The 72,089-nt window shown below is 43.0% G+C and overlaps 2 protein-coding genes across 2 annotated transcripts in view; one reads left to right on the forward strand and one right to left on the reverse strand.

Moving 5' to 3' along the window:
- Positions 1-1,546: 1,546 nt before the first annotated feature.
- On the reverse strand, positions 1,547-19,363 carry sacs (sacsin molecular chaperone). The gene is made up of 5 exons (XM_056284018.1): positions 19,333-19,363; positions 19,029-19,175; positions 16,426-17,911; positions 15,971-16,062; positions 1,547-13,101 (listed from the first exon to the last, which is right to left on the reverse strand). The coding sequence occupies exons 1-5, from the start codon at positions 19,346-19,348 to the stop codon at positions 1,547-1,549; spliced, it is 13,296 nt and encodes a 4,431-aa protein (XP_056139993.1). The 5' UTR covers positions 19,349-19,363.
- A 37,684-nt stretch (positions 19,364-57,047) lies between these two features.
- Positions 57,048-72,089, forward strand: part of tnfrsf19 (tumor necrosis factor receptor superfamily, member 19) — a 20,645-nt gene continuing 5,603 nt past the window's right edge. The window contains exons 1-7 of the mRNA XM_056283824.1: positions 57,048-57,560; positions 58,275-58,352; positions 58,749-58,889; positions 64,204-64,382; positions 64,856-64,941; positions 71,007-71,171; positions 71,458-71,583. Coding sequence (XP_056139799.1) covers positions 58,287-58,352; positions 58,749-58,889; positions 64,204-64,382; positions 64,856-64,941; positions 71,007-71,171; positions 71,458-71,583 — 763 coding nt within the window. The 5' untranslated portion in view covers positions 57,048-57,560; positions 58,275-58,286. The remainder of the gene's footprint in view (positions 57,561-58,274; positions 58,353-58,748; positions 58,890-64,203; positions 64,383-64,855; positions 64,942-71,006; positions 71,172-71,457; positions 71,584-72,089) is intronic.

Consider the following 72,089-nt stretch of genomic DNA (forward strand, 5'->3'; position numbering starts at 1 on the left):
AACCCTCACCTATGTTCATGAGCTTTGGGTAGTGACTAAAAGGGTGAGATCGTGGATACAAGCAGCTGAAATTAGTTTCCTCCGTAGGGTGTCAGGCTCACCCTTAGAGACAGGGTGAGGAGCTCGGACATCCGGAGGGAGTTCAGAATAGAGCCGCTGCTACTTCATGTCAAAAAGAGCCAGTTGAGGTGGTTCGGGCATCTGATTAGGATGCCTCCTGGATGCCTTCCTTTGGAGGTTTACTGGGCAACTAGGAGGAGACCCCGGGGTAGACCCAGAACTTGCTGAAGGGACTACATGTCCAATCTGGCCTGGGGACGCCTTGGGACCCCCCAGCAGGTGCTGGAGGGTGTTGCTTGGGAGAGGGACATCTGGAGTGCCCTACTTAGCTTGCTGTCACCGCGACCCTACCCCAGAGAAGCGGCTGAAGATGAATGAATGAATGAATCATGTCTGCATGGTGTTCAGTGTAAAAACTAAATAAGCTGCATGTCATGTCTGCATGGGGGTCTGCGTGTCATGTCTGCGCGGTTGTACATATGTGTAAAGACAGATGGCTCCTGACTGATTGGGTTGAGTTAAACTGTTCGCTACACTACCTTCTCTGTTCAAAGCATCGTTTTAAAGAAGGACACTGCTCTTTCACAATTAGAAGTTCCCAGAGCACTTGTTTCTACATTAAATGATTGTGAGCCAAAATAGTCACTGGACAATTATTTACAAAGCTAACATAACAGCAAAGACGAGGTGATTAAAAATATAAATAAGGGTTTCTTCTACTCTGTTCACAGTTGGGGTTCTCCCTACTTGCTGGGGTGACACAAGCAGTCTACAAGTGCAAATGCATGATTACTTTCAAGAAAGTGCTTTATCCTTTAACAGGCAATTGGTTGTTACATAATATGTACAACTTTTACAGAAAATAATATGAAATTAACCGTCAAAATACAAAATAAGTAAAATGTACAAGTACAAACATGACTGCAATGTCCTCAGTTTGATTAGAGATCTTGCACATAGGACACATTGCATTTTAACTTTCCTTATATTTGACATTTATACAGTCAATAAACAAAAGGTTCCATTAGATGTAGATATAGTACAATCAAATGGTTGTCTGTGGCAGGAAAATATACTTTTACAAAAGGTAACGTAAAAAAGCAGCATAATATTTCTATTCTAACGGAGAGCAAATATATCAACATGGGGACTTTTGGTAAACAAAATTTCCACTGAGGCATTTGTATCCACAGCATTTTGAAAGAGATGATGTATTTTTACATAGATTGTGGCAATATATACGTCAAAGGTAGCCTACAAATGGATAAGGGGAGTCATACATTAATAATTGTGCATGGGCCTCAGTGCCACCACACAAGTAGAAACTGCATATGTACCATAAGCTGCCAGCTGGGTATTTGAATTTGCCTCAGAAAAGAATATAAATCATTTGTATTGCACACAGCCACTACTTTCCTCTTTCACAGAGGATCTATGCATATTTTCTTGATTAAATTAGTATTTTTTCATTTGTATGAAGACAGCGTTATATTTTTTGCTGCACAAAACTTTCAAGTTTTATGATAATCCGTGCAGTGCATTCCATCACTCTCATTGCCACTTCAGACGTGTATCTGTCATTGGGGATCTGTGGAAAGGGCAAAAGATCAGGATACCGAGTTCTTAAGCTGTCCACGCCATATCCCTCTAGGATTTGCACATCACTAGCAAGGCCAGTTAGCTGAGAGTTGTATTCCTCCACCTTCTGTGCCAAAGCAGTTGGCTTCACATCTTTGTCTGACTTTCCTCTAACTGCATAGTCAGCAGCTATCAATGCCAGCTTGGTAGCCAGGTAGCATTTGAAACACACCCACTCATTAGCATTCTTATGAAGGTCATTCCGGGCTGCAGAGAAGTTGGCTCTCGCTTGCCTCAACCACCTGCGGGCTTCCACTGGGTTTCCAACAGACTTGAAAGTTGGGGGCACAAAGAAACGGTTCGAATGAGATGAACCTGCATAGCTAGTGTAGTGTTCCGTAAATTGTCGCCTCTCTGATTTATGACTTGTTGCCTCTTGGTTCCATGATGTATAGAACCTTTGAAATGAGAACTTCTCTGACTGGAAACGGGTTGAAGATGTGGAGAAAGGTCTCCTAGAGGCTCTGTCTGTATTTTGCTGATCAGACAGAGACTGTTTCTCCATCCTATTGATCTCATTCTGTAAGTGCTTAAACACTTCTGTAGCAATTTCCAGATTTTCTGCATTTTTGTCTGGATGCCACTTAAGATACAACCGACGAATTATCTTCTTTCTCTCCGTCTCAGGAAGCTTCCAAGCTTGCTCAATTACTGTTGTCACCTCTTTCAGTATCTCAGGTAGTGCATGAAGCTTGATCTTTTTAGGAGATTGTTTTGGTGGAAGTGGTCTGTGGTTTTCCTTATCTGCAAAAAGAGGTGGCACCATTCGTGGACCATGAGAACGACAATCTGGGCTTGTTGGAGTAGATGGAGCACTGCTATCTCGCATATGAGTACTTTCATCTTGTCTGGAGAATTTGTACAAGTCAAGGGAACTAACTATTTTGTACTCACTATAACCAATGTCAATCTGGAAACATTTTCCAAGAAAGCATGTGTTGTCTTCCTCTTCCTTCTCCACTTCTTGCACAATGATGGCATAAGTGTAGGTAGGCTGGTAGGAACCATAGATATCTCCACCTTCAGAATCTACAAGGTAGCCCACATATTCACCTGGATAAAATACATTCATTGGATCCATAAGGAGTATGTGGTGTATCTCAGCTGGAATAGGAGTTCCAGGGAGAGGAAGTTCCAGTTTTGAAGGCTCTGTTGAGTCATACTTTACACCAAGGTTGTCAAGCTTCTCTGTTATTCTGTAGATGTCATTACATCCTAACATAGCAATGAGATAGGATGTGTCAGATATCAAATTGTCTGTAGCAGACTTCAGTGTCATAGCCAGTGCTAAGAGAAAATTAATGTCTTTGCTATCTGAGTGCTGAATATAAAGATGAATCACAGCTGTCCCATATCGCTTTAGAAAGGCAAGTGTTTCACTGCGGCTGTGTGGGATGGGACTGCATCCTTTGACCCTTAACGTTGTCTGGAGCTTCTCAAAACAAGATACCTTCAGTCCTTCACAAAGAGCTTTGCAGAGACGTATGGCTTTTTCCTCATTCACCAGGAATGCATTGTCATTCTCATGTTTCATTATTCTGATCAGTCCAGTGATGAACTGCTCAGATGACAGTAATAACTGAAGGCGGCCTTGAAGTGAACAGAGAGCTCCAAACTGGCAGATTCTGGGAGAATCTTCGTCTAGTTGCTCTTCAAGGATGCTACTCAGAAGTCTTGGCCTAAGCTTCTGTGGCAGTAGCATAATTAGTTTTGTATGAAAAGCATGATCTTTACCCAAATAGCACTGGCTCATGTCTACAAGCATTTGAACACCGACATTGCCCTGAATTCTGCTCTTGTAGTGTGGAGCATCATCAAACACTAAGGCATTAGATTTAGCTAATCTACCATCATGGCTCGGTAGGTAAAATGTCAAATCTCTGAGCCCCTCCAAATCCTTGCGAACTGCCACTGGATCATTTTGGAGACTTTTGAAGAGACCCGAGACAGCCCTTTTCACAGTCCTCATCTCGTTTGGGTCAAGCTGCTTGCCCTCTGAATTTCTGTAAATACGGCAGAGAACTTCAACATATTGTTTCGTTGATACAACATCTTCTGTCCCAAGAAGTTTAAACAGCTGATGAAAGGTACCAAGTTCTAGCGGTAATTTGTATAAGTAGGGCTTGAAGTCAGATTCATTGTCCAAATTAATGACAACTTCCTCAGGTTTCAGTAGTTTCCAACCATCTTCAACCAGGACAAAAGAAACTCCACGAAGCTGGTAACGAAATTCTCTTTTGTCTGCATTGAGGAATTCATAGGTGGACCTTAGAACTTTGTTCCTTGTTTTCACCATTTCATCATCTGGATTGGATATGTTACAAATGTTCTTGCAGTTGCTTATTACTTTCTCCAAGGGTGGTTCCAAGTTGACGTTTAACATGTTCAGCACTTGGTCAAGTTGTTCCTGTCCAGTGAGTTCGTTCCCCTCCTGGTCCTTTATACTTGATGGCGTTGCTTTTTCAGGGAGGATAGGGCAAGATGTCCAAAGCAAGTACATGACATCTGTTTGCTTGAATTTTGGATTTACTTGAGATCCACTGAAACGAATTAGAGGAAGCGTGCCACTCATCTCTTGGTACTGTGAATGAAGCCGAATAAGTTCTGTGGGAGCTCGCTCAGGGCATAAGAATGGTATCATTGAGAGCTCTTTGAGGAAAGCACCCACAAAAAGATCAGTTCTTTCACTGAAAATGTGATTCAAGAGAACATTAACAATAGTTTGTGCTTTTTCTTTGGTCCAGCTCTCTGTTTGAGCTTTGATGCTGACCTCTTTTGCAAACTGAAGAATTTGCTGCTGAGAAACTACATGCTTGAGGCCTATTTTTCTCAGGAATGTTATCCATGAGGTGATAAATGATGTCCCATTTTTGGGCTTAGACACTTGCTCAACTTTCCTAAAAAATTCATTGGGTATGAATGACTTGGCAGGTAGCATAACCTCAAACACTTTCACTGTCTCATCGTAGAACAACCTGGCTGGCTTGAGCCTGTTTGTGTAGTCATAGATGAATGATAGTCCCTCCAATTTCTCATAGAGCTGATCCTTCATCACGCATGACTCTTCCATTGACAAAAGCCTCTCTTTCAAATACACAATGTGTTCAATTTTTGCATCATATGAAAAACTATCAAATTTTGGCAGCAGATGTTTAAGGTAGACTTCCATGTCATCAATTGGTGTACATCCAAGGAAACTGTACAGTTCTTTCAGCTGGGGACATTCAGAGAGAAAGGCAGAGGATGCTGTGTGGGCCCATTTGTCCATGTCTGCAGTAGGAATGCTTTTTGCCAGAACATAGCAAAACCCATAGTTTGCTATGCTAATGTATCTGCCACTGACTGCTTTAAAGCATGGGAGGAGTTTCAGGCTGTGTGCATCTTCCTCTGTGAGATTACCCAGGTTGCAACTGAAATACAACAGAATAGCTTCAAAATCTTTGTCAGTCAAGTTTGTTGCTTTGAATGCTGAATTCTGAATCATGTATTCTAATGCTTTCAAAATACTTGATGGATTATCAATGTTTGCTGTGTGCTGTGCCAGAAAGAGCACGATGGAATTGTCTTTAGCACAGATCTTGTTCACTGCAAGCTGAATGCATCCTGCTTTCATTAGGGTGTGAAACACTTTGTCATTTTGACCATGTGGGAAGATGGATATATTAATCAAGCTGAGTGGTAATAACACATCATGTTCGGGAACAACCAGCTTTTCTCTTGCCATGAATTTGATTCCAGGCAGCAATGCCCAGTCTTTTAGAATATCAAGCACCATGTCAAAATTAAGTCTGCTATTTTCCTGGTCCTCCTTAGCAGCAATAATCTCACTGATGAAGTGCCATGCATTCTTTAGCCAGGATTCACTTGCAAAGCTGTCTCTCCATTTCACAGGGATCTTTGTTCGATACTCTCGTGGAAGAACAGAGCCCAGAAGGTCACCAAAGCTGCCGATATCAAAGGTCTTTGCAACACCTGATTTTAGTAGCATATCACTATACTTCATGTACATTGTGTTCATAAACATTTCTTTCTTTGACAAGATCAACTCATGATGTGTTGTCAGGAACTTTGGTCTCTTGGGATCAAACACCTGAAGCATATTGTCCATTGTCAGCAACAGAGGCAGACCACCTATGTTTATGTCATCCACCTCTACATCTTTGAAGCAGTAGTCGACTAGGAGTTTCAAACTGTGGAAAAGCTTATAGTTTGACTGCTGGAGTCGACAGGGGAGTTTTCCAATTTGGCAAGATGAATCTGCTGATGGGAATGTGTGAAGAAAGTTACGGACATCCTCTGGTGTCACATAACACACTGGGATCCCTGCATCTTCCAGACAAAAATAAAGATTTGTTGTCTCATCACAGCCATGAACCAGGTTGAAGCCAACATCCAGAAGCAAAGTTTTAAGTCGATAAACATTTTCAGCCACAGATTTTCTTGTAATGAGGTTGTATTCTGTGTTTTTCAGGTGCTGAAGCTCATCCTGTAGCAGATTGTCAAAAAAGGCTCTGCCTTTGCTAGCAGTAGATGTGTTCACCCATGAGATGTAAATAACAGAATGCATGTCAGAATTGTCAATTTGTGGTGCTCTAACCACAGGAAGCAGACGCTTCAGGTCAGCATGAATGCGGTGGTACACTGCTTTGACCAGACAGTACCAATCTGGCTGTATATTAAGTCTGCTGACTGGGAAAAAGGACAGAAATTTTCGTAAGGTATCTTTAACAATATGAATTGGGGTTCCTTGTAGTACAGTCATTGTGGGATCAGGACCTGGAAAGTATAGTCGCTTCAGCTGAATTAACAGCTCCACATATGCAGGGGCTATCAGTGATGTCATCAAGTTATTGTTCCAGTCACTTCTTACCCCTACTCCGTTGTCATCTCTCCAGAGATTTCTTCTTGCAGAATCTAATGCAAAATGCCCATTGACATGAATAGGTAAGCCAGTCTCCAGTGAAAGGGGCAGAAAGCAGAAGGCTCTGTGGTTTTTTCTGTAGTTGTGGCTGACACAGGCAGCTACTCCTCCACGTGGAAAAAGAGTTATGTCTTCATTTTTGTGTGCTGATACCACACCCTTTGAGACATTTTCAATGTTAGCAAAGCCAGAGCGATTGCAAATCATCCATGTAGTCATATTGTCATCGGTGTCCTCTATATCCATTGAGTAGGTTATTTGTTGGACAGGGATAGCTGTCAGCTGCTTCTTTTTAGTCACACTGTCAATGACTGAGGCATGAAACTGCTTGCGCTTTAGACGATCTCCGTCTGTTATTTTTGCTGTCACAGAATAAAGCACTTTGAGTTCGCCTGTTGTATTTTCAATTTCACAGATTGATATTTTTTCCATATGGTTGAGGAACATCAGAAGCTCTGCACCATCAGTTTTCAGTTTATCCAGAAGGTTTTGCACCATTCTGTCTGATGCAGGAATAGAACTGATCTCAGATGTCTTTGCCATCTCTGTAGATCGTATGGGGAATCTGAACATTGTGCTTCGCTCTAACTTAAAATTAGCTCCCAAGTACATATTCAGAACATCTGAAAACTGAGATCTGAAGTCAGAGTCCAAATCCCTAAACATCCTTCCAGGACTTGTAGATGTTGCCCCGGGTGCATATCTTGCATGTGGATCAAAGATGCAGAGAATGTCATTGTTTGAGATGAAAGAGGGGCAGTCAGTAATGTGATAGACAGAGTTGAATCCTATACCATATTGTCCAGTTTTACCAGGATTTGCCTCTTTTGTTCCTCTTCCTAGATTCTGTATTCCTCTGACATCATCTTCTGTGAAAGGCTGGTTGTTGTACACACAGAGTGAGGGGCCTTGCATTGGAACCCATTTATCATCAAATATTCTGTCTGAGGGATGGGTCCTGGGATCAAAAATAAAGTAAATTTCAGTGGCTTTAGCATCGTCTGCATTTTGAAGCAGCTCTTTCAGCATTTCTTTCTCTGATGGGTATGCATTGAGAATGCTTTTGATCCTGCTTGTGAGTTTCTCTTTCTGTCCAAACTCACTCCCAAGTGTAGTAAAGCAGACATTTGAGGCATACCTCTCCAAGGCTTTGTGACGTTTAGGGACTGCTCCTAATTTCACAGCCACCTCTCTAGGAATATCTCCATGACAGTATTTCACTGTAGAGTCTCTGACTTTAATCCAGGGGCAGTCATTATAGCACAGAGACTTTGAAGACTGCAATGTAAGATTGGAGTCTGGGAGAAGAATCTCTCCATAATTTGACAGGCAGTATTCTTGGTTTTTGTCTCGGATCAAGCTCCATATTCCTTCACTAATGACTCTGCGAGAAAGCTGGAAGTTCTCCTCAGTGAGTGACTTTCGCCCACACTCTTGCCTAACAGTTTCAAGAACAGCTGAGAAATTCTCAACTGTAAAGCTTGACTGAACCCCAACATTCTCAAAGAGCTCACGACAACTGTTTCTGTACTTATTTGGGAGCTGATAAAGATATGGGGCAGAATCAAAATTCAGGTGAAATGCAACTTTTGAAGGATTAACATATGTATTCTCAACCAGAATGGAGTTAAACATTTTAAGCTCTTCCACGATTTGTTCCTTTGCACTGTTATCCTGTAGCATCTCCTCATGAAGATATTTGTAACACGCATTGGTTATGTTTTCTTGGTAAAGAGTAACACCATCAAATGATTTAGACAACTCTTTGAGTTGACTGATGACTAGTCCAACTGTGGGCTTTCTTATCAGTCCTAGACAGTCTTTCACAGCCAAAGAGATTGGGCCACAGCCTTTAAAAGATGGTGAGTTCTCATTCAGGATTGGCTTCTTTAAACACACTGTGTCCTGATGCTCAGTTGTGAAAAGCTCTCTTGCAGAGAACATAGTTGTGGGGGAAAAGTTATTTCCATGCCATGGTAGGGAAAATCCCGCTGGTCTTGTAAGGAATGGAAGGAACTGGATATCTTGTAGCTTTTCTAAGAGCTCAGTTGCGGCAGGGTCTTTCAACTTAAGTTTTTCGTCAATGAGACTCAGCAATATACTACTGCGAAAGCATGCAGAGATATGATCGTTTTCATTCAGATCAATCACAGATTCAGCACGTTCTATGAGGTCCTCCCATGAGAGATCATCCTTTGCCATACCCAGTTGCACTAATTTAATTAAACACACAGGGTTTAGGTAGTCCTTTATGGTTCCTTCAGGAAATCTTCCATCATCAGTGTTGTAAAGTTTAGCAACTCTCCCCTCTGGGTGGATAAGCCGGGATGGTACTACCAGTTGCTCACTGGGGCCAGAACATGGGATACATGGAGTAACCCTGAGAATAGATGCAAATTCATCCAGCTTTTCATTCAAGACATAATGCACCAAAGGATCTCGAAGCTCTTTGTCAATGTCCTGGATATGAGGGAAAAAGACATCTGAGAAGAACTGCTTCTCTGTAAGCGTGTTTTCCATCAATTTCCCTTTACAGCCAGCATCATCAAAACCTTCCTTGACCCAATCAGGGAGCTCAACAGCACAGAGATTTTGGGAGCTACTCTTCTTAAGGTATTTCAAAAATATCTTGAAGGCAGCAGGACCAATGTCTGGCCGGCAAAGCAAGGAGTCATCAAGGAATCTGACATATTTGATTGATACCCAAGTCTTGCCATCTGAGAAAACCTTAGCTTGGTCAGTGTCTCCCCCTTTAGCTATTTCTTGATACACTCCCTGGCTGATTAATGTGAAGTCATCATGAACCAGACTTGGATCAGGCCATGCTGCATAATAGCTGTAGTCAAGCAATTCCCCACTTTCTGCCATTGAACGTAGCATACTAAGTGCTGCTAAGTATGACTGGACAATTACATGTCTCATGAAGACTGAATTCCATTGTCCTTTAGTGTCTGTCTTCCAGATCTCTTTCCGGTTTGAAGTCACAGCAAAGCAGCCATTGATATGGACTGGTAGGCCTGTTTTGATCCTGAGAGGTAAGTAACAAAATACCTCTCCCATTGGGGTGGTATTTGTCTTTACAGTCCATTTCCGATTCTCCTCCTCTGAAAGCAAAACAGCCACACCTCCACAAGGTACTAGTCCTAACCTTTTTCCACTTTCGCCCAGTGAAAATTTGAGTGCTTCAGTTACATCCATACATGAACAAATGAGCCAGTTTGTAACTTCAACTGCTTTTTGGGGCATTTCATCTGTGAGTCTTCTCGTCTGAACACCTTTAGCAGCCATCTCAAAGTATTGGTTAGGATCTTCCTCTGAGCCTCTAAACAGAGGGGAGTGGAGGTCTACGATGCGTTTGAACACATTGTGAAACTCTTCCACTACAATCCGAATGATGCATCCAGACTTGGGAACATCAGCAGGTACCCTATTAGTGCTTGATACCTTCTTCATGACTTTTGCTGCAGACTTCAGGATGCTCAGAGGTCCATATGAAGCTTTGGATGACCACACACTTTTATTTATGGTGACAACATCTTGGGCTGCAGCTGGGTTTGGCTCCTCAAATTTTAGGTATTTCAAGACCATAGTACCAACATGCTGAGTGAACAAAATGAGTCGGTGGCCACATATACTAAACTCATCAACGAGGGAGTAGATGTCTGTTGTGCTATAGTAGACACTGCTGATTTCACTCATTGAGGCTTCCTGCTCTGTTCTGAATGGTAATCTGAACAGTGTACCCTCATATCTATATGGAGATTCCTGAGCTAGAGGAAGCTGGCAGTTGAAGACATTAATGAATGGTTTGAACTGGTTGGGAAATTTTCTAAGCCTTTTCTGTTGTTTGCTCCAGTTGATTTTAATCCCTGGATTGGACCTGTCTCTGATGTGCTTGCTAATGTGATTGATATTTGGATCAAACATGATCATGAACTCTCTGCTCATTATGATGGGGATATCAGTGATATGATAAACTGAGTTGAAACCCAAGCCAAATTTGCCCACTTTGTCTGCTTCACATCTCTTCATTGATCCACCTAGTCTTGTGATGTTAAGAAAATCTGTGTCTGAGAACACAGAGTTGTTGAAAGACCACAAGGAGGGGCCATGGGAAATGATCATGCCTGGATCTAGCAGGTTCTCTCGAATGTCAGTGTTCTTTCGCATGTCAATCAGGAAACTGCATTCTGTCGCATTGGCATCATCAGCATTCTGAAGAAGTTCTTTAAACACATCTGATACAGATGGGTACTCCTCCAGAATGTTCTTTATTCTCACAGTTAGAGGTTCTCGTTGGCCTGACTGTTCAAAGCCAAGATTCTCTGGGTTTATTAGCCTTGTGCTAAGGCATGGCACTTTCAGCCATTCTGCAGTTTTCATGGGGATGTCATCATGGATTAATATAATGGGCTCTGACACATCATCAAGTAAGTCATTCAGATCGTCAACTTTAATGTCACAGTAGGTGCATTCTTGAATGGGCTTCATAGCCAATTTGCTTGGGTCCTTGTAACAAAGAATGGGCACATGCATGTCAATGTCTACTTGTATCTGGTTGTTGTACAGCCACCTTAGGATGTTGATCAAAAGAAGAAGATCGTGTTTGCTTTCCTCTTTGGTCATCTCTTCTTTACACCTTTGCTGAATAGTGTTGATGACTTCAAACACATGACTTGAGACAACCTCTTCAACTGACCCACAAAACTTAAACAGTTTGTGAAATTTACGAATGGTCTTAGGTAAGGAGTAGAGGTAAGGCTGCAAATCTAGGTCAGGGATGGCCTTCAGTACAGTTTGGCTAGGTGATGAAAATGTTTTCCCTGTCCACACCCAATCAAAAGGCAGTGACTTCATTGCTTCCCTTGCATCCTCGAGGTGAGCTTGCATAAAGCCATAAATCTCAAAAAGGATTTGTTGGAACTGATACCAGTCCTCTGTGGTGAATGCTTGAGATTTATGCCAATCGTTCACTGCTTTTAGGTGCTGTAATACCTGGTCTACCTGTGGCTCTATAGTTATTTTCAATGCCTTCTTCATGCCTGCAGATGTATGCTCCACAAGTGCAACAGAAGATCCCACAAGTACTGCATGAGATATGTCACTCATCTCAGACAGAGAGCAGATGTTGACAATGTCTCCCATCCAAGCTAGAGATTTGGGGTAATTTAGAGGTCTTTCTTTGCAGACTGGTACCCATTTAAGCTTTTGCAATGATGTCTGAGCATCTGTGGACTTTACCAACTTAGTTTGTCTGTTGAGTATTTGCAAAAGTGTTTTTGCCTTTTTCCTTATTGGGTCCCATTCAGGGTCTTCGCTACTTTGCAATTCCTCTATCTTCATTGCCACTTGGAGTACATCTTTTTCAGTGAGCTGTACTTCATTTTTTAGCCCCAGTTGTCTAAGTGAATGTAGAATGTCAGGGGAAGATATAAATGTATTTGACGGAAACCTGGTTCTCTCCTCCATATAAAACAGATTCTGTAAAATCTCCAATTCAGGGTCAAAGAGGTCTGCAGCTGAGACAGGCTTTTCTGAGGATGAATAAATGAATTTCAGGGCAGAGAGCCACCCAATAATGGATAAGTTTTCATTCTTTAGGAATGACAAATGCTTAAGTGTCCACAGCGTGATCTTATTTATCTCATCTGTTGTGTAGAATCCTTTCTCAATATCCTGAATGATGAGCTTCAAACATTCTGTTGTCGTCACCTGTTCCACGTTTAACATCTTGATGAGGCGAATTGATGCCTCATCACTGCAACTCACAACATTGATGGATAACTTTACAAGTGGTGGACACTTTGCAGTGTGATGTAAAGCTCTGGCTCCCCTCAGTGAGGTATAAATGGGTGTACCTTTCTCTGAAAAGGGCCCTAGTTTTTCAAAGATTGGCAGCTCCAGCAGAATGCGCTTTTCCTTCTCTGTGACATCAGACAGTCCTGCCAGAAAGTCTCTGAGTGCAATCTTTTCCATCAGTGGGAATGATGAGAGTAGACTGGCTATTCTCTGTGTAGATGATCGCTCCATAATTTGTAGTAGTAAGCTGGGTGAAGATGGATGGATATAGTTCTTCAGAAGAGGATGCTGCAAACACGAATCCAGCTTTTTTATTACTACAGCTCCAAGCTTGTTTATGATTTCAAGAAGACTTTCTGAAAGCGGGGCCTCTTCCTCATCTATGAGGATAATGGGTGATGGAGTTTTGAGACGCAAGAGCATAACTTTGTCCTTGATTTCCTTGAGTGGTACATTTGGGATCAAAGGCATATCTTCAAAGATACTTAAATCATCAGCAAAATTAATATAAAGATGTTTCCAAACCATCTTTAGCCAAGAAAATGAAGGGTGTTTCTTTTCTCTGTTTTCAGGGTCCCATTGGACAGCAAAGTCTCTGGTTGGCCAGGCAGTTGATAGGATCTCCTTAATTAATCGAGCTGATTTTTCAGGAGTTAACTCTTGAACCTGAGTGCAGGGTCTCCCTGTTGAAATTATGAACAACAAAACAAAATTAAAATCAAATTATACTCTTCTCATTACATTTGTTGTTAAATAGCAATAATCACAATGTCCATGGAGTTAGGAGTGTTGTTGCTCTGCTATATACATGTCTCTAAATCGTAAAATCCGTGCAAGGTTTTTCAGCAAGAAAGGTAAACTAGTACATATTATGGCATCGATATCTGTTAACGCATTGAATAGTTAGTATGATTATATTCAACATTTCAAAACTTCTGATTGCATCACATAAAAGTTTCAAAGCCTTGCACATGCCAAAACCATATAAACCAATTTATACAGAAATCTTACTCAATGCAGTTAGTGCAACACTAGTCTAAATTTCAATCTTCAGTTAATCTACAGAATATGGCGCTGATGTAAAAATATATCATATCCAAGTCTTAAATCCAAAGAGAAAACTATTTTCAAGAAAATACTAATAAGCAAAAGTCATGAGGCACAAAATGAAACAAGCGAAATAGGAAAGCCTGATTGGTGAATTCCCCTGACTAATAATACTCATTTACACAGTTTCAATTTAAATTTAATTTCCCTACCTATATTCTTTTTTTAAATTCCTATCATCTGTGATTGCTCCCAGAATGTAGTTACTATGGTGCTCATTTCAAACACTGAATTAGTTTGGGTTAATAACAAAAGGGAGAAAAAGTACACACACACACTGGGTTTCCTACCTGAACACCCCCAAAGAAATTGTTGCACTGCAATCAAGTGACATGTTTTAGAGATTTGCAGAGTACTCTCTAGAGTCACAGACAGTTACAGTTTTTCTGTAAGTTTTTTTTAATGTATTTTTTAGTTTGGTTTTTTTACATATCTAATACTCTACGGTTAGCCATTCTGTTGTGACCATATCAACGAATGTTTGCAGTTCCCTTGCATAACTTTTTAACTTGGTGAGCTCATTGTTCTCTAGCACAGCACACAATAAATTTGGTGGCAAGAGACAGCAATTATGAAGTGGCAATTTGAGGCTCTCAGGGACTTCTCTTGGTGAATGAGGAGGCTTTAATTATCCGGATATAATTTCAACTAGTCAAAAATTGTCACTGCCAAGGTATGGCGTGTGGCTGTGTAAAACAACTAACTATAGTGTAGTGTCTTTAACAGGAATTGTACAATATTTTCCACTGAACCGATTTTAGTTTTAGACATTTAAGCATTCTGGGCATCCGGGTGGCGTGGCAGTCTATTCCGTTGCCTACCAACATGGGGATGGCGGTTCGAATCCCTGTATTGCCACTGGCTCGGTCGGGCATCCCTACAGATACAATTGGCCATGTCTGCGGGAGGGAAGCCAGATGTGGGTATGTGTCCTGGTCGCTGCACTAGCGCCTCTTCTGGACGGTTGGGGGGGGGGGACTGGGGGGAATAGCGTGATCCTCCCATGTGCTACGTCCCCCTGGTAAAACTCCTCACTACAACAGAAGCGGCTGGCGATTCCACATGTATCGGAGGAGGCATGTGGTAGTCTGCAGCCCTCCCTGGATTGGCAGAGGGGGTGGAGCAGTTACTGGGATGGCTTGAAAGAGTGGCCAGATACAATTAGGGAGAACCCCCCCCCCCAAAAAACCAAACAAATTTAAGCATTCTAAAACCCAGGATGACCAGCTAGCAATCAATGAACTTAGCTGTGATTCTAGACTAGCTGATCTATTCTACAGTGTAATTGCATAGCAACATTATGCTTGTTATTAGTTTTTAGACAGTTACACTCCAAGAGAAAGAAACGTACCATATGCATCCAAATAAAAAGTAGGTAAAATGCAATGTTTCTGAATTTGTGTAAGTAGCTGTTTCTCATTATAGAAGGAGCGTTTCTGTAAAAAGATAAATTGTCAATTTGGACTATTCTCTCTGAATGGCAAAATTGGCTGTTTGGTGATTATAGTGAATTGTGTAAATGATGTGAGTACAATGTGAAGCAGAAAACGAGCTCTGCAGGGTGAATAAGCCAGTATTATCACTCTCTAGCACTCTGACTGACACACAGGTCATAAATTATCTATCAGCAGTGTACCAAGAACAATGTCCCCCATGGTTTATATGAGAATGAGGTGAGCCAATGCCACAACAATAAGGCGTCAAAGCCCACATAAACTTCAGTCTCTGTTAGGAGTATTTGGTTTCTGAGTAAGACACAAATTTGCCATTCTACTCCCACGTTGTACTATGGGGAAATTAAATCGACAGAGTGATTGATTTTGAATCAGAGATTAACCCATTTCTTATTGGTCTTTATTTTTAATTCTGATAGTGAAACTGCTTTAAATTGCTATGTATAGGTCCTCAGATAAAGTTTCAGATCAATGTTTAGAACCACAGAATTGTTTATGAAATTGGCACGTATTATTTATGTAATTTGTTTTTTGTTTTTTTTGTGTTTTTTTGGGGGGAATTTTTTCCCCCATTTTCTTCCCAATTGTATCCAGCCAATTACCCAATTCTTCCGAGCCATCCCGGTCACTGCTCCACCCCCTCTGCCAATCCCAGGAGGGCTGCAGACTACCACATCCCTCCTCCGATACATGTGGAGTCACCAGCCGCTTTTTTTCATCTAACAGTGAAGAGTTTCACCAGGGGGACATACCACGTGGGAGGATCACAGTATTCCCCCCAGATCCCCCTCCCACCCCCGAACAGGTGCCTCAACTGACCAGAGGAGGTGCTAGTGCAGCGACCAGGACACACACCCACACCCAGCATCCCACCCGCAGACACGGCCAATTGTGTCTGTAAGGACGCCCGATCAAGCCGGAGGTAACACGGCGGTTCGATCCGGCGAGCCGCATGTTGCTGCATGGTCTAAGGGGACATTGATGTAATTACCTCTACTTTTAGCCGCGTTCTTCAGGCCGTTCATTACTGATGGTTTAATGCTCTCCAGTATGAATCGGCCTTCAAGTCCTGGGTACAAAGACCTTAAGACAGAGGAAGAAATAAGGTAAGACATAAAAGTTATATTCTGTTGTTGATCTAAGGCTTTGCATTAAGTTGTGACAGAGGCAGTGTGTACTTGCATTCAATGTCAGTAATTATCTCTATTTGTGTAAGTACATTTTATTGGATGTTGTAATTCACTGGCATTCAACTATGTGCCATGGAGAAATATGTGTATGAAGGTTTTCTTTACAATCGATGGAAGTAAAAGGGAGATTAAATGTTTGAGACAACAGATTTGAATTTTGAAAAGTTAGAAGAATTTCCATATAGTATATAAGTTGCAACCATTTTTAACACTCTTAAATATGGTCACTAAGTACAATCCTGCATTCTGTATGTACCTGGGGTGTTCTTCAGATGAAATATAAACAGCATCCTTTTCACTGACAGGGGATGAAAATGCAGCAAACGTCTCGTCTTGTAGTGGCAGCAGCTCAAGCCCAATGAGGTCACTGTAGCAGGCATCACTCAGCACAAACTCCAGCAACAGTAGCTTTTCCTGGGAAGCGATTTTGTGTTTGGACTTTCTTATCACCTGTCGCACTAAAGGAGGAATCACCTTCTTCACTTCGCTAAGCCCTGTCATGTAGGTGACCAAGACAGAGTTCACAGCTGTAGGCACCTTGGCCACCTGCATTCCTGAGCTTTGGAGGTAGCTGATTACAGTCTCTGAAATGTCATGGTCTGTGTCCAGCTCTGAGAATACAGCCTCGTCTACCCGGATCCAGCTGTCGCTGAGAGAGTAGATGACTGGCTGCTGCAACAAGTCATGAAAAAGAGGCTCAAGGATAGCTTTCCAGCGAGGCTTTATCATGCTGGGGTCTGGCCAAGCCCTGTAAGTCCCTCTGGGGGAGAGCGGAAAGTCTTGGTCTCTCTTTGTCTGGACCCGTTTGATGGCCTCAGTAATGAGAGTAAAATAAGCCCTGGGGATAACTGTTAGAATGAGCAACTCATTCCACAAGGCTGCTGGGTCCCTCCACTGGTCTATCTCACGCCACTTAATACTCCTACGGTTGTCTGTCAGGCCGAAGAAACCACTGACATGAACTGGAAGCCCTGTCTCGCTCTCCTCCCCAGGAGGAAGAGGAAGAAAACAGAAAGCTCTCCCTGAGAAACCAAATGTGGCACCTGTGTCCTCTTCATTGATAAGGGTAAGAGGAAGGGAAATGCCAATGGTGGGGATGAACTTCAGGTCATCTGCCAGAGAGTCCAGTTCAGTACACATCCCTCTGCCCCCTATCCCATTACAGACCAGCCAAGTTGTTCTCTGAAACTCCTTGGCTGTTTCATCCTGGGTCTCGATGTTAACTTGGTATGTGGCACATGTGATGGTGCTGCTGGGCACACCATTACTGTAGCTGTCTATGGCCTGACTCAGTGTCTTCAGGGAATTGGGTCTCTCCAGTTTGTCATCGGTATTCTCTGTTGCTGTTACCTGAAAGAGCATGCGTTCTGTACCATCTGACTCACGAACATGCAGTGAGACCTTCTGAACACTCTTAAGGAAGAGGAGCACAGTATCTGCATCAGCTTTGAAAGACTCAAAGAGCTCCAAGACTTTCTCTTTGTTGTAAATGTTAGCGCTAAGCTGGGAGGGTTTCATGCGGAGTGGGAAGCGGAAAAGTGTCCCGGGAAAGCTGCCATCTTTAATGGTTTTCTCAGAGCTCCCGAACATCCCAACGTAAGGGGAAAACTGGTCAGCAAGTTCTGTTATCTCCTTAATGTCTGTTTTCAAATTCCAGCACTGACCAGATTCATAGAGTCCAAACAGGGTCTGATGGGGGTCCAGCATTCCAATCTGTTCACCACTGAATATGCTGGGAACATCTGACAGAGGGAAAATATAAAAACAGATGAAAACTACATTTTCTATCAATTTAATATGACCAGAAATTCTAGCATATATGTAGGCAAAAATAAAATAAAAATTAGAATTAGACTAGCACCTGTGCATTTGATCTTAAGCCCAACATTATTAACAAATGAATACTGAGAATTACCGAGTTTAACAAGATACATTGGAAACTTTACTACGCCACCATCAAACTTGGTAGATGTGCCATTTCTTAAGTTTGCCTTTAAGTATACACTCAATTTTAATAATAAATGTTGCCCTGCTTGACAACTAAACATGGACATTTATTGTAACTGTCAATTTGTTACGTCATCTCGGAAGAATTCCTAGAGATAATGGTTTCATCTATTGTTCATGTGAGGCTCAAAAAGGTCATTCATGATCTATCTCAATAGCCATTTTGTTGTGACCCAATTATCCTTCACAGAACTCTGGTACAATATGATGTACAACTGGTCACGTTTACTGTAAAAAGTTCATATGTGTCCAAAATTCTGGGACTAAAATTGCATCTACAGCTTACAAGCAGTTCAAAATTTTAAGAATGGAACTAAATACAGTATAATATGTGCAAAAATTCTTAATATGGAGAACTTAGTGCACTGCCTCAGCTGATTTCAGGGAGAAATATGAGTAAACATCTGAAAACGGAAATTTTAGTTCACATTTCAGGAAAACCCACAGCACGGTGGCCCAATGGGGTGGCACGGTGGCCCGGTGGCCCAGTGGCTAGCACTGTCGCCTCACAGCAAGAAGGTCCTGGGTTTGAACCCCGGGGTTGTCCAACCTTGGGGGTCATCCCAGGTCCTTTCTGTGTGGAGTTTGCATGTTCTCCCTGTGTCTGCGGTGGGTTTTCTCCAGGTGCTCTGGTTTCCCCCACCATCAAAAAGACATACATGTTAGGGTTAATACTCCTGTCTGTGCTCCTGACTGAGGCATGGCAAGATGAACAGGAGTTGGTCCCCAGGCGCTGCACTAGCAGCTGCCCACTGCTCCTAGTTACACAGCTAGGATGGGTTAAATGCAGAAAAAGAATTGCCCCACGGGGATTAATAAAAGTAGCAAAAAAAAAGAGAAAGAAAAACTTACCAGTAATATGGTACACAGAGTTGAAACCAATACCAAATCGTCCAACTTTCAAAGGATCGTCTCTTTTCCTGCTCCGCGCAATCTCCTGAATACCATTCCAATCTTCAGCAGTGAACACAGCATCATTGTACACATACAATGCTGGACCTACACCCCAAAAAAGCTTAAAATCAGATCATCCAAGTCTACTTTTATTAATGTGCTTGTGCTGTCACTCAGACCTAAAATATGGACATTAAATATCATAAGGGAAACGCGCATAATATGTAGTTGTAAAGTGAGTAATTTATGATAGTAACTTTACCTTGATATTGAGCCATGTCAGGTGACCACAGTGACTCAACACCATATTCCATCTCATCATACATAAATTTGACTTCTGAGGCTCCAGCATCTTCAGCATTTTGAATCAGCTCCTACAAAAATCACAAAAAACAATCAATGTTTAAAAGCAAGCAATAACAACCTTTTATAAGGTTTGAGAGTAAGTGGACACTGACATTTATTTGAGTCTTTGTTTCACTGAAAGACATCAGTCCTGGATGAAAGCTCAACCTTTCTGTGCAAATATAATCATTGCATGTGCCAATTTGCACCTCCACTAGTTAAACTGCACACACACACACACACACACATCAACAAGAATTCACTAAGTATAGGCCTATTCTTTCTAGGGCAGCAATAGACATCAATAGAAATAGACAGACACCAGCATATTGATGTGTTCTGGGGTCAGACTGGTATGCATCCTGTTCATAGTGAAGCAGATGTTACACCAAAATCTACCACTATCAAAACTTGAGACCATGATTAAGTCTCCTTGTCTTCCTTCCTCTGTCCAGATGACACACCAAGTACCTTCCTAGCTGTCTCCCTCACTAATTCTGCAGTGCTTGCCCAGCCATCCAGCAACTCTTCACGACCACCCAGTGCCTGTCTTAGCTCCTCCCTGAACTCCACACAACAGTCTTCCTTCTTCAACTTCCACCATTTGATCTTTGGCTATACCGTCACTCTCTTCTTCTTCTTAGTTACCAAAGTAATGCTAAAGACCACCATCCGATGCTGCCTAGCTATGTTCTCCCCTGTCACCACCTTGCAGTCTCCAAACTCTTTCAGATTGCATGTCCTGATAAGATATAGTGCACCGTCCTCCAATCTTATACATCACCCTGTGTTCCTCCCTCTTCTTGAAATATGTATTCACCACAGCCATTTCCATCCTTTTCGCAAAATCCACCACTATCTGTCCTTCTACATTCCTCTCCTTGACACCACACCTACCCATCACCTCCTCATCACCTCTGTTCCCTTCACCAACATGCCCATTGAAGTCCGCTCCAATCACAACTCTCTCCTCCTTGGGTACACTCTCCACTACTTCACAATTCTTCTTTCTCTTCCATCTCACAACAAAATGCGGGGCATATGCGCTGATAACATTACACACCTTCGATTTCCAGCTTCATATTCATCACTCTGTCCAACATGCTCTTGACCTCTAACACACTCTTGATATACTCTTCCTTCAGAATTACCCCTACCCCATTTCTCTTCCCATCCACACCATGGTAGAAGAGCTTGAACCCACCTCCAATGCTCCTGGCCTTACTCTCCTTCCACCTGGTCTCTCGCTCACACAGTATGCCTACCTTTTTTCTCTCCATCATATCAGCCAGCTCTCTCCCTTTACCAGTCATAGTGCCAACATTCAAAGTTCCGACTCTCATCTCCACACTCCTACCCTTCCTCCTCTGCCACTGCCTCTGGACATGTCTTCCCCCTCTCCTTATCTTTCACCCAGCAGTAGCATAGTTCACACCGGCACCCTGATGGCCAACAGTACCGGTGGCGGCTGTTGGTAACCTGGGCCTTGACCGATCAGGTATGGAAATCTGATTTATGAGCCGCATATTTGATTTGGGAAAGGTTGGATGCCCTTCCTGACACAACCCTCCCCATTTATCTGGGCTAAGAATGCACTGGCTTGTGCATCCCCAGTGGCTGGGACAGTAAAGTTTAATAAGGGTCATTATCATCACCTGGTAAAGAACGTTTACCAGCTTGTTTGCTATGTTGAGCTATTTTTTTTACTCCAAACCCAAAGGTTTCTGTTTCTAAAGAGTACCACCTTCACCTGTCAGCAATTCAAAATATGGCTGCTTGTGGGGGATTATTAATAACTTGTGAAAAGAGCTTGTAGGGGCTTAAGAACTTGCAGGAATCTACTGTAAAATTTAAAGGGCCAGTTACCAAGTCTCGAGTCAATATGAAGGTCACTCATATCCACAATTGAAAAATGTGTCTGGTGATACATTTAATATATGCTTGTGGCATACAGTCAGTGTTGTACTTACTTTCAGAATCTGCCCACCTTCGGGATACCTCCTTAGAATGTCTTTCAAAAATTCAACCAGTGGTGGTGTGGTCTGTCCAAATCTGCCTGCACAGTGAAAGTCACGCTGGTTAAGCATCACTGCTGTAAGAATTGGTTCACTGCAGAATTATTTTCAGATGAGGTTTTAATGCCTACCTCCCCCTTTCAGGCCCCTTCCTTCTAGCACAATGGATACTTCTGGACTTCCAGTAGGCACCAGGCTCCCAATCTGCACATTGTCCTCCAGCTAAAACGAGATAGAGTTAATGTGGACATAGAGGATACATTAAATAAACAAAACAAAAAAAAACACCCTTGTGTATGAGTATTGTGGTCTTTTTTAATCATGATTATAAACATCAATTTCGAGGCATCAGTGTCATAAATGACATTTTGTAATTCATTCTCTATACCCAATGTTCCAGGAGGCATCAAATACAAGGTATCCTGGCCTGGATGCCAATCCATTACACGACACAACAAGACACATTCTCACTCACATTCACACCTAAAGACAGTCTAGAGTCTCAGACTCACCAACTCTGCATATTTTTGGATTGTTGGAGGATACTGGAGTACAAGTAGGAAATCCGGATGAATTTGAGTAAGCACAGGGACACCAGCATCAAACCCAAGACCATCTCTCTGTTACGCAACATTTCTATCCTCATCATAAGGTGCTTTACACACTTCCAAGCAATGTATTCTTTTAATGGGATCTCTAGTTTCATAACCATTGACAAGAACTTTTTGGGGGCAAATTAATTGAGCAGGGTATGATTCTACTAAAAAAATGTCATATACATGTCAGAAAATAATGTACTCACATAACACAAGGGTTTTCATTCAATAAAAACTGGTGTCAAACTGTTGCTTAATCGTTGGCTTTGAATTTGACATATCAAAACTGGTATTGATAGTGATAGTGCCAAGTGAAATGTCAAGTGTCAATGTCAATGTCAAGTGATAGTGTCAAGTGAAATCCAGCTCTGAGTACTTTGTGACGCGTACAATTAAGTGTTCTTCCTCTTAACAAAATGATTTTATGATTTTATAGATTGTAATGAAATGAACTGTACTGTGATGTGATTAACCATACAGATTTCTTGATGTATAAACAAATTACCTCTGTCATAAACTGTTGAGATTACTGACTGCAGTAATATAACTACAACAGCAAAAACATTTCTCAAAAGGACTAACATCAGTTTTTAGGTGTTGTCCCTGTAAAGAGCACTACTGTATCTTGTCAAAGTGAATTAACTTAGTTAATGTAGTGTTATTTAACACATATGGGATACAAAACCTCGTGAAACAAAATCTCTCTCATCTATCAGAATCCATACAGCAGGCACGCCTGGTGCTGCAGGCAGCCTGGTACTGCAGGCAACCTGGTACTGCAGGCAGCCTGGAGCTGCAGCTTATGACTCTCCAAGGTGAAACCATGCTCCTGCACAGCCACACACTGTGTTCAGCGGTTTTGGCACGTGAACATGTTGCCAGGCAAGATGGGCTCCACACTGTCAAACCTCTCTGTTACTATTATAGTCATGGTTAAAAAAGCCTACTGGCCAGACAAGTGAATGTTAATGTCCTTTACCAAACTGATTTGTACAATTTAGGGTAAATAATTTTTTTCTTTGATGTTAATGTACAGCATGTACTGATAAAAACTCATGTGCTAAAACGTGATCAACAAAAAAGCATTTTTTTTCTATTGAGCTTTCTACAGCAGAGTTAATTTGGATATATGCTCATTTTAACATGTTATAAAATTACCTTCTCCTTTTGTCACTAAGCGATAGGACAACACAATAGTGAATATGATGGAGGAAATTGGTGCGAGGGACACTGATAGTGTCAGGACCATGCACGCAGTAAAGACTGATTTGGCATATACAATCAGGCACACTTAGTAACAGCTTCAAAGCTGCATTCATCTGGTGATGGAACAGTGCTGTACATGTTTGGTCCCTAAGAAAGATGAATCTACATGGCAGACAATAAGCTCTTATTCCCAAATAGCTATTACACGTAACGTTTTAACTGGTTCAAGAGCATCTTTGGACTAAGACGTAAATGCTGAAGAATGTGTTTGAGTCACACAGGGAATGGCTAATCTTGTTACAGCCTTTCAGTGTCCCCTAAAGGAAACCCAGTCCACTGCCAAGTATGGATGCTGGCACAGTGCCACTTCTTTCAAAGCGCATCACTTTTATAACTGCATCAGATAATGCTGGAAGACAGACTGCATGGAAAATTAGCAAGGCATCGTTCTGGAGCGTTTGGAAGGACATGTTCTTACATCTGGTGGGAACTACATACATCTCTTCTGTTTAATTTCTTTTTTTCTGGAAATCTATTCAAATCAAAACAATTCCGTTCAAATCTTCAAATGAAAAGTTTATGTGAGGTATAGGTTTGGATAGTGTAGTCCGGCTTGCCTACAGGGGCAGGTTTTCTGAGACCAAAGTATTAGGAATCATCCGTTACTGGCTTGTGCGTGCAGCTGACAGCAAGTTTGTGCAGATGAGCTCATAGGGCTGCTGGGCCGTGGCCACCACCTGTTCCTGTCCTTCAGCCAAGTACTGAGGAGGGGAAGCATGCAGGTCATATCAGGCTATATATACTGACATAACCAACACAACCTCATCTGGGTAACACACAGGTCAAACTGCAGACTCCTAGACCCATTACCCTGTCAGAAATATTAACAACGTCCAAACTGAGACTAAAAGTATAAAGATATACTTCCACTCATTAAGACCACAGCTTGTTGTGTTCCTTATGTACTATGATACTGTATATGCTGTTGATATACAATGATATAGTAACTTTCTAACGATACAGTTCTTTGTATTATGTCAGCAGTGGTCAAACACAACAATGTCATATGTCATAATTAGCAACTTAGCTATTTCACAGAACTTCCAATCCTCCACACTGATGATCTTGTGAAATAACCGTTTAAATGTGCTTTATAAAAAAAGTAAAGAGAGGTACAACTGTTATGGTCTGAATCAAAATAACAAAAATACTATTCTTCATAGCAGCCATTGTATAATTGTGCAGCCATGCATCACAGGGTCGGTGATGCTGCTGATGCAGCTGAACAACAACAACATAGAAGGAATGGGACACTTAATAAAAGCAAAGATAGTCAACAATAGTCTGTGTGACAGATTGACCCAATCCTTACAGTTAAATATTTAATTATGACTAATTAGAAATCCCAGATCTCTGAATTGTGTCTATTGTGCAGGACAAAAAGGCTATTGTGTAAAAGGTACAGCACATCTTTCCTAAATCAAATTGTGATTTGTTCTCATGCATTCTTATTCAGTCCACGATCAACTCCTGGCCAATACATTGTGAATCAATACACAAGATAATACAGAGTTTGGAGAATAGCAGTCTAACATGCACAAACAAAAGAGTTTTGTCTGTCACTCATGGTGGAACTCATGCACATCTTCATGGTGTAAGTCTCTTCTGCTGTGGTCACAGAAAGTCCCTGTTACATGAAAAGTTGTGCTGGACCCACAGTGACCAGTCTGTCCTGGTCCCCACTGTGTCCTGGTGGAGGGCTTATTATTCACTTGTTACACTAATGCTGGCTCCAAACAGGTGTGACCACACCCTGCTCCACCAGTCTACATCTCATTAACTATTGTAGCCATCAACATAACTTTTTTTTTTTCAAAAAAAGGGGAAACCAAGAAAATCATTTCTTTAAAAGAGAAATGATTAAATTCCTGGGTTGTGGTTTTAATCACTTACCACTTTTCCATTGTGAACCAGCCTCTGCTCTGTGACAGGCAGGTCTGTCTCCTCATAAAGAAGTTCCTTGATATCGCCAACAGCTGTAGAGCAAGACACCTGGTAGGATCTGGGGCCCATGTACTCATGGCGGACTGTAACCCATGGAAACCTCAAATACAGAAGAAAAAAATACTCTTAACTGAATGGGTCTATGGCTTAGTCATCTGTTATATGATCACTTTGACGGCTAACATAAAAGTGAAAATTATTACTGGAAACATTTACATGATCAGAAAAATGGGATGCACCTACATCCCTACATAAGAGCCACTCTAGACTAGTCCATATAGTCCATAAATGTAAATTATTATTACATTTTATTATTAAATTTATCCTCCCTATAGTCCCCACCTCACACACCATTGGCATAAATACCACCATTCACCTAACTGTTATGCGTGATATGTTTATTTCTGTAATTGTGTAACTGTATTGTTCGTGATAATATGTGGAGTGTCTATTGTTGTCCATGTATGTGTTGTGCTGCAGAGTTTAATGTGTACCAAAAACAAATTCCACTGGCCTTGGTCATGTGGCTAATAAAACAATCTAATCTAATCTATATTATTATGATATATTCCATATAATCCATATAGTCCATCTAGACCATATAGTCTATATATTCCATATAGACCAGGGGTGGGCAATCTTATCCGGAAAGGACCAGTGTGGGTGAAGGTTTTTGTTCCAACCAAGCAGTTTCACACCTGATTTCACTAATAAACCAGTAGTCTTTGCTGAGGAACTTGATTAGGAAACACAGGTATGTGACTGCTTGGTTGGAACAAAAGCCTTCACCCACACAGGCCCTTTCTGGATAAGATTGCCCACCCCTGATGTAGACCATAAAGTCCATATAGTCCATACAGACCATATAGTCCTTACAGACCATATAGTCCATAAGGAATGAAAATTAGTAGGAGCAAGACGGAATATCTATGAGTGAATGAGAAGGAGGACAGTGGAATGGTGAGGATGCAAGGAGTAGAGGTGATGAAGGTGTATGAGTTTACATACTTGGGGTCAACTGTCCAAAGTAACGGGGAGAGCAGAAGAGAGGCGAAGAAGAGAGTGCAGGTAGGGTGGAGTCGGTGGAGAATGGTGTCAGGACTGATTTGCGACTGAAGGGTACCAGCAATCGTTAAAGGGAAGGTTTACAAGATGGTAGTGAGACCAGCTATGTCATATGGTTTGGAGAGAGTGGCACTGACAAAAAGACAGGAGGCGGAGCTAGCGGTGGCAGAGTTGAAGATGCTAAGATTTTCATTGGGAATGATGAAGAAGGACTTGAACCACTCAGGTTGGACAGTTTGGAGACAAAGCAAGAGAGGCAAGATTGAGGTGGCTTGGACATGTGTGGAGGAGAGATGCTGGGTACATTGAGAGAAGGATGCTGAATATGGCACTGCCAGGGAAGAGGAAAAGAGGAAGGCCAAAGAGGAGGTTTATGGATATGGTGAGGGAGGACATGCAGGTGGCTGGTGTGATAGAGGAAGATGCAGAGGACAGGAAGAAATGGAAACGGATGATACGCTGTGGCGACCCCTAACGGGAGCAGCCAAAAGTAGTAGTAGTAGTCCATATACCATATAGTCTATATAGACCATATATTCCATATAAACCTTAAATAGTTCATGTAAACCATATAGGCCATGTAGACCACATAGTCCATATAGTCCATGTAGACCATATGTAGTCCATATAGTCCATATAGTTCCTTACAGGTAATTTTCTGAGCAAACTGATGATTTAACCAAATCATTATCATTCTCAATGTGTTGCATTATTTTATTTAGTTGCCCCTAAGTCCTTTATATGTGCATGTTAGTCATCTGTTTGGATGCCTATCATGTATTTTCAGGGGGATATTTACAGTGAAATTACCGTTTTCATTTAGCTACCTTGAGACTCATAACTGTGCATTGACGAGGGATTGTGGTCACTAAAATCCATATGTACAGCAATAGCAAGAGGTTCTAAAATAATTTCTTTCATAGTTTAAAGGGGAATGGCATGGGACTCTAGCCTACAGTCAATACTGATTATGGTTTATGTTCAGAAGACACTTGAGAACAGCAACCTTGTATTGCTGGTTATCTCTGAATCAAACCACTGCTTTGCTTGCTGGGCCACATTCCACAGATGGATTGCACTGCTAGTTTGAGGAATAACAGAAGTTTTACTTACATAATGTAAGCCTAACGACCTACTTGCTACCACTCTAGAAGCAGCAAAGTAAAAACGTTTGCTTATTCAACAGGCCATTTGACACAAGCGCCTCCACAATGACACACCACAGCTCAGGTGGCTGTTGCCTTGAATGGAGGATGGCTATGAGGAAACATGAATGCAAAGGGATAATTCACTTGTACAGTAAAAAATAATAATAAATGCACAACTTAATGCAGTGATCAGTTTAAAGGACCACACCTGCGTTGCAAAATAAATGGACATATAGCAAAATAATGTGTTTATTTGGGTTATCATGAATTTAACCCGCCTGCACTGCTTTGGAAAATAAAGAAATAAAACCCCCCAAGTGGACGAACACGAGACGGTTACTAGTATGATACAACCGATGTGTTTGGGGTCGTCCTATTTACTGTGGAACTCAATGAACGTAACCTAGGCCACCGTTTTACTCCCAATAAATAGGTAACTTACCATGTATGTGGACAGTAAGCCATGTCTTGTTCTTGCTATGTGCCCGGATAAACAGTCATTGGACTTGTGTCCTCTGGACGGAGCGCAGGCGAACTCCACCCGGAAAAAGACGGCGGCTGCAGTCAGAGGACCGTTAGTTCCTCTCGACGCGCGCGCTGCTGCGGCTCCGCGCGGGAGCTGCCAGCGGGCACTACGGCGGGTTTCAGGCTTCGCCACGCTAACATTTAGCCTAGCTGGTAAGAGGCTTTCTCCCCACCGCTTCTCCCAGTTTTTGTTCCGCTACTTAGGGTTGTTCTTCCCAATGCCATACTCACTTGTCCTCTTCACCCACACGCAGCTTTCGCGTTCCCCTGGAGAGAGAGAGAGAGAGAGAGAGAGAGAGAGAGAGAGAGAGAGAGAGAGAGAGAGAGAGAGAGAGAGAGAGAGAGAGAGAGAGAGAGAGAGAGAGAGAGAGAGAAAGATGGTGTATTTCATGATACGCAATACTTCTGAAAACGGCAAGGATAGCGGGCAGACCTGTGCGTCTCTCTCTCCCATCATCTTAACTCCTTCACCAGCCACACCGAACACGCATGAACCACGGCGCCTGGCAGCTGCACCCGCGGCCCGTCGGCTGAGCGGCTAACGGGGGACTGCGAACTCTGGGAGTTGTAGTCGCTCAACGCAGGGAAGCCGGCACATTGAACACGCACGCTCACACAATGTGTGTGTGTGTGCGTGCGTGTGCGTGTGCGTGTAGGCCCTCGGTGTAAACCCTAAAGGTTTGGCCTAAGTGTCTTTTAAACTTTTAGATGGCGTTTTAAATCAGCTCGGTCCTCAGCGTTGTTTCTCGTGGCAAAACGTCTACGACGCACCAACTCCGTTTGATCCCCTGAACGGAAATCGTCCCGTTGCAGGGGGGAGCGGGTTGGGGTTGGAGAAACCCCTCGTGAGGTTCGCCGACATTACATTGCCTATTTACTAATTAGGCCACGACTAACATTCGCGGTTTAAAAATCGTGGTAAAATACTTGTGATTGACTACCGATGAGTATCCAGTATCTAGATTTTAGATTAACGCACCTTCTGCGCAGTCATCCAAACAAGTGTTGAAAACATCTTGCAGTGTGCTGCAGTGCTCTCATCAGCACCAACAGGCCCACCGTTCTCTCTGCACAGCCAGCAACTGCAAAACGTAAAGACGCGCTGTGACATGATAGGTTTTCACTTAGTGGGCCTGTGCAAACATCGTGCTTAAAACTAAAACCAGCTCAATCATATCCGACATCAAGTTTCACTTTCAACCATAATTTTGTAAATAGTAGCACATAACTAGAATGTCAAAATAACACAGTCATTCCCCAGTACGTTACTCCCCCTATGTAATTTGCCGCAGTGGAGGACGTGGGATACTTACATGAGGAATAACCCAGCAAACTGCAGGCAGCGTCCTAGTTCAGCAGCATCCTAGTTCACGCACAGTGCGGCATCTCCGTCCTATCCTCTAAGCCAGGGACCACCCCCACCCCCCACACCCTGCAGACCGCACGGCGCAACCTGCCAGCGAAACACATGACCGCAGAAATGACCAACTTCCTCTCTTGAATAGCCTAAGAGGATGTGTTGAATGAAATACACAACAGGCGTATGAGCCTCCCCTAACAAGCTGAACATACTACTGCATATCTCAAGCACGCGTCTCTTAAAGTGACAGGATGACTGTACGTTAACGGCGACATTTAGGAATAGAATAGAATGTAAACTAACTTCTCCGAATTAGGACCCTGGTTTGTCAAGATACAAAATTATGTTTAACATTAAAACCATGGTTTTGTAGCATGCATACGCACAAAAAGAAAAGCTTATGTTAGACAGCAGAGCACAGGAAATGGGTAGCCTTTTTTATTTACAATCCACGCAGGTGGCTGACGTGACAGAGGAAGATGCAGAGGACAGGAGGAAATGTAAACGGATGATCCACTGTAGCGACCCCTAACGGGAGCAGCCGAAACTAGTCGTAGTAGAACGTCAATGGAAAACCATAATAACAAGGCATCAGTAGGTGGCGACAAAGCTCAGCGTGAGAGCAGACCCAGGAGCCAAGAGGTGCAGTGAGAAGAGAGAAACAGACTAGTAATCTCTTCACAGTGAGACAGCAAGTTTGAAATAAGAAGATCCATACATCGCAATGAACATGAAATATGTGAAACTCCCGCCACGCCACTGGGGAGATGAAATTGTTTCATCAATGAAAGATCACGCACTATTATTTATTATGTACAATACTGCAACTACTTGCAGTATTAATTACTTGTAACGTAGATGTAATGAATGTAATACATATGTAATGGAAATGTAATGTAGGTGTAATGTAATGTATTAATGTAAACGTAATGGCCCCGATGCTAAAAAGACTTTCATGTCATTCAAAAAGGCACAGGCCAAATAAAAAGTAAAGATAGAACACAGCTATGTATATGTATATGTATATGTATGTCTATGTATATGTATGTATATGTGTGTACATGTATATGTATGTATATGTATGTATGTCGTATATGTATATGTATGTACTATGTGTCTATGTATATGTATATCTATATATTAAAAAGACATGCATGTTAGGGTTAATACTCCTGTCTGTGCCCCTGACCGAGGCAATGGCAAGATGAACTGGAGTTGGTCCCCGGGCGCTGCACGGCAGCTGCCCACTGCTCCTAGCTACAGTTTCCCTAAGGGGATCAATAAAGGAGTAAAAAGTTTTTTAAAAAAATTAAAATTAAAATGTAAAAAAAGTATATGTCTATGTACGTACACTACCGTTCAAAAGTTTCGGATCACCCAAACAATTTTGTGTTTTCCATGAAAAGTCACACTTATTCACCACCATATGTTGTGAAATGAATAGAAAATAGAGTCAAGACATTGACAAGGTTAGAAATAATGATTTGTATTTGAAATAAGATTTTTTTTACATCAAACTTTGCTTTCGTCAAAGAATCCTCCATTTGCAGCAATCACAGCATTGCAGACCTTTGGTATTCTAGCTGTTAATTTGTTGAGGTAATCTGGAGAAATTGCACCCCACGCTTCCAGAAGCAGCTCCCACAAGTTGGATTGGTTGGATGGGCACTTCTTGCGTACCATACGGTCAAGCTGCTCCCACAACAGCTCAATGGGGTTCAGATCTGGTGACTGCGCTGGCCACTCCATTACCGATAGAATACCAGCTGCCTGCTTCTGCTCTAAATAGTTCTTGCACAATTTGGAGGTGTGTTTAGGGTCATTGTCCTGTTGTAGGATGAAATTGGCTCCAATCAAGCGCTGTCCACTGGGTATGGCATGGCGTTGCAAAATGGAGTGATAGCCTTCCTTATTCAGAATCCCTTTCACCCTGTACAAATCTCCCACCTTACCAGCACCAAAGCAACCCCAGACCATCACATTACCTCCACCATGCTTAACAGATGGCGTCAGGCATTCTTCCAGCATCTTTTCATTTGTTCTGCGTCTCACAAACGTTCTTCTTTGTGATCCAAACACCTCAAACTTGGATTCATCCGTCCACAACACTTTTTTCCAGTCTTCCTCTGTCCAATGTCTGTGTTCTTTTGCCCATCTTAATCTTTTTCTTTTATTGGTCAGTCTCAGATATGGCTTTTTCTTTGCCACTCTGCCCTGAAGCCCAGAATCCCGCAGCCGCCTCTTCACTGTAGATGTTGACACTGGTGTTTTGCGGGTACTATTTAATGAAGATGCCAGTTGGGGACCTGTGAGGCGTCTGTTTCTCAAACTAGAGACTCTAATGTACTTATCTTCTTGCTCAGTTGTGCAACGCGGCCTCCCACTTCTTTTTCTACTCTGGTTAGAGCCTGTTTGTGCTGTCCTCTGAAGGGAGTAGTACACACCGGTGTAGGAAATCTTCAATTTCTTAGCAATTTCTCGCATGGAATAGCCTTCATTTCTAAGAACAAGAATAGACTGTCGAGTTTCAGATGAAAGTTCTCTTTTTCTGGCCATTTTGAGCGTTTAATTGACCCCACAAATGTGATGCTCCAGAAACTCAATCTGCTCAAAGGAAGGTCAGTTTTGTAGCTTCTGTAACGAGCTAAACTGTTTTCAGATGTGTGAACATGATTGCACAAGGGTTTTCTAATCATCAATTAGCCTTCTGAGCCAATGAGCAAACACATTGTACCATTAGAACACTGGAGTGATAGTTGCTTGAAATGGGCCTCTATACACCTATGTAGATATTGCACCAAAAACCAGACATTTGCAGCTAGAATAGTCATTTACCACATTAGCAATGTATAGAGTGTATTTCTTTAAAGTTAAGACTAGTTTAAAGTTATCTTCATTGAAAAGTACAGTGCTTTTCCTTCAAAAATATGGACATTTCAATGTGATCCCAAACTTTTGAACGGTAGTGTATATGTACAGGTCTATGCATATGTATGTATATGTATAGATGTCCATGTATATGTCTATGTATATGGTTTGAACTGAAATTTCAAGCGATATGTGAAGATTTCTTCTCTATACTTGAGGAAGATTAACAGTTAGCAGTGTAGTTTTATTTGCAAAATGACACAGAGCTGATTGACAGCATGCCCAGACATGTTATCTAATTGGCTGCAGATCTGAAATTTAGTCCTCTGTCTAGTTCTCACATGCACGCGCACGAACGAGAACGAGCTTGCTGCGAGTTCACAGCGGAGATCTGCAGCCACACTATACATTATATATTACACAAAATACATCGTATATTACACATTATATATTATATATTGCACATTATACATCATATATTACGCATTATAATTATAATTACACATTATTCATCATATATTACACATTATACATTATATATTGCACATTATACACCATATATTACACATTATAATTATAATTACACATTATTCATCATATATTACACGTTATACATCATACATTACACGTTATAAATATATTACACATTATACGTCATAAATTACACATTATAAATCATATATTACACAAAATACATCATATATTACCCATTATCTATCATACATTGCACATTATACATCATATATTACACATTATACATCATACATTACATATTATACATTAAATACACATTTGTCACGGACGAATGTTGTTTGAGTTGGTCTGTTATGTCTTTCATGGTGGGTCTTATCATAGGCATCTTGTCTCTTTTTTTCAACAGCTGTTCTCTATTGCCTTACCGTGGAGCGCCATCTCTGTCTGTCCAGGGCCACTGTCTCCCAGCTGGAGTCACCTATGCCGCAGATCTTCATGTGGCGCTTGAGCACATCCTTGAAGCATAGCTTCTGGCCTCCCTGCTTCCCTTTTCCCTGGAACAGCTCCCCGTAGAAAACCTCTTTTGGTAGGCGGTTGTTTGGCATTCTTCTCACGTGACCGGCCAATCTGAGCGGAGAGGCTGTTATTAGGGCTTCAACACTGACAGTACCAGCACGTCTCAATACTTCCACGTCGGGTACCTTGTCTTCCCATTTGATTCGCAGCAGCTTTCGCAGATGACGAAGCTGTATGCTGGTGAGCTTCTGATGTGCTTGCGATACAGGGTCAAGCATTCAGTGGAGTATAGTAGAGACGGGATTATAGACCTTGATCTTTGTGGTCAGCCTGATATCATGGTGGGACCAAAGTCGTTTGTGGGGGGCACCAACGGCTTTTGTGGCCGCTTGGATTCTTCTGTCCACTTCTAAGTCAGAGGAGTTGTATCTGTCACAGCACTGCCCAGATAAGTAAAAAGCACTCAATGGTCTTCAGAGTTTCTCTATTAAACAAAATACTGGGCCGACCTTCTGCTGGGCTTTTCTGAGGGGAGGCTGGTACAGAAGCTTTGTTATGGAGACGTTGATCTTCAGTCCAAAGAGGGTAGCCGCTGAAGAGAAGTGGTCTACTGTTTCTTGCAATTTCTCCAGGATCATTTGCAACCAGAGCTGAGTCATCTACATAGACAAGCGTTTGAGCACAGAGTTATCTTGTTTTGGTAGACGCCTTGAGTCTCGCAAGATTGTAGAGGTTTCCATCTGTTCGGGTCCTGATGTACAAGCTTCCTCTCAAGTTGGTTGACATTGTTTCTTGGACTGCAGCGAGATATAACCTGAATAGGGTCGGTGCAAGCACACATCCCTGCTTCACTCCATGCTTGATCTTGAAAGCATCGCTGACGTCTCCTCCATATCATCATCGTGCAAAAGTCTGATGATGCTGATCAGTTTCTGGGGGCAGCCATAAGTCTCTAGCACTTTCCACAGTGTCTCTCTATCAACAGTGTCAAGCGCCCTTGAAAAGTCCCCAAAACAATGTAAAGTGGCTGGTGCTTTTCCGTTACTTTCTCTTGGAGTTGTCTCAGTGTGAAGACCATGTCTGTGGTGGATCTACCAGATCTGAAACCACATTCGCTTTCAGGCAACACTTCTTCTGAAAGGACCTTTATCCGGTTCAGTATGATCTTAGCAAGGACCTTTCCAGCACTCGACAGAAGGGAGATCCCACGGTGGTTTCCACATTCGCTTCGTTCACCCTCCTTCTTGTAGATGGTCACAATCAAAGCATCTTTGAAGTCTTGAGGAAGGCATAGGTTCTGCCAGCAGGCATTATAGAGCTTTAGTAATTCTGACTTAAATATTGAGCCGCCATGCTTCAGGATGTCTGATGGGATGCCATCTTGTCCTGGTGCCTTCCCACTTCTGGTGTCTTTAGTAAGTGCTTTCTCTACTTCAGCCATTGTGATCGGCTCACAGAGGTCTTCTCTTATCGGCCGTCTTGTAAGCCACTGGCATGCATTTGGATCTGCTGATCCTTCTTGATTCAAGAGGGTGCAGAAGTGCTCTTTCCATCTTTCTTTGATTTCTTTCAGGTCAGAACACAACTTACTTCCATCTTCCGTTTTTACTGGTGCTATCATATTGCTTCTTGGGCAATGGCTCTCAGTGCAGAGAAGAGTCCATGCACATCATTTCGATCTGTTATGGCCTGCAGCTCTTCTGCTTTCTTGGTCCACCAGGTGTCCTTCATCACCTTAATCTCCTTCTGTACTTTGGCTTTAATTGCCTTGAAGGCCAATTGACTCCTCTCAGAGTTCTCTTTCAGGTGGGCATTGTGAAGCAATTGCCTTTCCTGTAGCAGTTCTTGGACTGCTTTATCTTGTTCCTGGAACCAGTCAGGCGATTTTCTTTTTGGATGAACAAGAACCTCTTTTGCTGAATTATAGATGGTCTCTTTCATTTGTGCCCAGCATTCTTCAACGTTACTTGCATCTGTTGCAATCCTTTCATCATCTTGAAGAGCATAGGTGATTGCTGCAGCTAGTCTCATTTGATGTTCTGTGATTACTAGCTTGTTGGTATCCAATTTTTTCTGTGCTTCACAGGGTGTTTTTTATGAATTCATCTTTAGTTTCATTCGCAGCTGTGTTCAGACCAGGTATTGATCAGTTGAGCATTCTGCTCCACACATCACCTTTGTTGAGAGTACTTTTGTCAAGAGTGCCCTGCGAGTCACAATGTAGTCTAACAAATGGAAATGCTTTGATCTTGGGTGCATCCAGGTGAAATAGTTCTTTTCTGGCTGAGAGAAGAAGGTGTTTGTGTTAAAAAGTTCATGCTCAGCAAAGAAATTTAACATAAGGCCACTATTGGTATTCCTATTGCCCTTGCCAAACTTTCCGATGACACCCTCATAGGTTAAGTGGTCCTTCCTTAACCTTGCATTGAAGTCTCCTAAAATGAGAAGCTTGTCTCCGCTTGGTGCACTGTCCACTACTTCAGCCAATTTCTGGTAGAAAGAGTCCTTGTCTTCATCTGGATACGCCATGGTTGGAGCATACACACTGAGGAGTGATAAGAAGCATTCTCCCCTCACAGGGACTCGGAGACTCACAATCCTCTCAGAGATACCTAACAGTAGAGTGGGCAATCTGGACGCAATTCTGTTGATAATGGCAAAGGCTTGTCATGGCAAGAGCAGGAGAGGACCCAAATGCAGACAGCAAGGACAGGCTGGGCTTGAACAAAGCTTTAATAACACAAACACTTACAAACAGCAGAAACAGACGGCAGGTACAGACAGCGGGAAAGCTCACAAAATGACATGGCGATTTGGCGACCAAGAGTCTCTGTGAGTGTCTCAGGGAGTGTCTCTGTGAGTGTGTGAGATGAACCGACCAGGGGCCCAAGCAACCAAGGGGCATATATACCCGGGGGGACCAATCAGGGAGAACAGATGCAGGTGCGCAGGACCCATACAGCCAATCGGAGAAAGCGGAAGGAGATTGGGCGTAGAAGACCTCTGAAAGGCTTCCTTCTTCAGCCTGATGGTTTCCCTCAATGCCGGTGTCCACCAGCGGGTTCTTAAGTTGCCGCCTCGACAGGCGCTGATGACCTTATGATCACAGCTCTGCCTGCCACATCTACAATAGAGGCTTTGAACATGGCCCACTCAGACTCCATGTCCCCAGCCTCCCTCGGGATACACAAGAACTTCTTCCGGAGTCGGGAGTTTAAGACCTCACGGACAGGGGCCTCTGCCAGACTTTCCCAGTTCACCCTCACTACAAGTTTGGGTTTGCCAGGTCTGTCCGGCAGCCTTCCCCGCCATCTGATCCAACTCACCACCAGGTGGTGATCAGTTGACAGCTCTGCTCCTCTCTTCACCCGAGCGTCCAAAATATACGGCCGCAGATCTGATACCACCACAAAGTCTATCATTGATCTTTGGCACCAAGTACACTTACACATCTCGTGGACCCACTACAAACGGAGATTAGCATTGGGGTAGGGTGCAATGCAGACCGGGCGGCAGGCAAAGGTGGGGACCAGGGCGTGCCTCCGGCATGGCATATTGGTCCTCGGGACGTGGAATTTCACCTCTCTGGCAGGGAAGGAGCCTGAGCTGGTGCGGGAGGAGGAGCGGTACCAACTAGATATAATTGGACTCACCTCCAGACATACAGTTAAGGTCAAAATTATTAGCCCCCTTCATGAAATCAAACAAAATCCTTAACTTTTCCATGGAAATGACCATAACCAAAAGTGTTTATAGTTTAATTGCTTCCAAAAGCACAAAGACAAACTCTCCACTAAGCTTGATTAAGATATTTTACTGATGCGCTGAATTGAAACAAGAAATAACCAAACTGACAAGGCCACAATTATTAGCCCTCTGACAATTAATAGTCAATAGTGTAACCTTTCTGACTCACAACTGACAACAACCTCTTATGGGTTGGTACATGTCTCTTGAGTGATCTTAGCCCATTCTTCTATGGCAAATTGTTCAGCTCATCCAAATTGACTGGTTTTCCAGCATGGACATTAACCTTGAGCTCCCGCCACAGATTCTCAATAGGATTGAGATCTGGGCTCTGAGAGGGCCACTCCAGGACCTTGATTTTGGTGTCCTTCAAAGAGTTTTGGACCAACTTGGATGTATTCTTTTGGTCATTGTCTTGCTGGAAGACCCAGGAGCGACCTAAAGCTGGACTGGCAGCATATTTCTTGACATTATCCTTCAAAATGTCAACATCATCTCCTTTCATTATGATCCCATGCACCCGAACAAGGTTCCCTGTGCCTGAAGCAGCAAAACAGCCCCACAGCATTATGCTCCTACCACCATGTTTAACTGTGGCAACTGTGTTTTTAGGGTTGAAGGCCTCTCCCTTCCTTCACCAAACAAAAGCACCATCCGTGTGCTCAAACAGCTCAAGTTTAGTCTCATCAGACCAAAGGACAGACTTCCAAAACTCATGCCCATGTTTCACGTGTCCAGTCTGGCTTTGATGTGACGCTGTGTGAGCAATGGAGTTTTTCTTGGACGATGACCTCGAAGCCCACCATGATGAAGAGCCCTCACAACAGTCTTCCTGGAACATCAAGTCCAGAAGAGGCCAGTTCAGCAACAATCATCTTGGCAGAGATCCGGGGATTGTTGTTGACATGTCTGACTATTTTCCTCTCCAAAGTTTTTGAAATCTTGCACTTTCAACCACGCCCAGATTTGTTTCTAACACAATTTGTCTGCTTGTACTTTGCAATGATGCAACGTAGAGCTGTTCTAGACACTGTGAAACGCTTGGAAAGGGCAGTATAGCCTTCCCCCTTAAGATGAGTATCCTGTTGTGCTTACACCGCCCCGAGCTGCCTCCCCGGCACGTTCAAGCCACTCCCCCAGCTCGGACGTGCCGGAAACATCAGAGCGCTCGGCTCGCGCTCTGAGGAGACGAGCGCTGCACTGCACCAGGTGTTTGCCATCATCCATCAGGCACACCTGTGGCAATCAGGCAGCCTTCTACAAGAAGCCTCCCAGAACGTCTCTCAGTGCTTCGACGTACTGAACCCTGCGGTGAAGTTCTGATAAGCCCTCCAGCGTTCCTTGCTTTCTGTTTATTCCCCAGTGTCTTATCTTCGTGTCTCTGTTTCCTCCCAAGACTCCCCCTCCGCGATTTCCACGGCTCCCCGCGTCTCCCTCGTCCCCAGCGACCTTCACGTTTCTCCCCGGACCTCTCCTGCGATCTCCCCCCTTGTCCCTCTACCTGGACCCCTCCTTTCGGACTCGACTTCCCGGATCTCGGACCTGGACTTTCTCGGACAACCCCTCTTGGATCACGGACTGGACTTTCTCGCCAGGTGCACGCACATTTCTTCAACACCTCCTGGTCATTTACATACCGCACCACAGATTGGCTAAAAACACTCACACATAGTTATACACGCAAACCACGGGACACCACACATAGTTTATTCACACATCCCACTAACAGAACGCTTTTTTTCACCATACATTTCCCTCCCACAATAAAACCCCCCTTTGAAGACTTAGAAGTCATCTCGTGTCTGTCTGTCTTGGGTTTCGCCACACGGGTCAGGTTCTGGTGCGCGAGCATAACATATCCACTATCTTCAGTCTGAGTTCCAGAATGGTTTCTTTACTTTTTGGCATGATGAAATTACTTCTTCTCAAAAATTTAAGAGTAGTCCCTCTCGATCAAGTGTTCAAGTGCCACTAGCCCTGTTCATTGGAGTCCCTTAAATAAAGTTCAATGCTGAATGATGCTCAGGTGTGATTTGAAAGCTGATTGATTGCTCAGGTGTGGCTTGAATGCTGATTGATTGCTCAGGTGTGTTTTGAAAGCAAAAAATCACATGGGGGCTAATAATTTTGATAATCTGTGTCTAGCAGGGCCAGTGACTAGCATCTCGGTTTTATCTGGATTTAAAAGCAGAAAGTTAAGTGACATCCAGTTTTTCACAGTAGCCAAGCAGGCCTCTAAGTTAGTGATTTGAGTATGATCATCAGCCCTTATAGGCACATACAGCTGAGTATCATCAGCATAGCAATGGAAATGTATTCCATAACTGCGTATAATTTGGCCAAAAGGTGTAATGTAAAGAGAAAAGTAGAGGGCCAAGTACTGAGCCTTGTGGCAAACCATATTTAACGTCAGAAAATGTTGATATAATATTATAACAGACACAATGTGTTCTTCCAGATAACTAGGACTTAAGCCAAGAGAGAGCTAAGCCAGAGACACCACAATTGCAATTTAATCTATCCAAAAGTATACAGTGATCAATGGTGTCAAAGGCTACACTGAGGTACAGTAGTAGAAGCACAGAAGTGGAATCCGAGTCGATCGCCAGTAGAAGATCATTTACCACTCTGGTCAGAGCAGTCTCAGTGGAGTGACAGGGCCTGAAAGCTGACTGAAAAGGTTCATATAGATGGTTTTCTTTTATATGGGTCAAAAGTTGTTGATACACAACTCTCTCTAGTACTTTAAAGAATGGAAGATTAGAGACTGGCCGATAGTTATTAAGAGACACTGGATCAAGGTGCGGTTTTTTTAAGTAGAGGTTTAACCACAGCTGTCTTAAAACTGCTGGGAACAATGCCAGTAGTAAGAGATAAATTAATTATGTCTAGTATTGTAGGTCCAAGAAAAGGCCAGAGGTCTTTAAAAAGTTTTGCTGGTAAGGGATCAAGTAGGCAAGCAGTTGGTTTAGAAGCTGACACGAACTTAGTCAAAGTATCAAGTGAGATAGTCTCAAAAGCTGTAATAACTGGAACTGACAGTGACTCATTGCGTAGATATGAACTTAGTACGACAGGATCTGATGGAGTTGAAGAACTAATTTTGTTTAAGATCTCCTCAACCTTATTGCAGAAAAAATCTAGAAATTCATGGGCTGTGAATGGTGAGCAGCTAATAGACAACTGCTTTTTAGTAAGTTTACATACAGTGTCAAAGAGAAATCTGGGGTTATGTTTATTAATATTGATTAAGTGAGAGAGATACGATGTTTTTGCAGTAGATAACGCATGCTTGTATTTCAATAAACACTCGTGCCACGATAGGTAAAAAGTTTCCAATTTTGATTTTCGCCATTTACGTTCCAGTCTCCTGCAGGTCCGCTTAAGAGCACGTGCCTCATCATTAAACCAGGGTGTAGGCCTCTTTAGTCGCCTAGCTCTGGTAGTGAGAGGTGCAACTGAATCGAGGAGACTAGAGAGGGCCACATTTAAGTCATGAGTGAAATTTTCAACAGAGTCATTTACCACAGTGAAAGGAGCCAAGACTTCAGGCAGCTGCTGGCCAAATGCAGCTACAGTGGAGGGACCAATATGGCGAGTGGCAATTTCATCTGTGCTGACATTAACCGGACAGGCCAATAATGATTCAAATTTGATGAGAAAATGATCAGACACAGCAGATGTGGTTGGTAAGACATTCAGATCAGAAACAGCTATTCCTTTAGATAAAACCAAATCAAGGGTGTTACCACTGCAATGAGTCGACTCTTGAACAAACTGAGTGAACCCAAAAGTATCAACTAGTGCCAGAAAGGCTTTACTTAGAGGATCAGCAGCCTTATTCAGATGAATATTGAAATCGCCTAGAATTAGAATCTCATCAGAGTGAGTAACAAGGCCTGACACAAATTCTTCAAGAAATAACGAGTAACAGCCAGGAGGCCGGTAGAGTATCACAATTTGGACTGAGCCGAGTCTATTCATGGCTGAGGGAGATGGACCAAGAATAAGAGACTCAAAAGACTGGAATTTAGATTCAAGTTTAGAAGTCAGATTGAAAATAGATTTATATATTAAGGCAAGACCCCCGCCTTGTTTATTTGCCCTAGCTAAATGGGCCTAAGTATAGCCAGGTGGGGAAGCTTCATTTAAGGGAAGGAAAACATTTGGTTTCAGCCATGTTTCACATAACCCAATCATATCAAAACTATGTTCAAGAATCAGATCATTTATTAGTAAGGTTTTGGTAGACAGTGATCTGATATTTATGAAACCAAATTTAAGCATCTTGTGGAAGTGATCAGTAGTAGGCAGAACTATAGAGCTACCAATAGGTGAAAGATTAATTGGAATTAGACACCTTGTTGACAGTTTTGGCAACCAACGCTTTGGACGATATGTGGTCACATCCTAGATAACATTAGCTGTTTGGTTTTGTAGATTATTAGGTACTTTGTCGCACATCTCACCACTACCAGTGGTAGGAATAATTACTAGATTATTGTGATTCACATATTTAGAAGAGGAGAGCTCGGGAGCAATACAGCAGGGTAGGGAGAAAGTCTGAATGTTATAGACCAAGCTATCAGGTTGATAATCTACACTATGAGAAATTCCCTGACTAACATTAATTAAACTACTTGACTCCACATCCGCACTAGATTTAAACCTAGCAGGCTCTCTAATCACCTGCAACCTGCTGAATGATAAGTCCCTAGTGTCAAAGTAAACATAAACAGCTATCCATATTGCTAGACAAAAGAGTGGCGCCATCCCCAGTAGGGTGAATGCCGTCCACTTTCAGCAGGTAAGGGCGGCCCCAGAAGGAAGGCCAGTTATCAACGAAGCCGAATCCCTGCTCATTACAGTAATGCACCAGCCAGCGGTTCATTGAGGTAAGCCTACTGTACATCTCATCATTACCCCTCACAGGTAAGGGACCAGAGACAATTAATCGATGCCGACACATCTTTCTGGCAAACTCAAGCATTCTGACTAGGCTGGCTTTTGTGATCTCTGATTGCTTCATCCTAGCATTATTGGTGCCGATATGAATAACAATGTTGCAGAAAGCAGTGGCTGTGTGCCTGGGTTCCCTGACTCTCCCTCCGTGATGCCAGCACCCTAAGATTAGCCTCTATGTCGGAGACTCTGGCCCCGGGTAAACAGTGAACCAAGGCTGGCGAAGCTAATCTAACATTGCGGGTAATGGAGTCTCCTATCACTAGCGTGCGTTGCTTTACTCTGTCAGCAGAAGCGGGAGAAGCATGATGGCCGGTAGGACTACCAACAGGGCTGGTGAGTGGAGAAAACCGGTTTTCAGTCGGGAGAGGTGACTGCAGACAAACTCCGCCGCATCTGCCGACGAAGCTGAGCTAGTGCTAACAATAGCAGGCCTGCTGTCAGGCCCGGGGCTAAGGCTATCTGGAGTGCCCGTCACATCTAACGTAATCCTAGCCGAAAGCAGCTGCTCTAATTCACGGACACGTCTCTCTAGTAGAGACAACCTATCTGTAACTACGGAGCAGTCAACACAAACCATCGTTTTAACGAGGCTGTTTTGACTGCGAATGTAATAGAGCTAACTGGTAACCTAGACTAAGCTCAAAGCTAGTAACAAACTGGGAACAGGAAGCTACCTACTAAACACAAAATTCGTATAAGAAAGAAACTAGATAATTTAGCGATTAGTGAACTAAGCACAGAAAACAGCTAAATCAGAACAAAATGAGGAGGTTAGGACTGAATGTAAAGAACTAATAAAAGAAAAATAAAAGTTGTCGATCTCACGAAGCCGCCGCTCACGAAGGCGGAAACTGAAACAGCAGGCAGTGATCAGTCAACTCGGTGGAAGTGGGCGGATCTGTCGAAAGTTCAAACAATCTTTCAATAACACTAGAAGAACTCTCAATAAACTCAATACAACCACTTCACACATGTCAGAGGTTGTAGTATCCCTGGACGCTGAGAAGGCCTTTGATAGGGTGGAATGGAGGTACCTTTTTTACGTTTTGGATAAAAAAATGTTCGGTGCTAAATTTATTTCATGGAGTATGCTACTTTATACTGCCCCTATGGCTTCAGTGCAGTCAAACAATATACATTCTTCCCTTTCCCCCCTGGATTGTGGCACTAGACAAGGCTACCCGCTTCCCCGCTGCTCTTTGCCATTGCGATCAAGCCTTTAGCCAACGGGCTCCATGAGGAGAAGGATTTGAAGGTATTTCCCGGCTAGGCCTGACCTACAAATTGCTGCTATATGCAGATGATCTACTGCTGTACGTCTCTAATCCGATGTCTTCCCTCCCGGCCGTGTTGCACATCCCGAATTAATTTGGATACACGAGTTCACGCCCCGGCTGTGACAGTCCGGCCAGGGATGCCCTTCCCGAAGGAAGGGGGCAATGTAACGATCACAAATGAATAGGCTTGGTAACCCTTGGCTAACGGGTCGGACCCTTTAGTCCACTGGTTAATGTTGTCGCCCGCGGTGCATGAGATACGGGATCGTGTCCCAGCTGTCGCGACGGTTCCTGGGCTGCCCCCCTAATTCGCTACATTAACTGCCCCCCCCCCGCGAAAGTAGCGAAATCGGGGGGGGGGCAGGCAGCTCGGGGCGCTGCATCCGGGACGCGAACCCGGGTGTCCCGTACCACGGGCGACTACGTTTACCAGTCAACTAAAGGGTTTGACCCGTTAGCCAAGGGCTAGCAAGTCTATTTATCCATGCACGCTACAATATGAACCTTTTCAATCGGCTTTCAGGCCCTGTCACTCCACTCAAACTGCTCTGACCAGAGTGGTGAACGATCTTTTACTAGCTATGGACACTGATTCCACTTCTGTGCTTCTACTACTGGACCTCACAGTCTTTGATACCATTGATCACTATATACTACTAGATAGATTAAATTGTAATTGTGGTGTCTCTGGCTTAGCTCTCGCTTGGCTTAAGTCCTACTTATCTGGAAGAACATATTGTGTCTTCTGTAGTAATATTATATCAAAATTTTCTGACGTTAAATATGGTGTGCCTCAGGGCTCAGTTCTTGGCCCTCTATTTCTCTCTCTTTACATTACACCTCTTGGCCAAATTATACACAGTTATGGAATAAATTTCTATTGCTATGCTGATGATACTCAGCTGTATGTGCCTATAAGGGCTGATGATCATACTCAGATAACTAACTTAGAGGCCTGCTTGGCTACTGTGAAAAACTGGATGTCACTTATCTTTCTGCTTTTAAATTTGGATAAAACCGAGATGCTGGTCATTGGCCCTGCTAGACACAGACACCAATTTGATCAAGTAACGATAACAATCGACAACTCTGTGGTTTCACAAAGTGTGGTAGCCAAAAATCTTGGTGTTACGTTTGATCCCAGCTTTCCTTTGATAAGCACATTAAAGAAATCAGCAAGACTGCCTTTTATCACCTACGTAACATAGCTAAAATTCTGTCTTTTCTCTCCATGGCTGACGCAGAGACTTTAATACATGCATTTGTTTCATCTGGACTTGATTACTGTAATGTTCTCTTTTCAGGTCTGCCACATTCTAGTACTAAAAGTCTTCAGATGGTTCAGAATGCTGCTGCTAGAATCCTAACTAAAACTAGGAAATTTGACCATATTACACCAATTCTTGCCTCCCTTCATTGGCTTCCTATCCATGTTAGATCAGAATACAAGGTGCTTCTGCTGACTTATAAAATCTTAAATGGGCTTGCCCCATCCTACCTGTCTGATCTCCTTAAACTGTCCATTCCATCTCGAGCTCTTCGCTCTCAAAATACAGGGCTCCTGTGTGTACCCAAAGTTAAAAAGAAGTCAGCAGGTGGCAGGGCCTTTTCCTATTGGGCTCCGTTCTTGTGGAATAACCTGCCTGCTGCCATCAGACAATCAGAGTCTGTTGAGTCCTTTAAATCCAAATGTAAAACTCATCTTTTGCCTTAGCTTACAAATAGTTGCCTTTAAGTTGAGTGCTTCACAACCTGTACTGCTTGGCGGGTCGGTTTTCTGTCTCAATGACTTTACCAACCACTGTTCTGCCGACAAGATTATAGAGTATAGAGTATGATTAGTTGATGACTTAATTGATTATGACTAATGACTACTGCAAACTGTTCTCTTCTCTCAAGTTTTTTCTCTCTCTGAATGATGTCTTCTCCTTTCTCTTTTTCTGTGTATGAATGGTGTCATGTGAGTCTCCCTTGTGTGCACGTGCAGCAGGTTCTCCTCCCAAGTCTCTGTGGTGATGGGGGTTGCCACTTCGACGCTGCCTGACATCCCCCTCATTAGAATTTCTTTTTATTAATCCATATAATTTTTTTATTTTTATTTTTTATTTTTTTACATGATGATGCTGGTCGCAGGGCTTGGTGCTGGACTGTTCCGATGGCGTCTGGACAGTTTGGCATCCTGCGCATCATATTCTTCATAAATTTTATAATCCGTTAAAATTGTGTTATCCTCTTTCAATTTTGTATTGTGTAAATTGCGTAAATACAACATCCATTGCACGTTGTCCGTCTTGGGAGAGAGATCCCTCCTCTCTTGTTCTCCCTGAGGTTTCTTCCAATTTTTTCTCCCTGTTAAAGTTTTTTTTTCTTTAGGGAGTTGTTCCTTATCTGATGAGAGGGTCTAAGGACAGGATGTTGCGTTGCTGTTAAGCCCACTGAGGCAAATTTGTAATTTGTGATATTGGACTATAAAAATAAAATTGATTTGATTTATTGTACTGCTGTGGGCTGGCGGAAACGGCATTTTGTTTCATTTCAGGTACTTGTGTACCTGAAATGAAACGGACAAATGACAAAGTGTTCCTGATTCCTGATTCTTTGTGTTTCAGCAAATTTACATAATTTATTCCACAAAAAAGCCCGCCATCATATGTCTGCCGGGGCTTTATTGCACTTTATTGTCCGTTGACACGGAGATTTGTCTGAAGTCAAGTCAAGTTTATCTATATAGCACATTTAAAACAACCACAGTTAAACCAAAGTGCTGCACAAGCTTGAAATACAATATAAAATAAGTGACACATATGAATATAAAAATATATGTAAAGAAGACACAATAAAGAATATAAAATGTAAACAATAAAACACGAGTAAAAGTATATTTGCACAAGAGTAAAATATACTTTTACTCTTAAAAGTATATTTGTCTCACATCACATGCTCCAACAATCATCAGAATAACATAATAAAACATAAAAGAACATCTGCAAAAGAGCACGGCCTTGTGCGAGGACCATGTCACAAGCACCATTCATGTGTATGTTGGGGTGGAGGGGTATGATCACACAGTCCTTGTGTGTGTGTGTGTGTGTGTGTGTGTGTGTGGTTGCATAGTTTGCGCGCGTGTATATGTGTGTGCTTGCGGTGGGGGGGCGTATGGTCACAGTCTGTGTTTTGGGGGTCACAGTACAAGTGTGGGGGTATATGTGCGAGGTGGGGGTGGGGGGTGATCACTTGCACTCCTCTGTTGGTTGTGCAGTATTATAGAGTGAGGAACAAAAGACAGTCTGGTGGCCTGTCCAGGGTGTCTCCCCGCCTGCCGCCCAATGACTGCTGAGATAGGCTCAAGCATCCCTGCGACCCTGAGAGCAGGATAAACGGTTCGGAAAATGGATGGAACAAAAGAGTGCTTGTACTTACTCTCCCTGCAGTGTGGCACCCTAAAGCGCCTTAGGGCAGAAGTTGGTACTTCTCATGTAGGACATGAGAAGAGTCCAGGGCGATTTTGTCAGCCAGTCTGAGGTACGCTTAGTGCAGCTGCTTAGGAAGGAGTTTTCCACGGAGTGACCCACCACCTTGGAGCAGATCCCCAGGAGCCATAGAATCCTGTCTTTCAGTTAGGCTGAGAGGCCACTGAAACAGACTAAGCCTCCATATTGCAGGATGCTTTTTTTGGTGGAGCAGAAGATTAGCGTGAGGATTTCCTTACTGGTCCCAAATGACCAGAGTCTCCTTAAAAATTAAATCCTCTCTTGTACCTTATTGCAGATGAAGTTCACATGGTTCACATGTTTTATAGGTTGGTTGTGAATTGAAACCGTAGCAATATGGGTGTCTTGTGTGACTCCGAAGATGATCTCCTCTGTTTTAGGGTATTGAGTATGAGAGCGATATGATCACACCACTGAACCACTTTGTTGAAAACATCCAGGTAAAGGTTTGGTTCCTCCCCATCCTAAATCAGTGCTACCAGTGCAGTATCATCGGAGAATTTGATTGTCGTGTTTTGTTGTTGTGTCTTATAAAATATGAGACGACATAATGAACCTTTAGTCTCCATTTATTGCTCAACTCCCAACACCTGCGACTGCTTCGTGTCCCCAAGCTGTACGCATGTACGTTACGTGATACGCAGATCACGTCATAACACATGACATATCTCTCCCGTCAAGAAGATTATTTACATTTTTTGTCTGTTTATATTCACTTCCCCTTCCTTGGCTTTCCTACCTGCCACCAACCATTAAATTTGCTTAATGAGTCTCAGAGGTGCTTTAATGTTTCTACCTGACCTCCTGATTTCTGTTTCAGTATGCTCATTACTTCCCTTTACAGGTATTTCAGATACAGGTGAATTTGCTTTATCAACATTCACATTTATTTCCTTGGTAACACTTTGTTACCTTTTCAGGTACCTTCAATAAGTGTCTGTGATTTCTCCTGTATGTTGCCCCTTCTTGTGTTTGCACCTCATAAAATCTTGGGAGCTAAATTCTGCAGTACCCTAGCTTCTAGGCTCCAGTATTTTCCATTATGCAATTTGACCCAATCATTTGGTTTTAGTTCGCTCAGTTCTTTTGACCCTCTGTCATAACTTCTTTTCTGTTTCAGTTTGCCCTTTTGTTTTCTCTCAACTAACCCTTTGTCTAGTACACATTCACTTTCCAGTAATTGTGGCATCCGGGTTTGAGTGAGCTAAAACCTGAAAAGGAACAAAGTGTTACCAAGGAAATAAACGGGAATGTTGATGAAGCAAATTCAACTGTATCTGAAACACCTGTAAAGGGAAGTAATGAGCATACTGAAACAGAAATTAGGAGGTCAGGTAGAAACATTAAAGCACCTCTGAGGCTCACTGAGCAAATGTAATGGTTGGTGGCAGGCATATGCCTAATGGGTGTGACTTTGCTTTGGTCAATTTCTACACCATCTTCTGTCAGCTTTTCACCAAGAAAAGTGATTTCTGTTTGTCTGTACTGACATTTGCCTGCATTCAGTTTCAAGCCACTAGTTCTGGCTGTGTCTAGCGCCAATTTCAACCTCTGGTCATGCTCCTCAATTGTACTGCCCCATATCTATATGTCATCAATGTATACCTTGACACCTGGAATGCTCTCAAAAATTTGTTGGATTGTTCTATGAAATACCTCAGGTGCAGAAGCCAGCACAAAAAGTAATCTTTTGAAAGAATACCTTCCGAATGGAGTACTGAATGTATAGAGTTTGACACTCTCTTCATCTAGACTTATCTGCCAAAACCCTGAGGACACATCTAGTTTAGAAAAGTATTTTGCGCCTGCTATGTCACCAAATACCGTGGTGCTTGAAGGTTTGTGAAGCCTTTCGCATTTTCTATATTTCTGCATAAATATGACCTAAAACTTCATCAGATTTTCACACAAGTCCTAAAAGTAGATAAAGAGAACCCAATTAAACAAATGAGACAAAAATATCATACTTGGTCATTTATTTATTGAAGAAAATGATCCAATATTACATATCTGTGAGTGGCAAAAGTATGTGAACCTTTGTTTTCAATATCTGGTGTGGACCCCCCCACCCCCTTGTGCAGCAATAACTGCAACTAAACGTTTCTGGGAACTGTTGATCAGCCCTGCATATCGGCTTGGAGGAATTTTAGCTCATTCCTCCGTACAGAACAGCTTCAACTCTGGGATGTTGGTGGGTTTCCTCACATGAACTGCTCGCTTTGGGTCCTTCCACAACATTTCAGTTGGATTAAGGTCAGATCTTTGACTTAGCCATTCCAAAACATTAACTTCATTCTTCATTAACCATTCTTTGGTAGAACGACTTGTGTGCTTAGGGCCGTTGTCTTGCTGCATGACCCACGTTCTCTTGAGATTCGGTTCACGGACAGATGTCCTGACATTTTCCTTAAGAATTCGCTGGTATAATCCAGAATTCATTGTTCCATCAATGATGGCAAGCCATCCTGGCCCAGATGCAGCAAAACAGGCATAAACCATGGTACTACCACCACCATGTTTCACAGATGGGATAAGGTTCTTATGCGGGAATGCAGTGTTTTCTTTTCTCCAAACATAACACTTCTCATTTAAACCAAAAAGTTCTATTTTGATCTCATCCATCCACAAAACATTTTTCCAATAGCCTTCTGGCTTGTCTACGTGATCTTTAGCTTACTGCAGATGGGCAGCAACGTTCTTTTTGGAGAGCAGTGGCTTTCTCCTTGCAACCCTGCCATGCACACCATTGTTGTTCAGTGTTCTCCTGATGGTGGACTCATGAACATTAACATTAGCCAATGTGAGAGAGGCCTTTAGTTGCTTAGAGGTTACCCTGGGTTCCTTTGTGACCTGGCCAGCTATTACACGCCTTGCTCTTGGAGTGATCTTTGATGGTCGACCACTCCTGGGGAGGGTAACAATGGTCTTGAATTTCCTCCATTTGTACACAATCTGTCTGACTGTGGATTGGTGGAGTCCAAACTCTTTAGAGATGGTTTTGTAACCTTTGCCAGCCTGATGAGCATCAACAACACTTTTCTGAGGTCCTCAGAAATCTCCTTTGTTCATGCCATGATACACTTCCTCAAACATGTGTTGTGAAGATCAGACTTTGATAGATCCCTGTTCTTTAAATAAAACAGGGCGCCCACTCACATCTGATTGTCATCCCATTGATTGAAAACACCTGACTCTAATTTCACCTTCAAATTAACTGCTAATCCCAGGGGTTCATATACTTTTGCCACTCACAGATATGTAATATTGGATCATTTTCCTCAATAAATAAATGACCAAGTATCATATTTTTGTCTCATTTGTTTAACTGGGTTCTCTTTATCCACTTTCAGGACTTGTGTGAAAATCTGATGATGTTTTAGGTCATATTTATGCAGAAATATAGAAAATTCTACAGGGTTCACAAACTTTCAAGCACCACTGTATGTCCCCTCTTATAGGCAGCTGGTAGTGTTGTCGTTTTAAATATCTGTTTAACTCTTTGGGATCCATACATAGCCTAAGTGAGTCATCCTTTTTCTCTACTAGAACGAGTGAGTGTGCCCACTCAGTAGGTCCCTCTTTTTTCTACTATGTCCAAGGATTCTAGTCTGTTCAACTCTGCTTTTAGTTTTGCATGACTGATTTGTTTGGCTTTTCTAGCTTAATTTTGTGAGTGACTTTAAGTTTCCCAATACCCTGAAAAACATCAGCATAATCATCCTCTACATTTCCTGTGCCCTTGTCACGTTCATTTTTTACCTCATGAACACGTTTTACCAGACCTAATGCATTGAATGTTTTAAGACCAATTATGGGTGGCTTGCGACCATGCACAATTATAAAAGGCACACCAAATCGCTCACGTTTTATCGACATTACCAAAGTAGATGTAACCATTGTAGGGATAGCCTCCCCACTGTATGCTCTCACTTGGTCCTTGGTGTTCACAATGGCTGGAATCTCCAACCTGGCCAGGTCAGTTTCAGCCATTATGTTGGCCTGTGTGCCTGTGTCCAGATTGAAACAGATGTTTGTTCCATTTACAGTGTACTCGGCAGTCCAATTCTCATCCTTCATCGCACTGTAGACCATTCCCATGAAGAGGTCACCTGCAGCATCAATGCGTGAACAGGGCGTCAAGAATGTTGATCAACACCTTTGCTGTGACTGAGCCCATGGGTGTCACCTCGGGCCACTTAGAGTGGAGGTCGTAGGCCCCGACACGGAAGCGTTGGTGATGCGGTACCCCATGCAGCTCGCTGGAGACGTCAAGTTACAGGTGCTCCGAGGGTTGAGACGGCCACTCCAACGGCTGCACGGGTGAGGGTGGGGCTGGGACCCTGGTCTTACCACTGAGGAGACAGGCAGTGCAGTCCTTGACCAGGGTCTCGATTTCCCTGTCGATGCCTGGCCACCACATGATATTGCGACACCGCTGTTTGAGTCTGACTATGCCCAAGTGGCCCTCATGCGCCATAGAAAGGACATGTGCCTGAAGGGCACCTGGGGCCACAGTGCAGAGCCTGCGAGTGATGCAGGTGTCATTTCAACATGACAACTTGTCCTTGACCCTGAAGTAGGGGAGCAGCTTGTCTGGTACCTGTAATGAGCAGGGATTCAGCTTTGTTGATAACTGGCCTCCTTTCTGGGGCCCCCCTTACCTGCTGAAAGCGGACAGCATTCACCCTACTGGGGATGGCGCCGCTCTTTTGTCTAGCAATATAGATAGCTGTTTACGTTTACTTTGACACTAGGGACTTGTCATTCAGCAGGTTGCAGGTGATTAGAGAGCCTGCTAGGTTTAAATCTAGTGCAGATGTGGAGTCAAGTAGTTTAATTAATATGATTAGTCAGGGAATTTCTCATAGTGTAGATTATCAACCTGATAGCTTGGTCTATAACATTCAGACTTTCTCCCTACCCTGCTGTATTGCTCCCGAGCTCTCCTCTTCTAAATATGTGAATCACAATAATCTAGTAATTATTCCTACCACTGGTAGTGGTGAGATGTGCGACAAAGTACCTAATAATCTACAAAACCAAACAGCTAATGTTATCTAGGATGTGACCACATATCGTCCAAAGCGTTGGTTGCCAAAACTGTCAACAAGGTGTCTAATTCCAATTAATCTTTCACCTATTGGTAGCTCTATGGTTCTGCCTACTACTGATCACTTCCACAAGATGCTTAAATTTGGTTTCATAAATATCAGATCACTGTCTACCAAAACCTTACTAATAAATGATCTGATTCTTGAACATAGTTTTGATATGATTGGGTTATGTGAAACATGGCTGAAACCAAATGTTTTCCTTCCCTTAAATGAAGCTTCCCCACCTGGCTATACTTAGGCCCATTTAGCTAGGGCAAATAAACAAGGCGGGGGTCTTGCCTTAATATATAAATCTATTTTCAATCTGACTTCTAAACTTGAATCTAAATTCCAGTCTTTTGAGTCTCTTATTCTTGGTCCATCTCCCTCAGCCATGAATAGACTCGGCTCAGTCCAAATTGTGATACTCTACCGGCCTCCTGGCTGTTACTCGTTATTTCTTGAAGAATTTGTGTCAGGCCTTGTTACTCACTCTGATGAGATTCTAATTCTAGGCGATTTCAATATTCATCTGAATAAGGCTGCTGATCCTCTAAGTAAAGCCTTTCTGGCACTAGTTGATACTTTTGAGTTCACTCAGTTTGTTCAAGAGTCAACTCATTGCAGTGGTAACACACTTGATTTGGTTTTAACTAAAGGGATAGCTGTTTCTGATCTGAATGTCTTGCCAACCACATCTGCTGTGTCAGATCATTTTCTCATCAAATTTGAATCTTTATTGGCCTGTCCAGTTAATGTCAGCACAGATGTAATTGCCAATCACCATATTGGTCCCTCCACTGTAGCTGCATTTGGCCAGCAGCTGCCTGAAGTCCTGGCTGCTTTCACTGTGGTAACTGATTCTGTTAAAAATCTCACTAGTGACTTAAATGTGGACCTTTCTAGTCTCCTCGATTCAGTTGCACCTCTCACTACCAGAGCTAGGTGACTAAAGAGGCCTAAACCCTGGTTTAATGATGAGACACATGCTCTTAAGCGGACCTGCAGGAGACTGGAATGTAAATGGCGAAAATCAAAATTGGAAGTTTTTTACCTATCATGGCATGAGTGTTTATTGAAATACAAGCATGCTTTATCTACTGCAAAAACATCGTATCTCCCTCACTTAATCAATATTAATAAACATAACCCCAGATTTCTCTTTGACACTGTATGTAAACTTACTAAAAAGCAGCTGTCCGTTAGCTGCTCACCATTCACGGCCCATGAATTTCTAGATTTTTTCTGCAATAAGGTTGATGAGATCTTAAACAAAATTAGTTCTTTAACTCCAGCTATTCCTGCAGATCCTGTCTTACCAAATTCATATCTATACAATGAGTCACTGACAGTCCCAGTTATTACAGCTTTTGAGACTATCTCTCTTGATACAGCTTCTAAACCAACTGCTTGCCTACTTGATCCCTTACCAGCAAAACTTTTTAAAGACCTCTGGCCTTTTCTTGGACCTACAATGCTAGACATCGTTAATTTATCACTTACTACTGGCATTGTTCCCAGCAGTTTTAAGACAGCTGTGGTTAAACCTTTACTTAAAAAACTGCACCTCGATCCAGCATCTCGTAATAACTATCGACCAGTCTCTAATCTTCCATTCTTCTCTAAAATACTAGAGAGAGTTGTGTATCAACAACGTTTGACCCATATAAAAGAAAACCATCTATATGAACCTTTTCAGTCAGTTTTCAGGCCCTGTCACTCCACTGAAACTGCTCTGACCAGAGTGGTGAACGATCTTTTACTAGCTATCGACTCTGATTCCACTTCTGTGCTTCTACTACTGGACCTCACAAACTTTGACACCATTGATCATTGTATACTACTAGATAGATTAAATTGTAATCGTGGTGTCTCTGGCTTAGCTCTCGCTTGGCTTAAGTCCTACTTATCTGGAAGAACATATTGTGTCTTCTGTAGTAATATTATATCAAAATTTTCTGACGTTAAATATGGTGTGCCCCAGGGCTCAGTTCTTGGCCCTCTGTTTTTATCCCTTTACATTACACCTTTTGGCCAAATTATACGCAGTTATGGAATATATTTCCATTGCTATGCTGATGATACTCAGCTGTATGTGTCTATAAGGGCTGATGATCATACTCAAATGACTAACTTAGAGGCGTGCTTGGCTACTGTGAAAAACTGGATGACAATTATCTTTCTGCTTTTAAATTTGGATAAAACCGAGATGCTGGTCATTGGCCCTGCTAGACACAGACACCAATTTGATCAAGTAACAATAACAATTGACAAGTCTTTGGTTTCACAAAGTGTGGCAGCCAAAAATCTTGGTGTTACATTCGATCCCAACCTTTCCTTTGATAAGCACATTAAAGAAATCAGCAAGACTGCCTTTTTTCACCTATGTAACATAGCTAAAATTCGGTCTTTTCTCTCCATGGCTGACACAGAGACTCTAATACATGCATTTGTTTCATCCAGACTTGATTACTGTAATGTTCTGTTTTCAGTTCTGCCACATTCTAGTACTAAAAGTCTTCAGGTGGTTCAGAATGCTGCTGCTAGAATCCTAACTAAATCTAGGAAATTTGACCATATTACACCAATTCTTGCCTCCCTTCATTGGCTTCCTATCCATGTTAGATCAGAATACAAGGTGCTTCTGCTGACTTATAAAATCCTAAATGGGCTTGCCCCATCTTACTTGTCTGATCTCCTTAAACCGTACATTCTATCTCGATCTCTTCGTTCGCAAAATACAGGGCTCCTGTGGGTACCCAAAGTTAAAAAGAAGTCAACTGGTGGCAGGGCCTTTTCCTATCGGGCTCCGTTCTTCTGGAATAACCTACCTGCTGCCATCAGACAATCAGAGTCTGTTGAGTCCTTTAAATCCAAACTTAAAACTCATCTTTTTGCCTTAGCTTACAATTAGTTGCCTTTAAATTGAGCGCTTCACAACCTGTACTGCATGGCGGGTCGGTTTTCTGTCTCGATGAATTTACCAACCACTGTTCTGCCGACGAGATTATAGAGTATAGATTATGACTAGTTGATGACTTAATTGATTATGAGTAATGGCTATTGCAAACTGTTCTCTTCTCTCACATGTCTTTGCTCTCTCTCTGAATGATGTCTTCTCCTTTCCCTTTTTCTGTGTTTGAACGGTGTCATGTGAGTCTCACTTGTGTGCACTTGCAGTCGGTTCTCCCCCCAGGTCTCCGTGGTGATGGTGGTTGCCACTTGGACGCTGCCTGCCATTCCGCCTCTCACATAATTTTTTGTGAACTGTGCGCGCCCGTTTCCTGTGCTGGCGAGTTGGAAGAGGCAGACAAACTAGCAGCGCATTGCAAAGCCGATTCGACCTGAACCGCTAGTTGTAGAGCTGCTGCTGCTGCCAGTGTCAGGTCATCGCTTTCTAGCAACAGTCTTTCCCTAATCTTGTCACAGTTCGTGCGCAATATGAGGTGGTCTCTGATCATTTCGTCTTATAACGCCCCGAATTTGCACGAGCTAGCCAAACCTCTTAGATCAGCCACGTACTGTGTCAGACTCACCCGACCGTTGGTGTCTCCGTCCGAATATGACTCGGCGGAGAAGAGCGCTTTGTGGAGCGGCAACACGATTTTTCAGTAACTCCACAGCCTGTTCGTATGTATTTGCGGTGCCGAGAGTCCCACACACGCGTGGTCCCTCTGTTCCTAGACAGTGCAGCAGCAGTGCACGTTTCCTCTCGACCGATACTTGGTCCAAGCCGGCAGCTAGGATGTACGTTTCAAACGAGGATATCCAGCGGGGCCACGCCACCGGTGGCTCGCCCGGCAGGGCTAGGAAAGGAGAGGGTGGTGGTAGAGAACAGTCAGCCATCTCTCGTCGCCAATGTTATGTTGAAATAACAGACAAAACCAGAGCTGTCTTTGGAACTGAACCTACTCCATTTAATCAACATACCGACCTGACCATCAAGCAAGCAGGTGACGTAAACACAACACTGAAATTAACGTAAAGCAATGCACTGTCGTAACAGTGCCAGATGTAACAAGGGACACGGAGGACCGGTGGATTTATGTGCACTGAGGTGTCAAAAGACATTGGCCACCTGACCCACTGAGATTCCCACTATATCTTCAGACCACACAATGACTGACTCCAGCACCTCCCTGCATCTTTCAGAGCTCCAGTGGTTTCAAAGCTGGAGAAAAAAGTGTCAATCTCATTTACAGAGGCCAACTCATCATTAGTCACAAATGACTTGTGATGTTCACTTGGCATACCTGTCTTGTTTTTCATTGTCTTCCACATTGCTTTTTGGTTGCCAGCCTTGAATGCTCCCTCAGGGTGTCTTTTGTACATCCTTTGCCTTCTTGAGTTTGCCTCTTTGTTCGTTGTCTCTTCTTTGCAGCTCTCTTGTGTCCTTGTTTTTAAAAGCTAATTTCCTTAGAGTCATTGTTTGTTTGATATCTTTGGTTATGTAGGTTTTGTTATTGGGGAACACTTTAACTGTTTTTGTGGAGATGATAGACTACACAGAAGTTGTTGATATCTTGGCACCTTCCAGTCACTGCAGTCAAAGCAAGCTCCTAGTTCATCTTTGCTGTCCTGAGTCCACTGTCATACCACCTTTTTCTCAAGTTCTCAAGTTCCACCGACTCCTCTGACAGCTAACTAGCTCACTAACTTGCATGATGTTTTCATGGTTTAATTTAAAGGCTGTGGTGACTGCATGTAATTTTGGAGCTCAAAAACAAATGATTTATCACGACTGTGAGGGTGTTTAGTCGCAAGGGTGCAAAATAAATCTAGGAGTAGGCTATGCAAATGTAACATCACTTACAGCCACAAAACATTCTTTCAAACTTAACCTACGAGAACTAGAACAACTACGAAGCTCTTAACTGCAAAATATGAGCACAATCGCAGCACCTGGAATTTTAGTAGACCTAATGAAACTACAGCTAGGTTTAAACTACAGGTAGTGGCCTACATGAAATTAAATCAATAGAACAAAACAAAGCCACAGCTACATTGAAAAAAAATAAAAACGTGACGAACGCTTATATTGGCTCGCTGAACTGCTGACGTCATGGTATCTGCAGCTCATTGAGATGAAAGCGATCGCTGGTTAGAAGGCCGCTGCAAACCCACTGCCATCAAACAGGCGAGTCCTCAGATAAAGCAAACAAACACCGGGGAGCGAGCGAGAGAGAGAGCGAGAGAGAGAGAGAGCGAGAGAGAGACACAGAGAGAGAGAGACCTCCGAGAGAGAGACAGAGAGAGCGAGAGAGAGACTTCAGAGGGAGCGGGATGGCTTGCCATTGCAAAGCGGAGTAACAAAACACCGGTCTACTTTTTGATCTCCACATTTTTGGATGTTTCTTTTGCCATCTCTTTGTGTAGGACACAGTTACGTGCGTGTGTGTGCGCGCGTGCGCGTGTGTGCATGTGTGTGTGTATCAACTCGTGAGGTCAATTTTCACACAATCATAGTCGGATTTGGTGTTACACCGGGACTGCTCGGGGTCCACAGAGTTGCTCGCAGGCTTTGATGTAGACTGCCTCGCTGATCGGAGATCAGATTACACGCGTTAGATCCGACCGTCCCTCCGCCTTTGATCTCGGCGCTGGTTCAGTCTTCGGTCCGGTGGTTCTTGCGAACTGGGGCGGCGCAGAGCAGCACGTCGGCGGGACTGACATGGTGCGGAGAGCCGCGCTGCAGGAAAACGCCAGAGCTCTCGCCGGTCTGGGAAAACAAACCGCCCGTTAAGACTCCGCGACTAGGGACCCGCCTGTTGAACCAGCACGCGCTTTGTGAACAGGTAAGCTTCTCGGTCCTTCTGGATGTTCTTGGGTATCACGGCGAAACGCGTGAACGCTTCCAGCCGCACGTTACAGCAGGGTTGAATGTGCACCTACGGATGTTTCAGTCCGACGGAACAATTCAATATACAAGTGAAAATATGCAACGTTAATTAAGAGTAACAACGAAAGAGAGGGGGAAAAAAAGGTGTTGGGATTGCGAGATGTGCTGGGACTGTTGCAAACACAACGTGCAGCCAGTACCATCAACCAAATGTGGACTGGATGGCACTACAACAATTTTTGTTTGGTTTTTGCAAACAACTTAAGTGTCAGTGTTGTGCTCTGCATTTCAGTTGCTGCTTTTGTCTCGGAACTACAATAACCCGAGTTTTGTAGTACAAGTGAGTTTAACGAACCCAGCAAAGTCCCTGCATCACCACACACCTTACCTGCCTCCACATGGACATTTTATTCTTTACAAACTAGGTGTTTGTTGTACCAATCCAACAACAAGATATGTCATTTTGTCGCTTGATAAATCACACACACACACACACACACACACACACACACACACACACACACACACACACACACACACACACACACACACACACAGGTGAGTATGAAAGCTACAGCATTAGCATGGTGTGTGTGTGCGTGTGTGTGTGTGTGTGTGTGTGTGTGTGTGCGTGTGTGTGTGCGTGTGTGTGTGTGTCACCTGGTTGCAGTGGTGCATCAAGATGAGCTGGATGTTGCAGCACACCTCCATAGTTCTACTGACCTTATACTTAATACACCTGCGTCTGGTAAGTACTTTGGAACAGCATTACTTCTTGACATGTTATTACCGAAGCCTTACATCGACTATTTGTGAATATTCATATAATCTCTAACGAAACATCCGTTAATAAAACAGTCATTATGCATTATAGGCATATTGGGACGTTGTTAGTGTGTGTATGGTGTGTATGGTGTGTATGGTGTGCAAGGGGAAGATGTAGAACAGAATCATAGGTGTGTGAGCAGTCGGAGGCGGCAGGATGGAAACGGTGAAACTTATAAAAGGGATTATAAACCGTGCTTCTGGATTTGGGCGACATTATCTGTTAGTGGTGATGAAACACGGGAATCCTTCAGCGGCCTTTCTGACTGTCTGTTTCTGACTGTTTTCTGACTATCTGTTTCTGACTGTCCCCTGGCAGGTGTCTGCCGGGGCTGCGGGGGCGGAGGAAGTGGAGGAGGCTGCGGAGCGGAGCAGAGCGTGCAGGGAGCAGGAGTACCAGGAGGCGTCGGGCCGCTGTAAGGCCTGTCAGCAGTGTGACGCCGGGCAGGAGCTATCAAAGGTGTGCTTGCTCCTCTCTTATCTGCTGAGAACTCAGCACTGAGCCACTATTCCATAACACATCACTCTCCACTTGAACTGAGACTTTACTAAGCCTTAACATCACACATCTGTTGGAAATACACCTCTGCCTCATGGATGGTTCAGTAACGGCTCTGAAATGTAAAAAGTCCCAGTGTGATTCATAAAAAGGAGAAGGTCAGTACTGATCACTTGATAATCCCCTTAGATTAAATCAACCAACAGAACTGTTACTCCACGGCTTTCATAAAGAGAGAAAAACTAACTCGGGGGAAAAAAATGGAAATGTCAAGTTGGTGAGAAAAATGGATGTCACTGTTCCAACAGTTGTGTGTTGCAGTGGAGCTGCATTATTTATTGCTTCCTGTCTTTCATGGCGTGGACGGCCAGATTGTTATTAGCTTTTGTAGAACACTGACCTTTCTTTTATCAGTCACACCCATACTTCTGACCCTCGGCTGCTGAATGGGCTCCTTTGTTTCCCCCAAAGCAGCCGGTCCAACTTATTGTCTCCGGTCTCTGAAGCAAGCCATGCCCCGCTGGCTGCTCCGGACTCAGGACTACAGCTTTATTCACCTCCGCTCAGATCCTCTGTTGCTGTCAGGGACGCTTGGTGTGCCAATTCTTTCCTTTCCTGGCGGTGATTCATTTACCCACTGTAGCACACTCATACTAGGTGAATACAGGTGAGAACATCTCCATCAGCCATAACATGTGTTGCACACATGCCTGTGCAGCCAGCTGCTTTCATCTGGCTGCACACACACATGCACTTTGTGCTGCTCATGTGCTGCAGCAGTCCTCATGTTCCTCTGCCAGCTCAGCAGGCATGAATGCTGCTAGACGCCCTGCGGTCCTGGTTAATAATTGGCTGTCTCATTTGTTCTCTGAAGGTAGCAGGGTGCCGTCTCACACTGGAGACCTGCATCTATATTCATAAACTCTCCTAGAAAAGGGACTTCTGATCTGAGATCTGTAACCAGGCTTATCTGTCTGTCTTCCAAAAGAACAAACACGCTGATCCCAGATCAGCCGTGCAGCATGGCAGCTGGGGGAGTGGGCTGCAGGAGTCCCTGTGTGTGGCTGCCATAGAGATCTCACAGGAATGTGGCCCAGTTTGCTCTGGAAGTTTGCCGGTGTGTCTCTCTAAGGCAGCCTGACAAACATCAATTAGCTCCTCCACACTGACTCCAGCTAAAAGAACCACCCACACAGAGGGAACATCCTCTATCACCAGCCGCTCTCTCTGTCGCTCTTTCTCTGTGTTTCATTATTAGTCTCCTACCTTTTCAAGGTAAATTGTTTTGTCTGTCGGCCTCGTATGAAATGTGAAGCAGTAGGAGTGACTTACCTTCCAGAGCATGATGGAAACTCTGGCCACGGGCAAAAATACTGACATCTCTTTGATGTGCACACATCAGAGAGAGAGAGAGACAGACAGACAGAGAGAGCCAGAGAGAGAAAGACAGAGAGACAGAGAGAGAGAGATAGACAGACAGACAAAGAGAGAGAGACAGAGAGAGGCAGAGAGCGAGACAGACAGACAGAGAGAGAGAGGCAGAGAGGGCCAGACAGACACAGGCAAAGAGAGACAGAGAGACAGAGAGAGAGAGACAGACAGAGAAAGAGAGATTGTTTTATTTTTAAAATGTAACTTATTTAAAAAAACAATCATTCAAAACACAAGCAAATAAACAAATATTTAAAAATAAATCGGAGAGAGAGACAGAGCAAGAGAGAGCGACAGTGAGGGAGAGAGACAGAGAGGCAAGATAGAGAGAGAGCGAGAGAGAGAGAGAGAGAGAGAGATTTGATTTTTCAACAATACTTAATAAAAAGTTACAACAAAATAAGTGGGATAAAAACCAACATGGTCAGTAACATCAGATGCACAGAATCTAAATCATCTCACGACACTCCCCAAGATCAGCTCATCATCCACAATACAGAGAGAGAGAGAGAGAGAGAGAGAGAGAGACAGACAGGCAGACAGACAGACAGACAGACAGACAGACAGACAGACAGACAGACAGACAGACAGACAGACAGACAGACAGACAGACAGACAGATTTACATTTTGGCCATGAAGCTGATGCTCTTATCCAGAATGACTTACAAATACTAAATGACTACAGGAGTAGAGTAAACTTCAAATCCTGAGAACAAACACAACAAGCCGGTGTCCAGACAACATGTATCGCACATATCACACAGTGTCCCATCCAGGATGATTACTAGATGAAGAACACAAGAGTGGGGTTGTGTTGTGGTGTGTTGGTGAGAACTAAGAGGCAGGGGGATGTGAGAGACGGTGTCCACACATGGCATGAAAATGTGTTTTCTGTTGGTTCGTTAGCTGATCAGATGACTGGCGTCCCCCGGAGAAGCTCGCCGTTCCCTCCTGTAATCTCTCATCCATCTCCCGTCTCCACATGCTGGAGGTCCCAGCAGCTCTACCACCACCACTCTCTTCTCTTCCTTTCTTCACATCCTCGCCCGAACCAGATTAGTAGATAGGGGGTAAAAGGGACGTGAAGCATTTTTGGACATTTTGTTTTTGTTTTTTTTTTGATGTTCAATCTCTTAAAGATACAGTGCACACATGGAGGAAGTGGATGCTGGTTTGTTGACTCCTGACTCGCTGCACGTGTGTCACTGTTGAATCGGTTGCACGTTGTGTTTTCTGGAGCCAATCTGGATTCAGAGGTTAATTTTCAAAAAATATTTTTTTGATTTCAAACCTAAAAACTTCCATTCATCTCTCATGGGACATTAGAAAATACTAGCGCTTTACCTTTGACCAGCCTTTTTCCTGATTTTAGTTTTGTTCTGTTGATCACATCCTTGGTTGTAACAAGGGTTTGAATGTCAAATTTGGACAAAATATATTTTGTTTCTGTTTGAATATAAGAGACAGAAAATAAGGATATTAATTTAAAGGGGTAACATAAAAATTAAAATATTCCTTGAATTTCTTGTTGAATGCAGCTGAAGGGAAAACCCATTCAGGTGTACTTAACAGTTCAGGTGTATTTAACAGTTTTTAACTTTTGGTTTTACATCGCCCTAAATCTTCATCATAAAACTTCACAGTAAGTTATACCAAACCGATCTTTATAATCAACATAAACGATGAGCTAGATTTAATGAAAAAGTATTTTTGTTAATACTGGTACTTAACAGCAACCACAATGTTAAATTAATTGTGTATTGAATGTGCTGAATTGAATATGCTTGGTCTGGCGAGACTATCCCATCCACCCGCTGAGCTTGCTTACTTACTTACTTACTTACACTTACTTGCTTACTTACTTACACTTACTTACTTACTTGGGACAAAGAAATGGAAGAGATGTCTGTGGATGTATTGTGCTGTCAGAAGACAGAAGAACAGAGGTTGTTCTATTGTGGTTTTGTTTGTTTGTTACTCTTATCATATGTACACGGCACCAGCCTCCATCCTCTTATGTGCTGCGTGGACGGAGCTTGTGCCGGCCTGCCTCAGCAGGGCTGCAGCCTCCCTGGGCCTCCGCCTTCATTTGCAAATGGGTTGTGCAGCCCAAAACCACCTTGAACTGGCCAGAAATCACCCTGAATTTTGGAATTATAAGACTTTTGGTCTGCAAGCCTTCTTTATTTGGCCTTTCATCAGCCACCTCCTCTCCCTCTCTCTCTCTCTCTCGCTCTCAATTTCTCCCTTTTTTCGTCTTTCTGCCTGTCCTCCACCTCCTCTGTTCCCTGGCCTGTCCTACTAGAGAGCAGGGCCATATATGGAGAGCGCATAACAACAGCTGCAGCAGTCCAGACTGAACTGCTGCACCTCCAGCCAGGCCCGGCCCAGGGTTCAATATCAAGCGCATATGTGTTTGGCTGGAGGAACTGAATTCCTGATCTTCTGCCCCGACTCTGTGATACCATCACGCAATCGCATCTTTGCCTTGGCGGGTCGCTTCTCTTTTTTTCTGTTTTTTTCCTTGTCCGCCTGCCCCCCCCCCCCCCCATCAGCCTCCTGTGCCCACATTCCAGCATGACTGCATGCCCAGGCGGTGAAACGGGACACGGGCGAAGAGAGAAGAGAAGAGAGAGGCGTCCTGTTTGAAGCTGACCTTTTTTTAATGATATATGAGCCCCCTCCCAATCCATCCTCCTGACCTTGGAATGCAGTGTGGCAAAGTTGGGCAAACAGTGGACAACAGGAGGGCAGCTGCCATAGAATCCTTACAATGAGTGATGTCATTCCCACAGAGTCCTTTTTTTCTCAGTCTGCCGTACCGTCACAAGACAGAAAATGTAAATGTTGTTATGTTAAATGGAAGTCAAGGTCACCAGGTGACTTCCATTACTAAGTGAGAAGTCATGCAGCGTTTTGTAGGACAGAGACAAAACTGGACAAGTGTGTAGAGTAAGTGAAGGTAAAAAGATTAGGTCACGGGGGATCAAGAGAGAATGGAATGAGTATTTAAAATCAGGTCAGTAGCAACTGTGTCAGGCTCACTGATGAAGTTCTGATGAAGATGTTCTGATGAAGTTATCCATTCTTTGAGGCCAGACTGAGTCCACCACTTCCCATTTATTGCAAAAAGTAATTTTGTTTGGATTACAACATCCAAATGAATACCTGATAATTGTTTTCTGAAGGGAAAACAGGGTAACACCATAGAAATTACTCTTATAGGGTAACACCATAGAAATGAGATACTCCGCACATATTTTGCGACTGTGACTTACTGATTAGCAAAATTTCAACCCAATTTCAATTTGTGGCTATCAGTGCAGAATTTTACTTATTGAAACCTTTCGAAATCCGTCCCAAAATTATCCTACAATCTGGGTCTGTTTATTTATTTATTTTTTTTATGGGTGACTAAATCCTGACAAAGCTGGTTTAGCATGATCTCATATAGACTCAAGCGTTTGCACACCGGCCAATCAATTAACACAGCTTGGAGAAGGAGCAACCCCCCCCCCCCCAAAAATGCAGCAATAAACTTGCAATAATACAACAGTGGGTGTCCCCGAGGCTCTTTTTTATTCAAATGCCATTCTGGGTCCTGCAGCGGAAGGCCACTCATTCACATAGAGAGTCAGGGAGATTATTGCCTGTGTAAGATAGACTCTCAAAAGAGGCAGACCATTGTTCCCTTCCGATCCCGCGAGCCAAGACCATTCTTTAATGCCAGACCCCTGATAGTCCACATTCAGATCCTTTTTCACCAGCTGCACCCCACCCCCCACCCCCACCCCAAAACCACCAACCTCTTATCAGGGATATTTCTTCTGTTAATCCTCCCAGGAATGTGGCTTTGGTTACGGAGAGGATGCCCGGTGCGTGCCCTGCCGGAGCAGCCGCTTCAAAGAGGAGCGCAGCCTGCAGAAGTGTAAGCCCTGTCTGGACTGTGGACTCCTCAACCGGTTCCAGAAGGCCAACTGCTCCACCATCAGCAATGCTGTGTGTGGGGACTGTCTGCCTGGGTGAGTGGACAGGCTGGCTACCGGGTTACTACTACTCACCAGAACAGAACAAAAAAAACAAAACCAAAACAACACATTTCAATGTAGCCAACACTAGTCTGTTCCTGATAGCTGCATGATGTTTTTAGAAACAGGGCACATAGTCAGCGAGAAGCTCCCTCATTCTGCAGGATGAACACAAACAGGCTCTAGATGAGATGGGTGTCTGTTAACTAGCTAACTGTGCAATTATCGAACAGAAACTCTGAAAATGCCGAAAACAGGTCACGTGAAATGCAAGCTTAACATGAAGTATGATCATGACGTTTGTCTTGGGTGGATACGTGTATGTTAACACTGGAACGTGCACTGTTGGCATTCTCAGCATGTCTATTTGACAATAGTTAAAGTTACCGGGGCTCGTGCTTTTAAAAGCAAAAAATACCTAACCACCTGTTCACTGTAAAAAAAGAAATGTCCTGTTATTTTGACAGATTTTACAGGAAGACAAAACTGAGTGGTTTTCAAGACATGGAGTGCATTCCCTGCGGGGACCCCCCACCTCCATATGAACCTCACTGTAAGCTCCCCCCTTTCTTTTATCTCTTGTAACCACTGCTGTTGTGTCAGTGAGTAGATGTGCTCATGAACACAGGCTAGTCACACACACATGAACACAGGTTAGTCACACACAGCCCAGTGACAGCGAGCTCACCTGCAGCATTTTAACATTAACATGGGACATGCAGGACAAACAGCCGCAGCACACAGATGAACTCCTGACCAAACGCTGCTCCAACCAAGACATGCTAGGCACTAACTAGACATACTAGACATGCTAGGCACTAACTAGACATGCTAGATAAGGAATCGTTCCTTATTATATATAATATATATATATATATATATTATATATATATATATGTATGTGTGTGTATGTGTGTATAGTGTAAGGCACATTATATTTGTTATGCTGCGCTGCCCCATCCATCCAACCCCCGTCCCTGTCCCCTGTTCCTTATTTCCATTTCAAGGAGTTGGCAATCCTATAGACATGCTAGACATGCTAGGCACTATCTAGACATGCTGGGCACTAACTAGACATGCTAGGCACTAACTAGACATGCTAGACACTAACTAGACATGCTAGACATGCTAGGCACTAACTAGACATGCTAGGCACTAACTAGACATTCTAGGCACTAATGCCACAACATATAGCTCCATATGAAACCTGCCAGCACAAGGTCCTCAGAGAAACCAAAACCACAGCCGCTAATGGGTGGGGGGAAAAAAAATCATAGTTCATTCACCAAGACTCATTTATCCTCCCAACTGTGTTTTATGTCCAAATAAGTGCTTGGTTTTATAAGCCAAGCAGTGACGGTTAAAATGTATACTGCTAGCATAACAGCGGGCTATGCCAAGACTGGATTATTTTAGTAAAATCCACGTTACATGCTATCATCACTGATTAAATATAGGAATTTCCTTGAGTAAAACCTCCACTGATGTTTGAGGGACAAAAATCTGTTGAAGTAAATTTACTTAAAATTCAGCTATTATTAAACTCTTTTATTGTTGCACACATTTTTGCAGAAAGTGTGAACTTTATGTGCAGAGTAAGCACGTCACTACCAAGGACTTTTAGTAAATGTTAGAATGGGATGGAGTGAAGGGAGGTTGCAGTATATTCAGTAGGCATGGTACAAACTCCAGATCTCTGCAGTTACTAGCAGACTGTTACTAGCAGCTAACTAGACCCTCATGGCTTCAGATGACAACATAAAGCAAATACCCAAGTGATGTTCAACTTTACTAACTCAGAGTGACTTCCTAATGGCCGTGGAGGCCACGTCTGTTTCACATAAATGAATTCTATTGGGATAAATCTGAGATGTGTCTCGATCTCGTATCTCGTTTTCGAGAGGCTCTTTAAAACTTTCCAAAGGCTTCTTGGGAAGCTTTTTGACAGCATCCCCAGCCAGGTGTTGCATCCCCAGCCAGGTGTAGCATCCCCTTTTGGATCAATACAAACAGCTCTGGGATGTTATACAGCTCAAACAGAAAAGCTTTACCCTTTTCTCAAGTCCCTCAGATGCAGTTTCAATTTTATCTGCGTGTCCTCTTGTGTACATATTTTTTTTTTCTAATTCAGCCTCATGTCCGGCAGGTTTTTGTTCTTTGTGAAGAGATTTTTCCCTATTTCTCCAGTGTAAAGAACACAGACTTTGTGAAACCTGGGCTCCCTCTTTGCCTTTATGTCCATCTGTGTGGCTGATCCCACAGGCCTATTAAAACAAAATGTCCATTGCGAAACATAGTTGGTAGTTAGTTCTTGCGGGGAATACTGGTGGAGTGTTTCCAAATGTTTGAAAGTCTTGCTTCCTCCCTCTGGTGTTATCTTGCAGAGGGTGGTGAAAACTTAAAGGGCAGATCATTCTAATAGGCCACGCTGGCCCGCGGCCGTGCTGCAGCTGTGCAGGAGAGGCGGGCGCTGTCTTTGGCTGGACTGTAAATCTTAATGTTCCCCTCCCAACGCCTTCTCTCCTTTCCCCCAGCCGCTGTCTAGGGGCGGAGTCAAAATTAGATTGGGTTTTATGGATTCCTTCAGCCTCTCTAATGTGTTTCATCTGCTGGAGTTTTTCACTGTCACGGTAGATCTCTGAAAAAGCTGGCCTGTCTTTACTAGTGCGCGCACACACACACACACACAAACACACACACACACACACACACACACACACACACACACACACACACACACACACACACAGATTCCCCCACCTCCATTTAACCCTATTTCTTTCCTGACAGTTTCACGCTGCCCAAACAGATTTACGTGAAAGTCAGATGGGGAGTTTATCTGTTGGTGCTGTAATAAAGAAAAAAAGAAGCACTGGTATGGCTTAAGATCGTTTTAAGATATTTTTTGGCCTACCAGCTTAGGCTGGTTAGCTTGGAAGCCATCCATCCAACACTGGCTATATGTCATATGTATTTTCTTATCAGCTGGACTAAATGAATTCTTCTTGAAGCATTATTTCGAATAATGAAACAACAACAACAACAATAATAATAGTAATAATAATAATCATAATAATGATGATAATACTGCTACTAATAATAATAATGCAGGACAGCCATGTCATTGACTGCTGGCGTAGATTATTTTGACATTTGAAAGCCAACACATTATTTTCCCCAGAGACAGGGCCAGTAGTTCAGAATGGAAACAGAATAATACTCCAGAGCCATCTAGTAATTTAAAGATGGCTTAACCCTGACCTTTGTCCTCCTTGGTTTTCCTTCCACTTGTATTTTTTTTAATCGTTTTTGTTTTGTTTTTGTTTTTTTCTTGTATTAAAGAAGGCATAGAACAAACCTGGCTTGTAGAGCACAGAAGCTCATATTTACTCTTTAACCCTTAAAAAAATCACTTTCACCAAAGTCAAAAGCAGAGCTGTCCATTAACTGTTTGGCACGTTGCTTTTGGTATCCCACATTTGACAGCTGTAAATCAATCCAAGGTAGAGTTTCATTAGGATTTTTTGTTTTTGTTTAAATGAGCTCAAATTACTGTAGAACTGCACATTCTTCTACCACAAAACATTTAAAAACAGCTCACACAGAGAAAGACCAAAAATCCCACAAAGGTGTATAAGTAGCACTTCTCTTTTTCTATCGAGCATCGCCTTGATTCCTGCATTCCACAAAGGCAGCGGGCAGAGTCTATGAAAAGCTGCAGTTTGTTGGCAGTGTGGTTTGGAGATAACATCAGCAGGTGAGGTCTCCTCAGGGTTTATGCAGGGCTGCTGCAGCTGGAGGGCCCTCATAGGGGTTTGGACCACTGTGGCATGAGGGTAGATAATGCTCTCCTGGGATGGATTCAGCCAGGCGGACAGGACAGGGTGTGCACATCCATGCACTAAGCATGGCCCTATAGTGCATCTTTCCATTGCAAACAGGAGGAGGGGGTGGAAGTCACTGATGGTTTTCACCCAGGATGGAGTCGGGACAAGTTACATTGTTAAGAGGACGGCTGCCCCACAGTCAAACAATTTGAGATTATGAGATAGAAACAAGATGAAACAGTGTCACATTTGCTAAACGAAAATGTATTTATTTATTAGTTGAAATAATAATGAAATGGGGGAAAATCGACAATGAAAAACAAACTGAAAAGGCCTGCAGGACATAAGGTTAAAAAAAAGCCCAGCGAGCATCATGATGGTGGGATGATGGTTGCTCAGTTTGGAACTATGGTTGCTATGGGTCTTATGGTTGCTGCCGCCTCACATGTCTGTTTAGAGGAACATTTGTCATGTTCATGCTTCCTCCAGCTCATTTAGGACTGCAGACCTGGCATTTACAGATGCTGCGGTGTTCAGTGTTTTGATGATGAAGGACTTGTTGAAGATGGGAGCAGTTCTGTTGTGTGTAACGTACGCATTCCTTAAGATGTGTTTGCAGTGTGGCTGTAGATGGTCCATGTTCAGCCATCCGTTGTAACAGTTTTACAACCTGCTTTCACAGAAACATCCACATTGTACATGGAGATGCTTAAGTTTATTGTTCCCTCGAAGTCCAGCGCAAACGCTGTCTTCTTTTTCCCTCCGTCCCATGTTCCCTGAGAAAGAACGTTAAGATACCCTCATCCCCTATCTGCCTCAATCAGCAGCTGTCCAGACCTTAAGTAGTGTTTACACTGCTGCACAAAGAGCACTCTCACCCAGCTCGCTTTGTCGTGAATACACTGAAAATACACTGAAAAGCAAACGGCAGTGAAGAAGGGGCCTCACTGAAAATATTTTATCAAACAAAGAGGCGTTTGTTGTATTTGCTTTATATTCAACTTATCGCTCACAATTAGTTTTTTCCTCAGTGATAGGCAAACATTTTTTTCCATCACACAGCAGACATGCTACGGTTACCTTGTTTGCTTTGCATAAACCCACACCCTCCATGCTAAGAATGCATTGATCTTCTTTTAAGTCTGACCGAGGTGTATTTGATTACTGATTGACTTTTTTACTTCAAGCTGCATGGCCTAAAACAAGAATGTGACTCATTTTGAGAATTCAGACATGTAGAATCGTTCCCTTGTTCACTATTCCCTACATGTGAAACATTATCGGGAGTAACTACTGAAGATTTCGGACACTACTGAACTCTTATTTTGTGTCTTATTCTTGTCCCGTCATGCAGTATTTGACAGTGAAGAGAGTGCAAGAGCAGAGCAGAGAAGAGGCAAAGCATTGCATTATGGTATTTGTACCATAAAGTAGTGTACATGTGTTGAACACTACATTTTCATGCATTGTGGGAATGTTTGAGGGGACCATATAGTGAATAAAGTTTCCAGTCATAATTCAGACATCAGACATAATGGGAGAGGTGAATATAGTGCACTATACAGCAAGTAGGAAGTGAATGTAGACACAGCTCAAGACTGTGATAGGTGAACAACATGCTGTGGAGGAACCAGTGCTGCTCAGCTGACAGGAAATGGGAGACTGACTAAATGGTCTTGGGCTGCTGGGTACGGGTACACTGGTATTTTTATCATCTTTAGATTTTTTTATTTCATGGTGTTATACAGATACTCTTCACTTTTGTTTCCAGAAATCAGACATAGTTACGACTGTTCTACAAATATGAAAACACACAGTGACATCATCAGACTTCCCCCTGGGCAGCCAGACAACTGTGGTCGAGAAAGTTTGATCATACAAATGTTTCACATACACAGGAACACACAAAACACACTGTCTGTCTAATTGACAACAACCCTTTCACACAGACACAGACATGACCAATTTGAAATGTCAAGCCAGCACTTCTGTCTCTTGCCATGATCACAGACTTAATGACAGGGCTGTGTGACTAGCATGTGAGAGCATGAAGTAAATCATCTGAGAGAGAGAGAGAGAGAGAGAGAGAGACAGACAGACAGAGAGAGAGAGAGAGATCCTACAATAGACATTTTCTCTTTGTAGTGTTGTGTCTATTTCATTCAGAGTTCGTAGGGCAGGGGTCCCCAACTCCAGCCCTTGAGGGCCGCAGTGTCTGCAGGTATTTGTTCCAACCATGCACTACACAACCTGATTTAACTAATTAGCTCACCTCTTGGACCAAGGAGGGAAAGGAATTAGTTAAATCAGGTGGTGTAGTGCATGGCTGCAACAAATACCTGCAGACACTGCGGCCCTCAAGGCCTGGAGTTGGGCACCCCTGTCGTAGGGAGTGGGGTGCTTGCTGACAGTTACAGACACATGCTCTGCTTAGCTAAAGAGGTGTCGGTAAATATACTGATGAGCCAAAACATTATGACCACTCACAAGTGACCCGAATAATCAGAAATCAGAAACACTTTGTCATTTCATTTCATGTGCGCAAGTGCATGAAATGACCAACAGCATATTAGGCAAGTGGTCATATTGTTTTGGCTCATCAGTGTATTTCTAAATCATCAGTCCTTATAAACAAACTTTGCAAATCTTATGTAGTTTAGTTTTATGGTTGGGAAATGAAATCACTGCATAAACTGTTCACAAGTCTGTCAAGAACTCACGACTTCTCAGTGGGTGCGTCTGTTTTTCATGTTCATTTGGACATAAGGACTTCATCCACCTCTCTATACAGGCATCGGACGTGTAAATCTGGTGCCACTGCCATCGGTGGTGACCAGTCCGAGGGACATGGCCCTGGCAGCGGTCATCTGCAGCGCTTTGGTGACCGTGCTGCTGGCCCTGCTGGTTCTCTGTGTCATCTACTGCAAGAGACAGCTGTTGGAGAAGAAGCCCAGTGGTGAGTTCCAATGGGTGGGAGAATCACTTCAAAGTATTGCTTGAAACTTATAGAAGGACCAAGAATATAGTTCTTATTTCCTCATGTTTTTGAGTGGTTTTTGACTTGTTTCAGTGGGTCTGATGGTTATGGGACTCACTCGATAAATAAATGACCATGTTAATTTTCACTGCAAGCCAGAAAAAAAACAACACCAAATTGGAGTTGTAGTACTGAAAATATGGGATATTGGCTACTCAAAACAGTCATGTTCAAGTATTGGAGTTTATTATTTTTTTCTCGCCAGCCTCTCTGAGGTCCCAGGATGGTCCCTACTGTGGGGCAGAACTGTCCCATCTGGATCAGCACTGGCTCCATGACTTCCCCCACAGACCCTACTGCCAGTGTCACCTGGGTGCCGGACATACCTGTGGTAGGTTGTTTCACTCTCAGTGAATAAACTAGGTACACTTGACATTATTTAATCTTAAACATCCCCAGGTAAATCAAATGGGCATTGAAAACAAGCACCATACCTAACTAGAAACTAGAACAGTGGCATATAAGAAATAAAAGTTGAATGCAATAAACTGTTGGTTGTTACTGGCATGGTTATTACCGGCATTATTGTCTATTCTCATTGCCGCAGAAATTTGCTCATGCCTCAATACCTTGGGTATTTACATTTCCAAATAGATCTGCAGCTAGACATATATTGAGCTCTATTAACCTTGATCTTCTTCCCCTTTCTAATCTACACCCTCAAAAATACTAGCCAAGAACTGCAACCTTCCACAATATAGCTGCAGACTGTTCTATCATTAGCACACAATAGTCCTGGGTGATATGGAAAATATGATCACGATAATCATAGGGAATTTTACTAGCATGATATCTGCTTACAAATGCAAAATACTATGTTTAACAGTCCATCTGAGG

This window comes from Lampris incognitus, chromosome 7 (genome assembly GCF_029633865.1).
Source record: "Lampris incognitus isolate fLamInc1 chromosome 7, fLamInc1.hap2, whole genome shotgun sequence".
Lineage (NCBI taxonomy): Eukaryota > Metazoa > Chordata > Actinopteri > Lampriformes > Lampridae > Lampris > Lampris incognitus.

Bases quoted from the DNA above. Each gene is read 5' to 3' on its own strand.
- sacs (XM_056284018.1), bottom strand. The intron at 17,912-19,028 runs GTAAGTTTTTCT...TCCCTCTGTCAG, and splicing joins CTCTGTGTACCATATTACTG to ATGTTCCCAGCATATTCAGT. The intron at 13,102-15,970 runs GTAATTACATCA...TAATTTCAACAG, and splicing joins GAACGCGGCTAAAAGTAGAG to GGAGACCCTGCACTCAGGTT.